Source organism: Eubalaena glacialis, chromosome 11, assembly GCF_028564815.1.
Source record: "Eubalaena glacialis isolate mEubGla1 chromosome 11, mEubGla1.1.hap2.+ XY, whole genome shotgun sequence".
Classification (NCBI taxonomy): domain Eukaryota; kingdom Metazoa; phylum Chordata; class Mammalia; order Artiodactyla; family Balaenidae; genus Eubalaena; species Eubalaena glacialis.
The window spans coordinates 63,088,159-63,158,222 of record NC_083726.1 but is presented as its reverse complement, the minus strand read 5'-3'; the positions used below and the strand labels follow the sequence as shown (position 1 = coordinate 63,158,222).

Here is a 70,064-nt window from a genome sequence, read left to right as displayed (position 1 = left end):
CCACCCTCCTAGGTCCCGCCCCACCCTAAACCCCGCCTCTGCCTAAGTTCCACCCTCACCTAAACTCTACCCCCCATAGCCAAGGCTTTTTTTTTTTTTTTTCCTTTTTCCTCTTTTAGATTAGGGTTCTCTTTTACCTTGTTGATTCATTGTTGTTGATTCATTTATATTTTTATTTTTTCTAATAAATCTTTTATTTTTCTAATTTTATTTTATTCTTTATACTTTGGTATTGTTCTGCTCCTTTTGGCTGTTCCCCCCCCCCCTTTTTTTTCCTGTTGTGGTTTTATTTTACCTTGCTGCAGTTGTTTCAATTATATTTTTATTTTTCCTAATATATTTTTTATCTTTCTAATTTTATTTTGTTTTTTATTCTTTGTTATTGTGTTGCTCCTTTTTTTCTTTTTCTTTTTTTTTTCCTTTGCTGCACCACACGGCTTGCAAGATCTTGGTTCCCAGGCCAGAGGTTGGGCCCGAGCTCCTGTGGTGAGAACTCCGACCTGCTGGACTAACAGAGAACCTCAGACTCCAGGGAATATTAATAGGAGTGAGGCCTGCCGGAGGTCCTCATCTCAGCACCAAGACCCGGCTCTATCCAACTGCCTGCAAACTCCAGTGCTGGACGCCTCAGGCCAAACAACCAGTAAGACAGGAATACAGCACCAACCATCAAAACAAAAAAAAATGAAACGACAAAAAAATACGTTACAGATGAAGGAGCAAGGTAAAAACCTACAAGACCAAATAAATGAAGACAAAATAGGCAACCTACATGAAAAAGAATTCAGAGTAATGATAGTAAAGATGATCGAAAATCTCGGAAACAGAATGGAGAAAATACAAGAAACATTTAACAAAGATCTAGAAGAACTAAAGAGCAAACGGTGATGAACAACACAATAACTGAAATTAAAAATACTCTAGAAGGAATCAATAGCAGAATAACTGAGGCAGAAGAACGGATACGTGAGCTGGAAAATAAAATGGTAGAAATAACTGCCAGGGAGCAGAATAAAGAAAAAAGAATGAAAAGAATTGAGGACAGTCTCAGAGACCTCTGGGACAACATTAAACACACCAACATTCGAATTATAGGGGTCCTAGAAGAAGAAGAGAAAAAAGAAAGGGTCTGAGAAAATATTTGAAGAGATTATAGTCGAAAACTTCCTTAACATGGGAAAGGAAATAGTCAGTCAAGTCCAGGAAGCACAGAGAGTCCCATACAGGATAAACCCAAAGAGAAACAAACCGAGACACATATTAATCAAATATTAAAAGTTAAATACAAAGAAAAAATATTAAAAGCAGCAAGGGAAAAGCAACAAATAACATACAAGGGAATCCCCATCAGGTTAACAGCTGATCTTTCAGCAGAAACTCTGCAAGCCAGAAGGGAGTGACAGGACATATTTAAAGTGATGAAAGGGAAAAACCTACAACCAAGATTACTCTACCCAGCAAGGATCTCATTCAGATTTGATTGAGAAATCAAAAGCGTTACAGACAAGCAAAAACTAAGAGAATTCAGCACCACAAAACCAGCCTTACAACAAAGCTAAAGGAACTTCTCTAAGCAGGAAACACAAGAGAAGAAAAAGACCCACAAAAATAAACCCAAATCAATTAAGAATATGGTAATAGGAACATGCATATTAATCACCTTGAATGTAAATGGATTAAATGCCCCAACCAAAAGACACAGACTGGCTGAATGGATACAAAAACAAGATCCTTATATATGCTGTCTACAAGAAACCCACTTCAGACCTAGGGACACATACAGATGGAAAGTGAGGGGATGGGAAAAGATATTCCATGTAAATGGAAACCACAAGAAAGCTGGAGTAGCAATACTCATATCAGATAAAATAGACTTTAAAATAAAGACTGTTACAAGAGATAAGGAAGGACACTACATAATGATCAAGGGATCAATCCAAGAAGAAAACAAAAGAATTATAAATATTTATGCACCCAACATAGGAGCACCTCAATACATAAGGCAAATGCTAACAGCCATAAAAGGAGAAATCGACAGTAACACAATAATAGTGGGGGACTTTAACACCCCACTTACACCAATAGAGAGATCATCCAGACAGAAAATAAATAAAGAAACACAAGCTTTAAATGACACAATAGACCAGATAGACTTAATTGATATTTTTAGGACATTCCACCTGAAATCAGATTACACTTTCTTCTCAAGTGCACATGGAACATTCTCCAGAATAGATCACATTTTGGGTCACAAATCAAATGTTGGAAAATTTAAGAAAATTGAAATCATATCAGGCACCTTTTCTGACCACAACGCTATGAGATTAGAAATCAATTACAGGAAAAAAACAGTAAAAAACACAAATACGTGGAGGCTAAACAGTGCGCTGCTAAATAACCAAGAAATCATTGAAGAAATCAAAGAGGAAATCAGAAACAAGTGGCAACAAAAACATGCTGATCCAAAACCTATGGGATGCAGCAAAAGCAGTTCTAAGAGGGAAGTTCATAGCAATTCAACCTCACCTCAAGAAACAAGAAAAATCTCAAATAAACAATCTAACCTTACACCTAAAGCAACTAGAAAAAGAAGAACAAAGAAAACCCAAACTTAGTGGAAGGAAAGAAATCATAAAGATCAGAGCAGAAATAAATGAAATAGAAACAAAGAAAACAATGGCAAAGATCAATAAAACTAAAAGCTGGTTCTTTCAGAAGATCAACAAAATTGATATACATTTAGCCAGATTCATCGATTAAAAAATGGAGAGGACTCAAATCAATAAAACTAGAAATGAAAAAGGAGAGATTACAACTGGCATCACAGAAATACAAAAGATCATAAGAGACTACTACAAGCAACTATATGCCAATAAAATGGACAACCCAAAAGAAATGGACAAATTTTTGGAAAAGTACAACCTTCCAAGATTGAACCAAGAAGAATTAGAAAATATAAACAGACCAATCACAGGTAATGAAATTGAAACTGCGATTAAAAATCTTCCAGCAGGGGCTTCCCTGGTGGCACAGTGGTTGAGAATCTGCCTGCCAATGCAGGGGACACGGGTTCGAGCCCTGGTCTGGGAAGATCCCACATGCTACGGAGCAACTGGGCCCGTGAGCCACAATTACTGAGCCTGCGCGTCTGGAGCCTGTGCTCCGCAACAAGAGAGGCCGCGATAGTGAGAGGCCCGTGCACCGCGATGAAGAGTCGTCCCCGCTTGCCACAACTAGAGAAAGCCCTCGCACAGAAACGAAGACCCAACACAGCCATAAATAAATAAATTAATTAAAGAAAAAAAAAAAATCTTCCAACAAACAAAAGCCCAGGACCAGATGGCTTCACAGGCGAATTCTGTCAAACATTTAGAGAAGAGTTAACACCTATCCTTCTCAAACTTTTCCAAAAAATTGCAGAGGGAGGAACACTCCCAAACTCTTTCTATGAGGCCACCATCATGCTGATACTAAAACCAGACAAACATATCACAAAAAAAGAAAATTATAGACCAATATCACTGATGAACATAGACACAAAAATCCTTAACAAAATTCTAGCAAACAGAATCCAACAACACATTAAAAGGATCATACACCATGATCAAGTGGGATTTAAACCAGGGATGCAAGGATTCTTCAATATACTCAAAATAAACTATGTGATATACCATATTAACAAATTAAAGAATAAAAACCACATGATCATCTCAATAGATGCGGAAAAATCTTTTGACAAAATTCAACACAATTTATGATAAAAACTCTCCAGAAAGTGGGCATAGAGGGAACCTACCTCAACATAATGAAAGCCATATATGACAAACCCACAGCAAACATCATTCTCAATGGTGAAAAACTGAAAGCATTTCCTCTAAGATCCTTATCTTTGACAAAGGAGGCAAGAATATACAATGGAGAGAAGACAGCCTCTTCAATAAGTGGTGCTGGGAAAAATGGACAGCTATATGTAAAAGAATGAAATTAGAACACACCCTAACACCATACAAAAAAATAAACTCAAAATGGTTAAAAACCTAAATGTAAGTCCAGACACTATAAAACTCTTAGAGGAAATCATAGGCAGAACACTCTATGACATAAATCACAGCAAGATCCTTTTTGACCCACCTCCTAGAGTAAGGGAAATAAAAACAAAAATAAACAAATGGGACCTAATGAAACTTCAAAGCTTTTGCACAGCAAAGGAAACCATAAACAAGATGAAAAGACAACCCTCAGAATGGGAGAAAATATTTGCAAATGAAGCAACTGACAAAGGATTAATCTCCAAAATATACAAGCAGCTCATGCAGCTCAACATCACAAAAACAAACAACCCAGTCCAGAAGACGTAAATAGACATTTCTCCAAAGAAGACATACAGATGGCCAAAAAATGCATGAAAGATGCTCAACATCACTAATCATTAGAGAAATGTAAATCAAAACCACAATGAGGTATCACCTCACACAGGTCAGAATGGCCATCATCAAAATATCTACAAACAATAAATGCTGGAGAGGGTGTGGAGAAAAGGGAACCCTCTTGCACTGTTGGTGGGAACATAAACTGATACAGCCACTATGGAGAACAGTATGGAGGTTCCTTAAAAAACTAAAAATAGAACTACCATATGACCCAGCAATCCCAGTACTGGGCATATACCCTGAGAGAACCATAATTCAAAAAGATACATGTACCACAATGTTCATTGCAGCACTATTTACAATAGCAAGGACATGGAAGCAACCTAAATGTCCATCAACAGATGATTAGATAAAGAAGATGTGGCACATATATACAATGGAATATTACCCAGCCATAAAAAGGAACGAAATTGAGTTATTTGTAGTGAGGTGGATGGCCCTAGACTCTGTCATACAGAGTGAAGTAAGTCAGAAAGAGAAAAACAAATACCGTATGCTAACCCATATATATGGAATTTATAAAAGCAGTACTGATGAACCTAGTGGCAGGAATAAGGACACAGAGTAGAGAACAGACTTGAGGGCACAGAAGGAAGAGGGGAAGCTGGGATGAAGTGAGAGAGTAGCACTGACGTATATACACTGCCAAACGTAAAATGGATGGCTAGTGGGAAGCTGCTGCATAGCACAGGGAGATCACCAAAAATAAGGTTAATTATACCATTTAATTGTTGAAAATTAAGATGTATGGAGAAGATAAGAATCTTTTATACATTGCTGATCAAAGTGTAAACTGTTACTATAACAACTTTGGCAAATAATTTTTGTTTTGTAATGTTGAACATTTGACCATCCTATGACCCAAAAATTTCACTTCTAGATGTATATCAGAGAGAAATTCTCACATATGTGCATCAAGGGACATTTAGAAAAATGGTCACAGGACCAACTTTGTAAAAGGAAAAAAACAAATGTACCACATAGAGTGTGGTATATTCACTTACTAGAATACTATGAATCCTAGGGGAGGAATCCTAGTTATATAATGTTAAAAGACCAAAAAAAAAAAAAAAAAGCAAGCCTTTTTTTTTAATTAAAAAAACAAGTGATACCCATTTTATTAAAAAAACAAGCAAGAAAAACTAAACGATATATTTTTAGGTACATGTAATGTATGTGATAAAAAAAAAGCTAGGGAATGATGACACATTCAAGGACGTAGTTACCTCTAGAGTGAGAGGGAGACGACAGGATGGGGAAGGAGTATGCTGGTAGATATAAATTATTAGTAATGTTTTGGTTCTCGTGTCACTAAGTGGGTTCATGGGTATTTCATTTTCATTACATTATTCAATAAATAATGAGATCAATATGGTATTTATAAGAAATGAAACGTAAACATAAGGCCTGATTGAAAACCTAAAGATAAAACATATGAAAACCTAAACATAAAACCTTACCTAAAACATAGGCCCATATTAAGGTGATTGATTACAGGATCAGAGGGCATTGTATATAATAGAAGTGAGTAATTTTTCATAAAACTTATTTCAGTTAATGTGTGTGAATATGTATGTAGGTGCTGATTCATGATATAAAATATATTTCTTATTTTGAGTTGTGGTTACAAAAAAAGTTTGACAGCCAGTACCCTGAAGAACCTCTTGCCAAAGTACACCAGCAAATATGTACCCCAAAGTTCAGAGCAGCATTGTTTGTTATAACCAAAAAAAAAAAGTACACATATGTATACCCCTAGGAGAATGGAGAAATAATCATACACTGGAATACTCTACAGCACTGAAAAATAAAGAAAGCTACATGCATCAAAATGGGTGAATCTGACAAATAGAATGTTGAGGGGGGAAAAGCAAGTCATAGGAGCGTACATGTAATTCTATTTATAGAAAGCTTAAAGGCAGGCAAAACTAAACAATTGCTTAGGGATTCTTACTCATATGATACAACAATAAAGAAAAGCAAAGGAGTGCTTAACACAAAAACCCAAGGTAGTGGTTACCTTGGAGATTGGATGGGGTCAGAGGGGGAGGATGCTGTGCTCAGGAAGGGTCCCACAGGGGGCTCTGAAGGTACTGGTGGGTACACAAGGATTTGTTTTTATTACTGTTGCTATTTAAATCATTAAACATATGTGGTATATACTCTTGCACGTATAAGAAATTTATAAAACAAAAGAAAATGCCGATCAGCTTGTGTTCTCTGATCCCTGTTACTCCTTCAGTTTAGAGTCTTGTCTTACCCCAGATTTCTTACCTAGTCGTGGAAATGGAATCCCCAGCCTCAGTCTCTCTCCCTGCTATCTGTCTTCCACACTGCTGCCAGACAGGCCTTCCAAACTGCATCATACACCATGCTGCTGGCCTGCTCAAGTACCTTCTGTGGCTCCCATTGCCCGCTCCATAAGCCTGAACTCCTCAGCTCCACACGTTTCCCCCACTTGAAGTACCTTTCCTTCCCCCTCCTCCTCCTCCTCTTTCCTTCAAGTCGCTTTCCAGCCCAGAGACCACCACGTTCCCATCTGGGTTCACAGGATGGCTGCTTCCACACCCCTGTCGGAACTCTGCAGTTGTAACAAGATGAGGTCACAAAGCCCCCAGGAAGGAGAGGTGAGCATTCTGGAAGCTCTTCGGGCTAGAGCTGAGCTTCGGTGCCCAGGGAAGGCTTGGAGGAGGTGACAGCTCTGATCATCATGGTGAGACTTGTCCACACGGCTCATTAGCTCACACAGGGTGAGGTGTCTTGGACTCCACCCAGATCTGTTGGACCCAGCCAGGCACAAGCTTGTCTGCCGTGTCTTCATCTTTTGGGAATGAGAGAGGGAAAGTGCAGGCAGCAGGAATAGGGCAGAGATTGGTGGGAGATGAAGTTTTGCAGTCTCTTTATATCCATTCCCCCACACCCCATCTGCCTTGGAAGGAAATTTGCAGTGGGCTGCCGTGAACAGTTCCTATTCTCTGGGTTGAAGGGTGTGTGTGACTTTATCTGTCCCTCAGGGTATAGAGCGAAATGCATGGGTTTAAGATGAAGCCCGGCTTAGCCATTGACCGGCAGGGTCACTCATGTCCCTCTGGGTCCCTCTTCCTTGCACAGTGGATGAGCATCAGCTTGCCCAAGGAAAGATAATGGAGAGAGTAACATCTACCTGGCCTACTTTACAGGTGGTCATGAGACCCAGTGAGGGGGTGGAGGCATCGTGAAAGCGTCGGTCCCTGTGCCTGGCTGGTTATGTGTTGGAGTGTGCAGACAGAATGCAGGAAGGGAAAAGGCCCACTGATTTTTTCCCTTGTAGTCCCATAGTGTTGTCCCAGAGTGGCCTTGGGTTTGGGGAAGGAGCTGGAATCTGAATCTCCTGTCACTGATTAATAGCCTTCATCAAGTTAGGGAAGTTTCCTCATATTCTTAGCTTTTAAAAAGTATTTTTAAAATTAGGAATTATCGTTGAGTTTTATTAAATGCCTTTTGTATTCATTTAGATGATCCTATGTAGCGAAGGATGATAATGGATTTCCTAGAGTTAACTACCCTTATTCCTGGGATCAACCCTGTGTGATCTCAGTCCAAAGACTCAACAGACTGCCGCCCTGCGTTGTTGCCCTTTGTGGCTGAGTTCACGCTACCTTTGGCGTCTCCAGGCCTGGTGGCTCACCCACCACTGTGCCAGCCAAGTGCATTTCATTCTCTCAACAACCTTTGGGGTTAGAAAAGATGATCATCCCCATCTTACAGATGGAGAAATGGAGGCCCAGAGGAGTTAAATGATCCACCCATGGTAGAAGCTGGGTGGGTGGGTACTGGATCGGTCTTGCTGGCCTCAGTCGAGTACCCTTGCTGCTCTCCTCATCTCCCTGATCCTCTCCCATACTTGGCTGCCCCGACTCCACAGTGTGAGGAGATAAAGATAACGGTGCAGAAACACAGGTAGAGCTTGTGCCACAGCAAGGAGGAGCTGAACAAGCTTAACCAGGCCATCCAGCGGCAGACAGTGGAGTTGGCCGGCACCAAGAGCCAGGTGAGGGGTGGGAGTGGGGGCAGCTGGGTGGTGATGGTGGAAGGGCATTGACTATCTAGGACAACTAGACTAGACCTTCCCCCCATCCTTTGGAATATATGGGTAGAGTTTCTCTTTGTGGATGTCTGAGCAAACAGGATTGTGGCTGCATGTGTACATCATGCTTCCATTTGCCCAGGACCTTCAGTATTTCATGCGGGTCAGTAATTAACATGTAGGTAAATATCTATGCTTAGGGATACTTGTTTGTATAATATTTTTTATGTGCATGTACATTTTTATGTCTGTATGTTTTGTTTGTCCTACACAGCGTGCAATTTGAGCCCATCTTCAGAAATGGCAAGATTTTATCTAGAAACCCAGTCTTCTCGGTTCTCTCTAAAAACGTGCAGATCTGGCAATATTAAACTATGATCTCACACAGTAACATTCGGTGAGAGAAGAGAGGCCTCTATCTTCTTTGTCATCTTCACACAGGGGACACGCTCCTTCTGTGTGCCCTGGTCCCCACCACTCCAAATTGCATCCTTTGACACCGAGGCAGAGGGATCTTTGCCATTTATTATCACCTTGGTTAATACTCTTGTTATCCTTGTCAAAGAGAAAAGGCTCTGGGGACTTCCCTGGCGGTCCAGTGGTTAAGACTCTGTGCTTCCAATGCAGAGGGCGTGGGTTCAATCCCTGGTTGGGGTACTAAGATCCCACATGTTGCACGGCGCGGCCAGAAAAAAAAAAAAAAAAAGGCTCTGGACCTAGGTCTCTATCTAAGGTAGAGAAATGAAAGACTGAAAACATGAAAGAGGTCCTTGTGATTTCAGGAAAACGAGAGTATTTGTGTTTGTGACTCAGGCTCTCTGCCTTAGAAAGAAGAGGTTCCCACATGAATGCTCTCTTTCTCCCCACCTGTCTCCCTCTCACCCTCCTCTCTTTCCTCTCAGTCACCCTCTCTGTCAAGCCCCCCGGCCCACGTCCCACCCCGCAGAGGGAAGGGGTTCTGCTCCGGTGTGTTCTTGTTTTCTACAGATACAAGTGTCTCGGGCTCTGCGGGATATTTGTGCGGGTTATCCCTTCTCCAGGAACCCACGACTTTGAGGCAGGACGAACTGTTCAGGTTCAAGGGATGGCAGAGTGGGTGGGTGAGTGGGCCCATCGCTGTCAGTCTCCCAGCAGCCCCAGCTGCTCTGATTTCCTGACTGGTCCCCTAAGCGGCAAGCACATCTCACCAAGGCAAACCTTTATTGTTATGATTTTTCCCTAGAGACTGCAAATTCTAGTCTCTTGTGAGGAAAGGATATTCTTCCTGTTTGTTTCCCTGATGAAACAATAATCGCAGCATTATGTGCCAAAAAGCATTTGATGCTTCCCAGACCCTAGCTCATTTTAGAAGTGTCACTATACTAGATGCAAAAGGCTCTCAGTCATCAAGACGGCTGGCCCCCAACCTCCATCCTCGGAGTGAGGCAGACACACAAACGCACCGTTCAGAACAGGCACGCTCACTCCTCACAACGATCTCTAATCCCTCATTGGCCCTCCAGCTGCTGAGAAAGGTCTGGATCCTTGAGTGGGGAGGGGTGGGGGCCAAGGATGTCCTCCTGTCTGTGGTCTTCCCTTCACCCTCAGCCCTGCGAACCAGAGAGAGGAGGCAAGGACCCAGCAGTTCTGCAGGAGGAGGGTGCCTCAGGAAGCGCTAAGAGCAAGCTGGCCTGGCTGGAGGCCGCCCTGCAGCGGGCCAAGCAGGACATGGTGCGGCAGCTGTGTGAGTACCAGGGGCTCATGATGGTCAAGCTGGGCCTGGATTTTGAGATCGCCACCTACCGCAAGCAGCTGGAAGGCAAGGAGAGCAGGTGAGGGCTGGGCGGTGCTTGAGATGTGGTGGTGCAGGGGCATAGGGAGGGCACCACCTGGGTCCTCGCCAGCTTGGGAGGGGTGGGGAGAGGTGAGCTGGGTATCCAGGGATCTGTTCTCCTGGAGCCAGTTTTTTCCCTCCATCTTACAGCCCTTTAGACCAAAGATCCCAGCTAACGAGCACCCTTGGCACCTGTGATGGGCAATTCATTCCCCCCCAGGATCAGAAAGCAGGCGCCAGTTTGTCTATCGAGACAGCTGCAGGGACCAAGGCCCAGCCAGGGGGAGTAAAGTCCCCAGTGTGGGGTGCCTTCTCCTCAACTCTGCCCATCTCTCCTCCAGGCCTGGGGGAGGCAGGGTTTATGGCAACAAGTAGGGCCTGGCTTTTTAACCTTAGGCAGGTAGAGACCCAAGGGCTGCCAGCTCCAGCTGGGCTCACCAGTCTGAGGGGAAGGAAAGGGAACGCACCGTGCAACAGACAATCTGCATTTATTGTCTCCTTTAAACCCCATAAAACCCTGGGAGGGAGGTGCTATTATCCCCATTTTACAGGTGAGAAAACTGAGTGTCAGAGAGTAAAAGACCACCTCAAGGACACACAGGTGGAAACTGATTGGATGAGGCTTGAACAATATCCTCCAGACAATTGACCTATCTCCTCTGCGGTCTCCTTCAAAGTGCCCCCCTCATGGTCTCTAATTTTAAGATACGTTTAGGCCAAAGACAGTGTAGATCTTCTGCCTTCTCCCTTCTCTAAGAATTCATCAATAAAAGTGAATTATTTGACTTTAAGGCAGGAAGGGTTGAGTTTAAAGGCCCAGAAGGAGTCTTTACTCAAAAGGGCTGAGGCGATCTGAGAGAACCATGCAGCTTGAGGGATGGAAGGATTTCTGCCTGTCTGGAGAGGGCCAGGAGTGCTTTGTCTTGAAGAATGGAGAATATTCTGCCTGGTAGATGGATTCACTCACCTGCTTCCTCTTTCTCCCTGCAGGCTTGGTCTGGGATTTGGGGCAGGGAACATCAGTAAGTAAATAATAGAGTAACTTGGATTAGAGGGGTCAAATCTTAACTTCCCGCCACCTGCTGTGTGTGTATCCTCTTGGGAAGGGAGAAGGGGTCTGCTGCCTCTGTGTGTCTCCCTTTTGTGGGGGGCTGTTCCCTCTCGTAGTGGTTGTTTTGTGTTTGTGTGTGTTGGGGAAGGGCGTTCTGTGGTCTGCTCTTTGCGGGGAGGATCTCTTGGTGCGTCCTGGGGTGTGGGAAGTAGTTCTGTGTGTTTATCCCCGTGGAGGAGACTCTTTTACTCTCGTGTGGGGAGAATCCGTGTCTGACTTCAGGGTCGGGGAGATTCCCGAGTTTGGTTCTGGGGGATGCGGTCTGTGTCTCTAACACTTTGGGGAGTTTGCACTGCACGTCTGTCTCCTGGGGGAGGGGGTTGTCTGTGCATCTGTATGTCTGTCTTCGGGGGCGGCGCGAGCAGGGGAGAAGAAGGGGTTTCCTCCTCCAACAGCCGCTCTCAACACCTGCGGGCTGGTCTCAACCTCGGGCCTCTCGGTCCAGCTGCCGTCTGGAGCTGGCCCCGGCGCCCTGGAGACGAGCGCCCCTGGCGGCGACTGCGCGTCCTGCGGCTGCCCCGGCGGTGTCGGGGGCTTCAGCTGCAGCGGCTCCCGTGGATGCTGAGCCCTTCCTGCCCTGCTCAGAAGTCAAGGAACCCTAGCTTCCGCCCCAGTGACTTGGCGCTGTGTCTCAGACGCCCCCTCCCACGGTTCTGGACCTTGCCTCACCTTTCCCTCTTGCCCCCCACCTTAGAGTGTAAAGTCTTGGAATGTAGTTTACTGGACCATGACAGACCCATTCCCAGGGTGGGGACAGGCTGGACGCTGATGGCGCTGGGAGGCAAGGCGTTTGGCTTATCTGGACCCAGCGCCCCACCCCTCTGAACTACCCCACCCACTCTTTTCCTGGGACTCCTCCTTTGCAATAAGAAGTTATGCAGCGAATGGAGCCTTCCGGCTGTTTGTGCCTAGATTCCTCAGGCTATTTATCTCCAGAGCAAAGACAAAGCTGGCCGGATTTGGGGGAGGGGAAAGGAAAGGGGGAACCCTTTGGTGTGTGGGTCCGCGTGACTTCAGATGATGGTGGTATCATAGAACCAGGATCTTAAAGGTTGGTGAGTGTGTGTGTGTGTGTGTGTGTGTGTGTGTGTGTGTCAGAGGGTCCCTGGTGAAAGGGAAAGAAGGGGTTAATTCATGCATGATGGTGGACTTATTCCTAGCCTGGGGTCCACAGGCAGCCGTCCTTGGCGGAGTTGCTGAGAACTGCATTCATTCATCCACTCACTCACTCTACAAGCGCAAAATGGCCTCTGAGGGTCAGGCATAGTGCTTGGTGGGCAAGACACTCTAGTCCTGGGCCTCTGGAGATGACGGTCTGGTGGTGAGGCAGGCCACAAACCAGGACATGGACCAGAAAGACATACAGTGAGATAGGGATGAAGGTGGACCTCCTTCCGCTGCCCTGGCAGGGGCGCTTGAAGGCAGGCCCTGGGGAAGATGGCCCTGGCAGATAGGGGCTGGAGGACATAGACACAATTGGGTGGCCCAGGTTTTAGTTGAACAAGTGATCTGACTGTGGGCTGGGAACAGCATACCACGGTGGAGGAAAACATGGGCTTTGGAATCAGAGACTCCAGCTTTGCTTCTACTTCCAGATCCATGGTGTAGTTTGGTCTGAGTTTTCACAAGGCAACTTTGGGGGGGCAGAAGGTAAGCCAGTTTGTGCGGGTGGGGTGAGCAGAGAAAGGCTGGGTTTCTGGGCTCTTTCTTTGCCACACAGGCCTGAGAGAAGCCTCCATTCAGCGAGCTCACATTCTTTTCTGTTGCACAAAGGATTACATCACCAATGCATCTGGGGAACAATGGTCCCTGCTTTCTATGTCCCTGGGTGGGGCTAAGGTGCATAATTAGCCAGAGGCCCCGGCTTTACCTTTTAAGGTTCACTAGTGCCAGAGTGTCTGCTGTGTTCTCTTGGGTCCCAGCCCAGAGAACAGGTACCCAAAAGGCCCCCCTTGCTGGATAAACAGAGCAGTCTCATGCAAGAGGAGTGGGACCAGAACTTGGCTGGCAGGTTGTCATCCACCTGAGGGGTAGGGAACATGGCCCCATTGGACTCATGCATCAGACCCTTTTGATCCTTTCTGACTGACACCAATTGTATAAACATTCTTACCAAGACTCCCAATGCAAAGCAGCTGCCTGAAAGCAGAGCCACTCCTCCACAAGATTTTTCAGCTGGACTCCTTATTCCCTGCATTTTGCTAGGAGGTAATGAGATTCTCTGATGTTCAAGGTCAAGTTTTTCCAGCTCCTGCTGTGCTGATCATGTCAACAAAGGAACTTTGTGGGATGTGCAGAAGGAAATGCCGCCCTTCCCCAGCCAGGAGCTGTAGGCAGGATTGACGGTGAGCATCCTGCATCCAGCATCACCGAGGACTGGTTGTGGACCACAGGTTCTCTTTCCAAATCCCAAGCCTGATGTCAGGCCGGGAGATCCCAAGGGCCATGAGGTCAGGTTTTAGTCACTTGCTGGGCCAGGGCCACATGGGCCACCAGCAATGCTTGCGGTTTGGGGACCACTTTTCTGAGTGGCTCCCCTGGCCACGGGCCATATTCCAGCCTGGGGCATTTATGGAGAGTCAGTCCTCACCCATTTACAAGCTTTGTGAGTTGGAGTGACTTCTGAAGGGAGGAGGGTTGTCATCAGTTGCTTCTCAGCAGAAGGGGATCCCGAGGGATCAGCCCCTATTGGCTCCCCACGCCTGCCTCACACTTGATAGCAGCACTTAAAGTGCTGGACGTGACTTCGCTGTGCTCGCATCTCTATTCGAGCCCCTCGAGCACGTGACCTTTCTCATCCATCTGTCTCCAGAGCCTGCCACGCAGTAGATATGAACGAGCTGAGGCTCTGTGGTCCTGTTTGGTCTGCTCTGTCCTTGGATGAATTGGGCCCTGTTCTTCCACTATTAACGTGTTTCACGAGACCCTCCTTGGGAGTGGCTTGATGAGTCTAAATGCAGTCCTTCCTGATGTGATTCTAGCTGCAATATATCAACCAGTCCAGTCTGGAATAAGAAGAAAGGGCCCAGATTCTGTTCCCAATCTTGCTGTTACTTTTCACCTGTTTCTGGGCCTCAGTCGTGCCCTCCCCAGACCTAACTAGTGAAGATTCATTTATCCCTTTTATTTTTCCTCCCTAATTAACCTCCCTGCTCCACAGTTTATCTGTAAAACAAGAATAGTACCTATCATAGCGTTGTTTCAGAATTCACTATATTACTATATGTAAAGTGCTGAACACATAGTAAGAATTGTATTGATATGAATGTAATTAATATTTCACTTACTGGAGTTCTTGGGAAGGGTTTTGAGCACCTTTAAAGAAGGCTCTCCAACTTCAAGAAGGCCAACTGATCTCCCTCTGCCCTGGCTGGTGCTACAGTAATTGCAGGGCAGGAGGGGTACATAGGGGAGCCCAAGGGTTAGAGCTAGGGTTCCCTAGTCAGAGGTCACCTCCTCAGGATAACACCCAGCAGCACCTTCCCATCACCACTCCCACCGTACCCAGTTCTCCATCTGTGACCCCATCTCACCAACACGAGTCCACTTGTGCACTCACACGTACCCACAAAAGTCCTCTCTTCAGCACATATATACAGGTATACACACATTCACACACATCATCACACATATAGGAACCCTCACAGTTACACACAAATGTACATGTTTCCACACAGATGCCCAGACACGTGTGTGTACCTGGTTGCAATCATTCTGTTCCTCTCACAGACAGCAGCCTATAGACAGTGAGCTGTGCGGGATGAAGACACAGCATGCACACAGCACAGTGCATGGCACCTGGTCCCCTACTTCCCTCCAGCTCCTCATCCTTTCCCACATCTCCTAAAGAATAATAGAGCTTCCACTACTTACAATAGCCAAGACATGGAAGCAACCTAAATGTCCATCGACAGATGAATGGATAAAGAAGATGTGGTATACACACACACACACACACACACACACACACACACACACACAATGGAATATTACTCAGCCATCAAAAAAATGAAATAATGCCATTTTCAGAAACATGGATGGACCTAGAGTTTATCATATTAAGTGAAGTAAGTCAGACAGAGAAAGACAAATATCATATGATATCACTTATATGTGGAATCTAAAAAAAATGATTCAAATGAACTTATTTACAAAACAGAAATAGATGCACAGACATAGAAAACAAACATATGGTTACCAAAGGGGAAAGGTGAGAGGAGGGGTAAGTTAGGAGTTTGGGTTTAGCAGATACAAACTACTCTATATAAAATAGATAAACAACAGGTCCTACTGTATAGCACAGGGAACTATATTCGATATCTTGTAATAACCTATAATGGAAAAGAATCTGAGAAAGAATATATATATATATTATATATAAACTGAATCACTTTGCTGTACACCTGAAACTAACACAACATTGTAAATCAACTATACTTCAATTAAAAAGAATAATAGAACTTTAAATGGCTAAGGGACTTTAAATGGCTAAGCAGTCATCTAGTCCAATCATTTTGTTTTCACTAGTGAATACACTGAGGCCCAGAAAGGGGAGGTGACTTGCTAAACGTCACACAGCGAGGTGTTTCATTTTCTTCACCATTCTGTATCATGGGCAATATGTATGTGATCCATTCACCCTCATTCCTCTGCCTGAGCTGTCCAGGAGTGGGAACCTAGATCTGTGAAGGTGAAGATTGTGGAACTGGAGTAGGAAAGAGAAGGTCAGAGCCAGAGGGAGGGTGAGAGAGTGAAGTATGACAGGTTATCAAGGTCCAACTGGGCTGATGAGACTAGTGAGACGCAGAGGGAGGGGCCAGTTGACAGAGATGAGAAGTCCCTCAGGACTGGTGGCTTCTGAACTGGGGAGGGATGGAGGGATAGAGCTGGTGCTGGGGCCTCAGGTCTGGACTCCAGACAGGCCCTGCTTCTGAGCTGTGTGGTGTCACAGCACAGAGGGCTGGTTAGAACAGTTGCATATTCTGGAACTCTCTGAGGGCTCTGTCCTCAGAATTCCATTGGAGGGTGGAGGGGACACATTGGTTGCCAGGAGACCTGGAATTAATCCTATCTTTTAAAAGAGCCAGTGTCTTTTCAGACCGCTCACTTCTGATCTCTCAATATTCTCAATTATTTCTATCACACTTAGAGATGGGGATGGGGACTTCCATTTCTGCTATAGTTTCCTGGGCCCGGCACTGGAAGTTTAGAGATTCACTCTGCTGTACAGATGTATGTTCAGGGACTTGCCTTGGCCTATAGTGAAGCTGAGGGGCCATCTCTCCACTCCCACCAGCACTTCTAATATCCTCATCAGTGTGGCGGGGACGGTTTCCTGCATGAAGGAGCTTGATGGCCTGGAAGACGTGGGGATTTCTTTCTGTGCTTGCAATCTCTGATCACAGATATAAGTGTAATGAGAGGCTGCCCATGGCCCTGATCCCAGGAGGGATTTCTACTTTATATTCTGCAAAAGAATACTACTGATGATAAATGCATATTGTGATTTTGTGGCAGGCACTAAGTATTTTATGTATATGAAATTCCTTAATCCTCCCAACAACCCTAGGAGGTAAAAGAGAGGTGCTCTTTTTCTCATTTTCACTTTAGACATACGGAAACTGAGGCACAGAGAGGGTAAGTAAATTGCCTGAAGTCACTCAGCTAGGAACAGAGCTCAGTTTTGGACACATGCAGTTTGGCTCCAGGGTCTGTGTGCTCACCTCTACACCACATCATCTTCTTGCTACGTGCTGTTTTCTAGCTTTGAGGCAATTTATCAGCTATGGAAGGTCTCCAAACCCCAAAAGGACTCCATTAAAAAAAGACAGCCATATCAAAGGCTTTTTGAAAGTTTAAGTTATGTTCATGTATTCACCCCTTAAAGAATTCTTGTAAATTACTCAGGCTTGAGTCTTCCCCACCGAAGCCAGGAGTGATGTTTCCTTAAGCTTTGAGTGCCTGGTGCATCTACCCGTAGGTTTACAGATGTGCACAGATATGTTCTCTGGGAGGCAGCTGTGGTTTAGTGAAATGAGCACTAAACATACTCACGGGGTTCAAACCCCAGCTGTGCCACCGAACTCAGGGTGGGGCCCTGCCCTGGCTACTTCGGGAGATATTGTGAAGGTGGTATGGATAAAATTACAGGATGTAGCGGCCTAGCACAATGCTTGGCTAAATCTGAGAGTGCTGTGAGCCCAGGGACAAAGGACTGTAGTGGAGACCCCAGATCTAGGGCTTTTTCTGCTTCATGTGACTTTGGGGACCCTCCCAAACCTCGACCCCTGAGGAGGATAGCAGAAGTGCAGACAAGGCCCAGGGTTGGCTATATTGATTTATTGGAAACACAGATCAAGAAAGAGAGGAACACGGCAGAGAAGGAAGGGGAGATGCCGGGACAGAGTGGGAGCTTTGGCCATTGGCCCCATAGCAGCCCAGGTCCTGATCCTGGTCCTCCCTGCCTCGGAGTCCCCTTCCTGTGGTGGCCAAAGAGACTTCTTTCTAGGGTAGCCTTTCCCAGCGTGGGCGGCAGAGCCCGGGAAGAGGGGATCACACACAGGCTTGAGAGGCTAGGAGTGGGATGGACCTTTCGAAGAGCCAGAGAAGTAGCCTAGGGCTTGCTCCGCCCAGAGGTGGGCGGGGCGGGGCCAGGCAAGGCGGGCCCTGCCCGGCTGCGCGAGAGGGTTGCCGGGGCCGGGCCTGAGCTGGGGCGCCTAACATTTGCGGCAGCTGCTGGCGCAGGGGCCCACGCCGCAAGGCTTGATGGAACTGCAGGGGCCGCAGGGCGCACACAGGCTGGTGCTCACCGCCAGGTTCCCGCTGCAGGGGGCGCTGCAGACGCTGCCAGTCACCGGCCGGGAGCCGGACACGCAGAGGTCTCCGCAGACGACCCCGCCCCGGGAGCTGCTGACACCTGCGAACCCCAAAGGCTGAGTCAAAATTCTGGGGGGCCGAGTCTCCGGCCTCCCCGACGATGCACCTCTCCAAGCATCTTTACTTAACAACTCTAGTCCCAAAGAAGTGGTCCTTGCTTGCTGTCTAACCCCAAATCCCTCCTCCTGTGATGCCAGCCCACTCTTATATTTAGGTCCAGTGGAACTCCTCCTTCCATCCCTTACAGGAAGAGAGTAAATTCATCCACACAGGGCCTAGGTTACTCACAGACATTCACGGCCCCAACGCCTTCACACAGTCTGAGAGGGAAGAGAAAAAAGCAACATTAGTGACTGAGCCAGAGTTGCCGACAGAGCTCCACAAATTCTTGGGGTGGGGTTCACAAGTGGTCAGGAAGGAGGGGGCAGAGGGTCAGAGTTAATAGTCCTCAGAAACCGCCCCCCACCCCAAAGTGATAAATGATAGGTTTGTCCCAGATCCCTGGCCATTGCTCAGCCAGGATCAAGGGTGGTTCTTGTAGAAAGGGTGGGAATGGGCAGCTCAGGGCCAGGCTGGGATGGGCCCCACCTGTGCTCCTCGCCCTCCAGCAGGCGCCTGTAGGTGGCGATCTCGATGTCCAGGCCCAGCTTGGAGTTCATCACCTCCTGGTACTCCTTGAGCAGGCAGGCCATGTCCTGCTTGGCCTTCTGCAGGGCCTCCTCCAGCCCGGCCAGCTTGCACTTGGCGTCGTTGAGGGCCGCCTCGCCCTGCTGCTCTGCCTGGGTCACTGCGGCCTCCAGTTTGGAGTTCTAAGGGCCCAGAAGAGAACAAGGTGGGTTATGGTCCCTAGGTCACTGTGTCCAATTCCTGGATGTGTCCAGTCTCTCCACCCAGCTGGGATCACCCCAGGAACAGGTCTCTGCTCTTCATCACCTGGGTCTCCCTGAGGGGCCACAACCTGGGACTCGAGTCATGCAAATGGGCTGGAGAATGAATGGTGAGATCCAGTTGGGTGCACACACTGCCTGTGGGACCCCGGGTGGGCCTCAAACGACCCCTACCTGGCACTTGGCATTCTCGACCTCGGCCGTCAACCTCTGGATCATGCGGTTCAGCTCGTTGATCTCCTCCTTGGTGCGGCGCAGGGTCTCCCCATGCCGGATCACCGTGGCCTTGATCTCCTCACACTGGAGGGAAGCAGGGAGGCTCATGAAACTCAGGATGGGACATCCCCCCCACTCAGGACACCACAGATGATTTGCAAATGGTACAGTAGTCAGCCTGTGCAACCATACGTGGCAGCCATGTCCTGCTACCATAACCTGAGAGGCGTCTGCACTTCTTTCACCACCTCTAGGAATCAGAATCCCCAGACAAAAGAAGCCTTGTTAATATATACCGCACATCCCTGCCACCATGTGTAGGAGGCAGGTGCCCTGAGACACTCACCTTGCTGCGGTACCAGCTCTCAGCCTCGGCCCGACTGCGGCTGGCAACGTCGTCATAGTTCGCCTTGATCTCGGCCACAATGCTGTCCATGTTCAGGTCCCGGCTGTTGTCCATCTTGACGATGACCGAGGTGTCTGAGATGTGGGCGTGGAGAACTCGGATCTCCTGCAGATGGTGGGGTGGGAGGATGCGTGTGGTTTCCACCACCCCCTCCGCCACCACAGTGTGTACCCAACCTTCTCAGCCGTCCTTGGTGTCTAGCCCCTGCCCTCTCTGACAGCCTCACGGACTGCAGCTCCTGCCCAAATCCCTGTCCCACTCTGATCCCAGACCAACGCCCTCTCTTCCAGGCCCGCTGCTGGTTTTCTGCCTGGACCACAACCCCTCACCTCCTCATACAGTTGCCGCAAGAAGTCGATCTCCTGAATCAGGGCCTCTGAGTTGGCCTCCAGGTCTGACTTGCAGAGGTAGGCGCAGTCCACGTCCTGGGAAGGTGGGGAGTCTTTGAGTTCAGAGGACCTCTGGTGATCATCACCACCCCCAAATTCCCCTCTCTCTTCACCCATTACATGGAGGTGAGGGGAAAAGGATTCCCAGAGCTCCTATTCCCGTCCCATCTCCATACCCTCTGCCCTTCCCCAGAGGCACCTCACAACCTCCTCCCCTTCTAAGAACAAACCCCTCGTGCCTTGGAGATGGGTCACCAGCCTTTCACTCCTCCCACCTGAGACCCCTTACCTCCCAGCTCTCCTTCTTACCCTCCCCTGTACCAGGAAGCCTGCCAGACTGGCTCCCTCACTCAGCCACCTTGACACTTCCCTGTCCCCCAGCAGTCCTCCAAGACTCCACCTGGCCTCTCCTGGCTCTGCTCCATCCTTCCCCAGATCCTGAGACTGTGCCCCTCTTCTCAATCAGACTTCCTGTGGCACTAGACAGGACACCGTCCCTCAACAGAGAGACTGAAGCTGCCATGCCTCCATGGCACCCCAGCCAAAGACCACCAGCTCTGAAGCAGCACAGAACATCCAGAGGTCAACTCAGCCATCCCCCTGCTTCAGGGCAGGGTGCTAGTGGATATTCCAAGGTTATTGCCCTTCTCAAAGCCCTACATGTGCCTTTCATGACCTAATCTCTGGGAATTTCCCATCCTGATTTGGCAAGGTCACTGCACCCCGCACTGAGGTTGAGACCATGGGTCTCCGCAACAAGAGCCTGTCATTCTGAGATCCCTCGTGTCTCTGCTTCCCGATCCCACGTTACTCACCTTCTTCAGAGTCACAAACTCATTCTCTGCTGTCGCTCTCAGATTGACTTCCCCCTCGTACCTGAGGCAGAAGAGGGCAGAAAGGGAGGTCATGGCAGGGCAGGTCTCCCCAGAACCCCCTCCACTTCATACCAGTGAAGGAGGCAATGTTAGGGGCCTGCCAACACAGCCTGCCCCCTGGCAGCCCTGCTGGGGTCCCCTGTGGTTGGATTTGGGATGTGTTTGTGATTATCTCTCCACTTTGAATTGAGGGGTCCAGGGGGCTACTCTTCTGGGACCTCACAGCCCTGTTCCCAAAGCTGCTCTGAGGTCACGTCTGGAGGAGAATAAGGACTCAGCACCAGCCCCATGCTAGGAGTGGATGGCAGCACCTGTGGGGCACTGCAGCCTCCCCTCACCTGGGTGTCCATCCTAGCTCACCTGTGGGAGGGCCTATGAGTTCCAGAGGCCATCAACACTCCGCACCCTAGACGATGGGACACCAGCAGCCCCAGGACCTGGCAGCCCTGAGCGACACTGGGACTCATATCACATCCAGGTGCTACAGGTGGGAGCCTGAGAGGCCGGGAGGAGATGGCTTGGCAGACTGCAGAAGCCCCCTCCCCACAGCCCGCAGGGCATAGCTGCTGGGTGATCAGGCTCCAACAAGAGAAGGCTGAAGGAGCAGAGAGAGACCTCCTGGGGAATCACGGCCCTACTCTTAGGCATCTGATCAATGACTGCCTGATGTGAAGATCCTGCTGCACACCGCCCACCTGCCCTGCAAGGTCACTGCCCCTTCTCGGAAATTCTTCTCCAGTCTCATCCAATAGGCTTTAACTCAAGTCCATTCCTGTGCCCAACATCATCCCTGAGCGCACTCACTTCTCCTTGTAGCCCTCCAGCACCTCCTGCACGTGGCTGAGCTCGGAGGCCAGCCTCCCATTGTCGGCCTCCACACGCTCAGCCTCCCGCCTCAGCATCTCGATGTAGCCGTTGAACAGGGGCTCCAGGTTGCTCTCGCAGCACTGGCGGTTCTGGTAGAACTGCCACTTGGTCTCCAGCAGCTTGTTCTGCTGCTCCAGGAAGCGCACCTGCCATTTGGGGCGGGAGGACGGGTCAGATGGCTCTCACTGCCCCAAAGCCTACTTGGGGCATGGGGGGATGCAGGAGGGCGCTGATTGCTTTAAGGTAAGCCCCCAGACCAGGAGCTCAGCAGAGGTTACACAGAGGGCGCTGTGGAAGACAAGGCAACTTCTGGATTTCGGGATTGGGATCTTTGTTTGGATTTTCCAACTTAGGGGTGAGAGCAAGGGGCTGGGAAAGATCAGTCCCTGCTCAGGTGAACTGAGTTGTCCTGACGTGCTGCGCCTAGGTGGCATGTGGTCAGGAGCCAAGTAGAGGTCTTTTTGCCTCCGACTCCCCCATCAGTGCCCAGCCTGAACTGAGCATGGGTGGGTTCAGGAAAGGTGTGATCAAGGACACCCACCCAAAGGCTGACCTGTGGTCCTCTTCCTATATCTTATGTGCATTTCTTGTGTCTTGTTTGCATGTATGGCCTTCTTCCTCTGACATGCGGTTCCAAACCTTGTCCTTGTCTGTCTGTGGGGACCCTGCCTGTCTGGATATAATAACAATTGCCTAATCAGGAGCCCCTGCTCTAGACTCATCTCTCTGATCTTTCTGTGCCCTGGGTATGTGTCCATCTCCTCCATTAGACTGGGATCTCGTGGGCACCACATCTCTCCTGCCCCCCGACTACCCCTTCAGTGCCTACCCAGGAAGGGAAGGTTCAGGAAGGGTGTGATCAAGGACACCCACCTTGTCGATGAAGGCAGCGAACCTGCTGTTGAGACACTTGATCTGCTCCTTCTCCTCATGCTTCACACACTGCGCGTTGGTGTCGATCTCCAGGTTGAGGGGCGCGAGGAGGCTCTCGTTGACCGACACGGTGGTGATGCAGGGCGGGCTGGGGCCGCACACGCCGCCAGAGCGGTACCCGAAGCTGCGGCCGCAGGAGCCGGCGCGGAAGCCCCCGCAGAGGCTGCGGCTGCCGAAGCCCCCGGTGAGGCCGCGGTAGCAGGAGATGCCGCGGTAAGGGGCGGCCGTAATGCAGCAGCGGCTGGGCCGGGGCCCGCAGGCTGAGACGCAGCTGAAGGAGCGGCCACCGAATCCTGATCCGCAGGTCATGATGCTTCTGGAGGTTTGGCTTGCAGAGGACAGGATAGGAGAACTGGAGTCTTGTGGAAACTCCAATGTCCTCCTCTAGGAGCCCGGGTCCTATTTATGCTCAGGTAGGAAGGGGCTTGGCTATGCAGATGGGGTTTTGCAATTTGTGCTTTATGGGCTTGGGTGGCTAGCTGGGTCCAACGCCTCTCTAGAATGTGCTTTAATAGTGGAGTGGCCCGCACCCTCCTCTGTGTAAAGGATGCCAACCCCTGGGCTGTAGGTGAACTCAGCATGTTTCATCTTCAAAGTGCCTTGACAGCAGGGCATGCACACATCTGAGGGTACTGGAGAGAGAAGGGCAGGGCAGGGGAGGGGAGGGAAGAATGGGGCCAAGAAAAGGGGAGGAGAAGGGAAGCCAGATGGGGCAGAAGCAGGCAAACTGTATGTGTGTAGGGTGTGAGTGGGGGACCCAGGAAAGACTGCGATATTTATGAATAACTTCTAGAAATTTCCATCCCAGAAGTGGCCAAGGTTCTACTATAACATAAAGCTGTATTTCCCCCATCTGCAGAAAGTCCAGTTGGCTGCTGAAATACACCTGACTTTTCCTGTCATGGCAGCAGCCAGCAGATTATTAAATATTTGTGTTTTATGTTTCCTTCCACTTTTATTATGAGAGTTTTCAAACATATAGAAAAGTTGAAGGAATAGTACCTGTGTAACAAACACCCTGATGTGTTCCACCCAGGTACCCAGATTCAAGAGTTGTTAACATTGTGCCATATCTTCTTTCACATTTGCCCAATTATTTGACGATTACAGAAAGCATAACATGGAGCCCTTAAATACTTAAGCATGCATTTCTTAAGAATAAGGACAGTACCATTTTCACATGCAAGAAAAAGAACGATAATTCCAAAGAATCATTTACTATCCATTCCATATTAAAATTTCCCAATTGTCCTAATAATTTTTAAAAATAGTTTTTCTTGATTTAACTTATGGCTCTATCTCTTGTATTTTCTGTACACTGAAAATTAACTCTTGAGCTAGGCTGTTCAATATGGTAACCAATAGACACATGTGGTTATTTAAATTAGTTAAAATTAAATAAATTCAAAATCTAGTCCCTCAATTACATGCCACACATGACTACTGGCTACCTTATTGAACAGCACAGCTACAGAACAGTTCCACCATCACACCAGCTTCTATTAGATAGTGCTGGTCTGGAGGCTTGACTGGGTTTAACTGAAACATCTTTGGGCAGAATACGTCATAACTGATGCTTTATAACTCTTACTGTATCACCCCAGGAAGCACAAAATGTCAGGTTGTCCTGTTACTGGTGATGCTAAATCGGATCACTTGAGTACATTTTCCCCTTTACAATTAGAAAGTACTCCATAGGGCAACATAGGTCCTATTTTCTTTTTATTGGCCACCTACTATGTGACCATCATTATATGCCATAAATGATCTCTAATTCTCACATCAACCATATGAAGTATGTATCATTATCCCCATTTTACAGATGAGGAAACTGAGGCTCAGAGAGGTTAAATAACTCAACCAAAGTCTCCCATCTATTTTTTTTTTAATATTTTTTTATGTGGACCATTTTTAAAGTCGTTATTGAATTTGTTACAATATTGCTTCTGTTTTTTAAAAAAATATATTTATCTATTTATTTATTTATCTATTTTTGGCTGTGTTGGGTCCTCGTTGCTGTGCACGGGCTTTCTCTAGTTGCGGCGGGTGGGGGCTCCTCTTCGTTGTGGTGCTCGGGCTTCTCATTGCGGTGGCTTCTCTTGTTGCGGAGCATGGGCTCTAGGCACGGGGGCTTCAATAGTTGTGGCACGCGGGCTCAGTAGTTGTGGCTCGCTGGCTCTAGAGCGCAGGCTCAGTAGTTGCGGCACACGGGCTTAGCTGCTCTGCGGCATGTGGGATCTTCCCGGACCACCCCAAATCGAATCACATCAAAAGGATACAACTCCTGCTAGTGTTGGAGGGTTTTCTGCAGAGGCGGGGGGTGGCTGTGGCTCATGGTGGGAACAAAGACGCTGGCAGCAGAAGTTCTGGGAAGTACTCCTTGGCGTGAGCCCCTCCAGAGTCTGCCATTAGCCCCACCAAAGAGCCGGGTAGGCTCCAGTCTCCCATCTATTAAGTAATGAAGCTCAGGAGATGCAATGCCTTCTCACCTATAGGCTATGGCAACCCCTGGATTTTCTAATCCCTGCAAACTTTCAAGAGGGTGGAGAAGTTGTTAGAGTGAGGATATCTGTGGATATAGGATTGGGGAGAGTCAGTCTAAGGAAGGTGGGCAGAGTCAGAGGAGGCTGGAATGGTTGGAACCAGGAGGGCCAATGGGCATGTATGTGGCACAGGGCAATGGGAGGCTGGGGAGGCGGGGTGGAGATCTGTAGGACCGTGTGGCTGCGAACTGAAGGAAGGGGATGGAGAACAGCAGTTTTAGTTATTTGTTTACCTCTGTTATATTGTAAGTACCTAGATAGGTTATACTGTGTTCTATGTACCCGTGAAGCACCTCATTCCAATAGAGCAGGTCTAGAAAAATGATACCATTAAGTACAGGGGTTTGCATTAAATGGAAGGGAAGAAAAGAGAAGTGAAACGCCGCAGCTGGCAGTCTTCCCCCGCCCCCCCGCCCCGCCCCCATAGCTGCTGTGTCTTAGGGGCAAAGGCAGGCAAATCAGCTTGGGGCAGGAGGGAGGGAGGGTTGGTGGGAAAAGAGAATAGTGTGTCTGTGCAAAACATTCAGGAGTGGGGCTTGTGACAGGACTGACATGGGGTCACGGGCTGTGTCAGCCATTTTGCCATCCCAGAGGAGGGCGTGGCTCCTGATACTTTATGTGTTTGGGGAGCTGGGCCAGGTCTTCTGAGGCCATTCATGCCCTCATCCGCCACTGTGAGCACTGCCCACAGGGAGCTGTGGTGCTCCCAGCCAGCCAGCTGGCCGGGTGTCCTGAGGAGAAGCCCTGTGAGTCAGGGTGCAGCTCACACACGCTTTGCCTTTTCTACCAGTGTAACTCCCTGTAAAAATGACCGCATAAACATGAGTTAATTACTAATGGTTGGTCTTTGCTAAGCAATTTGAAAGGAGCAGCAAGCAATTTAAAACAAGATATTAAAAAAAATTCAAATGTGGCACCATTTCATTTAACTTCAGGTATTATTAATGACTGCTAATTTTGAAGACCTAAAAAGACATTCAATCTGTAGGTTTTCTTGGAGTAAAAAAGCTTGCGGTGGGGGGTGGGGGGGGGGAAGGGAAGAAGGGAGGGGGGAAGAGTTGGCAGAATGACCACTCCGTGGTCTTGGCTCTGGCAATGGGAGCTTTATGGAAGTTTAAATTGCTTTTATGGTGAAATATACCACCCCCAAAAAAGAAAGTATAGGTGGTGTGCCTACCACCTGTAGGAAGAAACAGAACATATGTGTAACTTAGGAGCTTCCTCTGAGCCTCATTCTCACTGTACCCCTTTCTTTCCTGACCCAGGGATGGCTCCTCTCTGGGATTTTGTGTTGAATCATTCCCTTGCTTTTCTTTACAGTTTAAGGACCAAGGAATGCATCCCTAAACCATATATGATTTAGTTTTCCAGTTTTTGAACTTCATATAAATGGAATCATATTGTGTGTATTCCATTGTTCAATGTTGCTTCCTGTAGCTGTATTGTGTTCATTTTCACTGTGGACTGTATTCTTTGTATGAATATGTCACAGTTTATTCATCTTTTTCCACCCTGGTAGCCTCATGGTTGTCCCCAGAGTTTGTATTATGAACAGAGCTGCCATGAACTTTCTTTTCCATGTCTTCTGGTGTATTTGTGCAAGAGTTTTTCTAGGGTATATGGTTATTTAAAAAAAAAAATTATTCAGGTAGCATATGCTTAGTGTAGAAAACTATTTTATGAATATTCTTCCAAACTTATAACAACATCTTTTGATGTTCATCTTACTTCATAGTAGATACTATACTGATTGCCCAACTTTCGTTAATGCATTTAATTTTTACAATTACCCTCTGAGGCAGGTGTTATTATTCTAGTTTTACAGATGAGGACACTGAGGCCTAGAGGGTTAAGAGATTGCTCAGGTTGTGTAGTTAGAGGCAGAGCTGGCACTCAGAGCTTGGTGTGTTTGATCCCAGTGGAAGGGATGAGTTTATCTCACTGCACTCCTATCCATCCACCATCTGTCATCACTAAAGTATCACATGGTAGATGGTGTTTGTATAGGACACATTTATGCGCACTCACTAATCCCTCCCTCCAGTACCTCTTCAGGGTCCTTCAGTGTGCTCCCAGGGTTCAGGGCCAGAGGATGAACTCACCCTTATTTGATGTGAGCTTCCAGTTCTAAGAGAAAAGCTGGACATATACCGAGATCATGAACAAAAATGCAAACCCTGCAGCACACCAATGGGTACAAATGTTTGGTTCATGGCTGTATTCCAAGGGCTTGGCACATAGTAGGTGCTCAATAAATATTTGTTGAATGAATGAAATGAATACCAGCTACATATTAAGTGCTGAGTAATGGAGCCATCAAAGCTTGATGGTTAATTATGCAAAGCTTTTTGGTAAGATGGGGTGGGGACCAGATGAAGCAGACCAGAGGGCAGCCATTCCTGGGGCTAGGGATGGGGTGGGGAGAGATCCTGGCTGAGGCCTGAAGGAAAGACGCAGTGAGTAGATGTGTTCTTTACCTGAGTCCTTGACCTGAGTGATGATGGGGTGGTAGGGAAAAACAACCAACAAGGGCAAGAATTCTGAATGCCACGGGTCAGAGTAGAGATGGGGTAGGGTTGGGGAAAGAAAGAGAGAAGTGGATGGAAGGTAGATTTCTAGATAAAAGGAGGAAGAAGATGCTTGGTGTTAGACTATTACTCTCCAGGGCCACTTGGAAGAAGGATGGAGACTGGCTGGGGGGTGAGGAGAATGGGAGGGAGGGGAGATTGGGGGAGACAGAGAGGAGAGGAGGGAAGTGGAGGACAGTGGAGGAAAAGAGGGAGAAGACCCATGGGAGAATGGTGGGGTGACACTCCAGGGGTGGAAGAGCAGAGGAGGAGGAGGTTGATGGGGGAAGGGGCACAGCACTGAGGACAAGGTGTAGACCTACCTGAAGGGGTGGGCAACCTCGTCTCCAGCTCTAAAGAAATGAACCCTCATGGGACAGGGACATGGGCTGCGGGAGGTTCAGGGGCTCAGCCTGGTTAGTGGGAATGGACCTCACCAAGGGTGGAGCTCCTCAGTCAGGCTTCATCCACTGCCAGACTCTCCAGGATGGCCTTTGACCCTCCCTCCTCTGGTGAGTTCTCATGGATGATTGGCCACTGTCTCAGGCTGTCTTGGTGAGGAGGCAGAGCTCTGGCACGACCTCTTGGATACCTGCAAGCCTAGAGTGCAGTTTTGGTATCTTCCAGATGTAGAGTCCACAGGCTGCTTCCCAGCCTCTAGCCGTGGAGCAGAATGACATGGGCCCTGCTTCTGAGGTCTCTGTCTCAACTGGCTCTCTACTGTCACAGCATCTCATGATCCCTTCCTCTTCTGCAAGGGCTCTCAGGTGCCCCTACCGTCCACTCTCTGAAATATCTCCATGTACATCTTTTTACCAACACTGTCCCTCCTGCTGCCTTATTGAAGCCTGTCCTCACCCTTTCCAGGGAGCCTTTCTTGCCTTTCTCATCAGGTCAGCTGTATTTCACATTGCCTCAGAATGGGCACTATCAGTAGGCATTGTGTTCCTGAGCATCTGATTGTATAGCTAAAAACCAGCCCTCTTCAGACTTCTGGACTTTCTCATGAACTTCTGAACTTCTGGGTCTGTCTTCCTCTTCAGATCAGGAGCTCCAGAATTCATGTCTCCTTCCTCTTCTTAGTGTCTTCCTCCCTCCCTCCAAAATTAAGACAGGGTTCAGCATATTGCAGGGACACATCAATCGCAGAATCCCTGAATCCCACAACAAGATGTTATCTTGTTTAACCCATCATCCATTTTGGGGAATCTGCCTTATAACATCCTCCAGAGGAGCAGGATGGACTGAAGGGAGTCTTGAACAAGAACTTCTCAATGTCGAAACCACCTGATTTACCCCTTCTTTCCAGGCAACCCTTGAAACAAGATCTACTTGGGCTAAAAGAAGAGGCTGTGATCTCCAGATATGAAGGTCTTTTGGTTTGCCCTGTCTCCACAAACATGATAGCCACTCCAGAATAAACAGTGTTTCTCTTTTACATAAAGCTTCCCTAAATGGGAGACATAATGCAAGCTCCTTAGGAAACCATGACTACTTGACCTCCTCTGGCAAGTTTTTCCTCAAATCCAACTTCTATCTTTCCAGTCGCAGTGAAAGCCTGACTTCTCTTGCTCTCTTTGGAGTTCCATTATACTTGGATGGATTATCAATGGCAAATCCCCCATTCTCAACCCCATGGTATCCCTGGGCTACTGACCAATCAGGAGTTTTCAGAATCAGGCAAAAAAGCAAGATGAATGAGCATGTCATTGATTTATGGCTGAGGACTTCCAATAAGGCCAAATAAGACATACAAATTAATCAGTTACTACAGAGAACAGACTTTCTGGACTGTCCAAGCTTTTCTTTTCATTCAGTAGTGTGGTTGCCCAAGGATTGGTGACATTTTCCCTTTGCCTAAGAGGAGAGATTCTCATTGGGCCTTCCCTGGGGCAGTTGGGCTTGAGGATGGACATTTGATTTTGGGTTCTTTTCCAGGATAAAGGAGGTGATGATGGTCAAAGGTCTCCAGTCCTCCCTGCCCCTTGGACTGACCTCCATGGTAGAATAATAGTTGATAACATTTATTGAGCACTTGCTATGTGCCAGGTGTTGAGTTAAGCATTGTCCATGTATTTTTAAATTTAATCCTTCTACTAGTCCTTTCAGATAGGCACCATTAGTGGGAATTTTACATAGGTGGTTTAGGAATGTGGGTAGGTATATTCCATCAAACCTGCTGATACATCCACAGCAGCAGCAACAATAACACGTATCTCTATCTCCCCATCCAACCTGCCATATAACTACAGCAGCAGCACCGATACCTACCACTAATATGATTATATACTTAGAGTGTGTCAGGCTCTGTTCTAAGTGCTTGACATTGATTAATTCTTTTAATCCTTATAAAAACTTTATGAGGTGGGCACGATTATCCCTATTTTACAAATCATGAAATGAGATACGGAGAGGTTAAGTAATTGCCTGAGGTTACACAGCTAGGAAGTGGCAGAGCTGGACTTTGAAACTAGGCAGTTTGGAATCTGGGTCTGTGTTCTTAACTGATAGACCATGTACTTAAACTTTTTAGTTTCAATTATATTAAGAAATAACTTTGCATAATGACTAAGTATACACATACATACATATCACATGCTATTGAAACAAAAGATCCTGAAATGTTACTTTTACTACATATGTTACACTCTAATATTTTCTACTATATTCTACTCTACTTGATTTTGCCCTAATCTGTCTCATTAAAATTCTGGTTGTTCCTATTGGTGGGTCACAATGTGAACTCTGAAAAAAAAAAAGCAGTCCCAGAAGGACTGCTGCTTCTTAATGATTACAGTAAAGCACATCTGCACTGTGCTCTGGAGTTTACTGAGCATATGCGCATTTCTGTAATACTCCAAGGCAGAACTAGGAAGAAGAGGCTTAATCCATTTCCCAGAGGGGTGAACTGCTTTGCCCCTAGATCACACAGAGCTATTCCTGGCAGAGCCTTGGTTCCTACCCAGCCTTTTACGGTCAAGGCCCAACCTATCCACACTGGATGGATGGCACACACCAAAATGGATGTGTTCTGACATCTTCCAAGGCTACTGACAAACTGCTGTAAAGGGAAGGGGGTTGCAGGTTTGGTAGAGCATGGAAAGCAGTACGGGCTAAGGGGGGTGATGGCAGGGGGCTGGATGCTCTCCTTATACGTCCCTATCTAGAATGATTCTCTGGTATTCTGAGCCAAATGCTATAAAGATTTATAACAGCTGTGTCTACTCCAGTCCTTCTGGGCCCTGGAGAAAACATGGAGACTGGAGGTAAACTCTAGACAGGCTATCCTTGGTTGGGGCCTTGTTGGAAATGGCTGGGCATTCCTGAGGCCATTGAGCCCGTGTGTGCCCCCTTAGGCCTCAAGGAAGACTCTGAGGGAGGGATTGCCTTTTCTCAGCATAGGTTGACAAGGAAGGTCTAATAAGTGGTCTAGGGACTGGTCTGTGTGCAAGTGAAGGTAGGCGACTGTGTATGTCAGCACGTGTGAGTATGTATGAGATTGTGGATGTGAAGGCCAGCATGTGAGTGCACAGTGTGTACGTGTGTACGTGAGAGAGAGAGAGAGAGAGAGAATATGTTGATGGGTGTAGGTGAGGGATTTGGGAGCAGGTGTGCTTGTGTGTGTGATTAAGTGAGAGATTGTGTAAGTGTGGGGCTTTGGTGGTGCAGAAAGAGGCCGTCAGTGTGAGGGAAATCACCAAGCGCGCCTCAAGTTCCACACCTTCTGTTGATCTCACAGTCCCCCAGTGTTCCGGGGCACCACGGACAGCGGCATGATTCCATCAAATGGGGCGGGACAGGAGGAGCCGCAGCCCCGCCTCTCCCCGCCCTCCATTCCAACCTGAGTCACTGCTCCCCATCCTCCAAACCCTGAGCTTTGCCAACTGTGTATAGGGAGGTTGGGGGTGGGTGGGGGAGGTGAGCTGGCTCTTTGAAGTCAAAAATTGTGCATTTTAGGGTAAAGGCCAGAAACATCTGGTCGCATCAGGCCCCCAATTAAGCATATTAAGGAAGAAGCAACAGCAGCTAAACAGCCCAAGCCTATAAACGCGTCTAACTGCTCGTAACCCGTGGATGCGTCAGGCTCCCCACATATATAAAAGGTCCAATGATGTCCAAGAAGTAAACACCTTCGTCCACTGTGTCCTCCATTAGGCCGTCTTCCTCCTCAGAGCCTCCCGTGCCCCAAAGAAGCATCATGACCTGCGGATCAGGATTCGGTGACCGCTCCTTCAGCTGCGTCTCAGCCTGCGGGCCCCGGCCCGGCCGCTGCTGCGTCACGGCCGCCCCTTACCGCGGCATCTCCTGCTACCGCGGCCTCACCGGGGGCTTCGGCAGCCGCAGCCTCTGCGGGGGCTTCCGCGCCGGCTCCTGCGGCCGCAGCTTCGGGTACCGCTCTGGCGGCGTGTGCGGCCCCAGCCCGCCCTGCATCACCACCGTGTCGGTCAACGAGAGCCTCCTCGCGCCCCTCAACCTGGAGATCGACACCAACGCGCAGTGTGTGAAGCATGAGGAGAAGGAGCAGATCAAGTGTCTCAACAGCAGGTTCGCTGCCTTCATCGACAAGGTGGGTGTCCTTGATCACACCCTTCCTGAACCTTCCCTTCCTGGGTAGGCACTGAAGGGGTAGTCGGGGGGCAGGAGAGATGTGGTGCCCACGAGATCCCAGTCTAATGGAGGAGATGGACACATATCCAGGGCACAGAAAGATCAGAGAGATGAGTCTAGAGCAGGGGCTCCTGATTAGGCAATTGTTATTATATCCAGACAGGCAGGGTCCCCACAGACAGACAAGGACAAGGTTTGGAACCGCATGTCAGAGGAAGAAGGCCATACATGCAAACAAGACACAAGAAATGCACATAAGATATAGGAAGAGGACCACAGGTCAGCCTTTGGGTGGGTGTCCTTGATCACACCTTTCCTGAACCCACCCATGCTCAGTTCAGGCTGGGCACTAATGGGGGAGTCGGAGGCAAAAAGACCTCTACTTGGCTCCTGACCACATGCCACCTAGGCGCAGCACGTCAGGACAACTCAGTTCACCTGAGCAGGGACTGATCTTTCCCAGCCCCTTGCTCTCACCCCTAAGTTGGAAAATCCAAACAAAGATCCCAATCCCGAAATCCAGAAGTTGCCTTGTCTTCCACAGCGCCCTCTGTGTAATCTCTGCTGAGCTCCTGGTCTGGGAGCTTACCTTAAAGCAATCAGCGCCCTCCCGCATCCCCCCATGCCCCAAGTAGGCTTTGGGGCAGTGGGAGCCATCTGACCCGTCCTCCCGCCCCAAATGGCAGGTGCGCTTCCTGGAGCAGCAGAACAAGCTGCTGGAGACCAAGTGGCAGTTCTACCAGAACCGCCAGTGCTGCGAGAGCAACCTGGAGCCCCTGTTCAACGGCTACATCGAGATGCTGAGGCGGGAGGCTGAGCGTGTGGAGGCCGACAATGGGAGGCTGGCCTCCGAGCTCAGCCACGTGCAGGAGGTGCTGGAGGGCTACAAGGAGAAGTGAGTGCGCTCAGGGATGATGTTGGGCACAGGAATGGACTTGAGTTAAAGCCTATTGGATGAGACTGGAGAAGAATTTCCGAGAAGGGGCAGTGACCTTGCAGGGCAGGTGGGCGGTGTGCAGCAGGATCTTCACATCAGGCAGTCATTGATCAGATGCCTAAGAGTAGGGCCGTGATTCCCCAGGAGGTCTCTCTCTGCTCCTTCAGCCTTCTCTTGTTGGAGCCTGATCACCCAGCAGCTATGCCCTGCGGGCTGTGGGGAGGGGGCTTCTGCAGTCTGCCAAGCCATCTCCTCCCGGCCTCTCAGGCTCCCACCTGTAGCACCTGGATGTGATATGAGTCCCAGTGTCGCTCAGGGCTGCCAGGTCCTGGGGCTGCTGGTGTCCCATCGTCTAGGGTGCGGAGTGCTGATGGCCTCTGGGACTCATAGGCCCTCCCACAGGTGAGCTAGGATGGACACCCAGGTGAGGGGAGGCTGCAGTGCCCCACAGGTGCTGCCGTCCACTCCTAGCATGGGGCTGGTGCTGAGTCCTTATTCTCCTCCAGACGTGACCTCAGAGCAGCTTTGGGAACAGGGCTGTGAGGTCCCAGAAGAGTAGCCCCCTGGACCCCTCAATTCAAGGTGGAGAGAGAATCACAAACACATCCCAAATCCAACCACAGGGGACCCCAGCAGGGCTGCCAGGGGGCAGGCTGTGTTCGCAGGTCCCTAACATTGCCTCCTTCACTGGTATGAAGTGGAGGGGGTTCTGGGGAGACCTGCCCTGCCATGACCTCCCTTTCTGCCCTCTTCTGCCTCAGGTACGAGGGGGAAGTCGCTCTGAGAGCGACAGCGGAGAATGAGTTTGTGGCTCTGAAGAAGGTGAGTAACGTGGGATCGGGAAGCAGAGACACGAGGGATCTCAGAATGACAGGCTCTTGTTGGGGAGACCCATGGTCTCAACCTCAGTGCGGGGTACAGTGACCTTGCCAAGTCAGGATGGGAAATTCCCAGAGATTAGGTCATGAAAGGCACATGTAGGGCTTTGAGAAGGGCAATAACCTTGGAACATCCACTAGCACTCTGCCCTGAAGCAGGGGGATGGCTGAGTTGACCTCTGGATGTTCTGTGCTGCTTCAGAGCTGGTGGTCTTTGGCTGGGGTGCCATGGAGGCATGGCAGCTTCAGTCTCTCTGTTGAGGGACGGTGTCCTGTCTAGTGCCACAGGAAGTCTGATTGAGAAGAGGGGCACAGTCTCAGGATCTGGGGAAGGATGGAGCAGAGCCAGGAGAGGCCAGGTGGAGTCTTGGAGGACTGCTGGGGGACAGGGAAGTGTCAAGGTGGCTGAGTGAGGGAGCCAGTCTGGCAGGCTTCCTGGTACAGGGGAGGGTAAGAAGGAGAGCTGGGAGGTAAGGGGTCTCAGGTGGGAGGAGTGAAAGGCTGGTGACCCATCTCCAAGGCACGAGGGGTTTGTTCTTAGAAGGGGAGGAGGTTGTGAGGTGCCTCTGGGGAAGGGCAGAGGGTATGGAGATGGGACGGGAATAGGAGCTCTGGGAATCCTTTTCCCCTCACCTCCATGTAATGGGTGAAGAGAGAGGGGAATTTGGGGGTGGTGATGATCACCAGAGGTCCTCTGAACTCAAAGACTCCCCACCTTCCCAGGACGTGGACTGCGCCTACCTCTGCAAGTCAGACCTGGAGGCCAACTCAGAGGCCCTGATTCAGGAGATCGACTTCTTGCGGCAACTGTATGAGGAGGTGAGGGGTTGTGGTCCAGGCAGAAAACCAGCAGCGGGCCTGGAAGAGAGGGCGTTGGTCTGGGATCAGAGTGGGACAGGGATTTGGGCAGGAGCTGCAGTCCGTGAGGCTGTCAGAGAGGGCAGGGGCTAGACACCAAGGACGGCTGAGAAGGTTGGGTACACACTGTGGTGGCGGAGGGGGTGGTGGAAACCACACGCATCCTCCCACCCCACCATCTGCAGGAGATCCGAGTTCTCCACGCCCACATCTCAGACACCTCGGTCATCGTCAAGATGGACAACAGCCGGGACCTGAACATGGACAGCATTGTGGCCGAGATCAAGGCGAACTATGACGACGTTGCCAGCCGCAGTCGGGCCGAGGCTGAGAGCTGGTACCGCAGCAAGGTGAGTGTCTCAGGGCACCTGCCTCCTACACATGGTGGCAGGGATGTGTGGTATATATTAACAAGGCTTCTTTTGTCTGGGGATTCTGATTCCTAGAGGTGGTGAAAGAAGTGCAGACGCCTCTCAGGTTATGGTAGCAGGACATGGCTGCCACGTATGGTTGCACAGGCTGACTACTGTACCATTTGCAAATCATCTGTGGTGTCCTGAGTGGGGGGGATGTCCCATCCTGAGTTTCATGAGCCTCCCTGCTTCCCTCCAGTGTGAGGAGATCAAGGCCACGGTGATCCGGCATGGGGAGACCCTGCGCCGCACCAAGGAGGAGATCAACGAGCTGAACCGCATGATCCAGAGGTTGACGGCCGAGGTCGAGAATGCCAAGTGCCAGGTAGGGGTCGTTTGAGGCCCACCCGGGGTCCCACAGGCAGTGTGTGCACCCAACTGGATCTCACCATTCATTCTCCAGCCCATTTCCATGACTCGAGTCCCAGGTTGTGGTCACTTAGGGAGACCCAGGTGATGAAGAGGAGAGACCTGTTTCCGGGGTGATTCCCAGCTGGGTGGAGAGACTGGACACATCCAGGAATTGGACACAGTGACCTAGGGACCATAACCCACCTTTTTCTCTTCTGGGCCCTTAGAACTCCAAACTGGAGGCTGCAGTGACCCAGGCAGAGCAGCAGGGCGAGGCGGCCCTCAACGACGCCAAGTGCAAGCTGGCCGGGCTGGAGGAGGCCCTGCAGAAGGCTTCGCAGGACATGGCCTGCCTGCTCAAGGAGTACCAGGAGGTGATGAACTCCAAGCTGGGCCTGGACATCGAGATCGCCACCTACAGGCGCCTGCTGGAGGGCGAGGAGCACAGGTGGGTGCTGCAGCCACATTTCTCTCTCAGCCCTGCCTGGGTGCTCAGTGTGCTGTCCCTCACATTCCTACTTGACTCCTGTTTCCAAACCTCCCCATCCTGCAACTGGACAGGTAGTTTGAGTTATTCATTAGGTATGTTTCTAGCCCCATTTGAGTCTCTCATGCCCAATTACGTGCTGATCTGGGATTGGTGCCTTTTGCAAATCTGTTTCTCAGAGCCCGGAGTCAAGGCCTTAGTAATTGCTGTTCCTGAGAAGCCCTGTCTGGGCTGGGCCACCTTCCCTCTATAATGCTTCTTCCCTCCCGGGCCCTCATTGCACATGCCCCTCAGGGTTCCAGATCTCTTTTCAAGCCTGGTCCTGGCCCCAGCCCTGGGAGTTCAGATTTCTCCCCAAATGACAGCTTCAATAGGGTTTTGTTTTTTTTTTAAATTAATTTATTTTATTTATTTATTTTTGGCTGCGTTGGGTCTTCGTTGCTGCGTGTGGGCTTCTCTAGTTGCGGCGAGCGGGGGCTACTCTTCGTTGTGCTGCGTGGGCTTCTCATTGCAGTGGCTTCTCTTGTTGCGGAGCACGGGCTCTAGGCACATGGGATTCAGTAGTTGTGGCACGTGGGCTCAGTAGTTGTGGCGCATGGGTTTAGTTGCTCCGCGGCATGTGGGATCTTCCCGGACCAGGGCTTCAACAGGGAAGAATCCGCCTGCCGTGTTGGCAGGCGGGTTCTTGACCACTGCGCCACCAGGGAAGGCCTACCTGTGCCAATAGGGGGTTTTATCCACACACACTTATATATTCTAACTACAGTGAGCATCCCTAAGTGGTCGTCCATTGCAGCAAGTGGGACTAAGGATAGACAGACAGCAGGGACTGGTCCCTTGAAGCAGTTGCCCTGGTCTGGGCATTTTTGCTTGTTGCTTGTTTTGAGGGCGTGGGGAGACCCATTGGTCATCAGCCTTCTATGTTTAGCTGGAGGGGGGCGGCTGAACAGCTCCTATGAGGACAACAGTCCCGGGCTGTTGCCCTTTGGTTCTTTCCCCAGGTTAGTCAGGTGCTCTTACCCTGAGCCTTCCTCTTCTCCTGTCCAGCCAGGCCCTTGGCCCTGGGCAGAGTAGAGTGAGGATGCAGAGGGAGCATCCTGTGTATTGGGGAAATGGGGACACAGGTTTGGTAGCTGGAATCAAAGTGATCACATGTGAGACTCACAACAAACTCAAGTAATTGCATTGGAGAGTTCAGAGGCACTGGGGCTCTCTGGGCCTGGGTAGTTTCATTGGGGCAGAATTCTGGGAGAAAGACGTTTTCAAGACTGAGTTTGAATGCTGGAGAGACACAGAGGTAGCACTGGAAACAGAGAGGTCCACCCCTTTGCCACAAAGTGCTCTTGGAATGAACTCCGAAGCTTTGGTGTGGGTTCCCTAGGAAACCTGGGCATGGGACGGTAGATGGTGGGCTGCAGATTCTCCACATTTCTGAAGCTGATTTTGACAACCCTTTGCCACGGTCTCTCAGAGGGACTCTGTGTGTTTTCCTTAAGGAGAGAGCATTGTGTGGGAAGGAAACACGGGCTGGGTGGAGTTAGGTGGCAGGAGTGATATCCCTGCCTCCGGCACTGGTTATTTCCTCTCTCTGGGCCTCAGTTTCTCCATCTGTTAAGTGAGGGAATTGGTGTAGCTAGTCTCTGAGCCTGCTCTCAATGGGTTCTAACATCCCATTCATTCATGCAAGTTATTTATTGAGCCAGGCATCGTTTGGGGCACTGTCTGCAATGGGGAAAAGAATAGACAAAAAATTCTGTCCTCCCGAAACTCACATTTTAGTGACACCAATCAGACCAGATTCAGGAATTTAAATCTGCTGCGCCTCAGTTGCATTTACAAGTCCATAAGAACCGAAATAAATCGTAGCAGCTACCATTTTTGAAGTGCTTACTGTGTGGCAGGCATTATGCCCTTGTAGGCGTATTCTGAGTTCATTCTCACAACAGACCAGGGAGTAGATTTTCCCCAGGAGGAGGCAGGCTGAGGGAGGGCATTTCTGAGGTTGCTCAGCTAATAAGGGGTGGAGAGCCGGCGCACCAGGTGATCTGTCTCCAGAACCCATACAGTGACCCAGCTACCGCTAAGTCGCCCCTTCCCCTGGGCAAGTGCGCAGAAGGAAGGTGGGGGGACCTGACCTTTCACCTTGGCTGTGTGGTCCAGCGGCTTTTCAGGCCACTGACCTTTCTCTTTTCCTTTCCCCGCAGGCTGTGCGAGGGCGTCGGGGCTGTGAATGTCTGTAAGTAGCCCGCCCCGCCCCCTTCTCCAGCTGGGTGGTCACAGTGCCTTTGGGGAGGGGGCATTTTCGCTGCCCCAAGCTGCCTGGCTGTGGCAGTGCCTGACCCGAGTCTCTGCCTGTTCTCCCCCCATCCAGGCGTCAGCAGCTGCCGCGGTGGCGTCGTCTGTGGCGATCTCTGCGCCTCCGGCGCTGCCCCTGCTGTCACCACCAGCGTCTGCAGCGCCCCCTGCAGCGGCAACGTGGTGGTGGGCACCGCCGACGCCTGCGGCCCCTGCTCCGGGCTGGGCTGCAGCATCGTGGGCTCTAAGGGGTGCTAGGGTCGCCCTCCACCCAACCAGGACCTCTCACAACCGGAACGCCCCTTCCGTTGCCCCACGCACCACTGGCTGCTGGCCTCCCGAGAACGGTCTCCAGATGTGTACCTTTTGCCCATCCTGCTGCCTACCTACTCCCTCTGTGTGCCATCCCGCGGCACCTGAGCCCCAGTGAGGCTGGGGCGCACCTTGGCTTCTTTCTGTAGCCTTTCCTAGTAGTCGTTTTGTTGTTCTGAGGATTTATCCTTTCTTCCGCCTTCTGTCTTTTGCTGGATTCATTGGTCTTGCCTGATCCCTTCACCTAAGCTTGGAGGAACAGGACAGGCCCCAGAATCTCCCCATCTGTGCATACTGGGGAATACGCCAGTGTGCTTGTACCTATGGAATGGAGATAAAGAACACTGATGGTGGTTTTCCTGTAACTCTGTGAGGGATGTGACCCATTGGAGGGGAGACCATCACCTTCCAGGGATGCCTGCAGAGGCTTCTATAAAAGCCAGTGAGTCAACTGCCTGCAAGTTTGTTTGCCTTTATTTCACTCTTTGTTTCCAATAAACTAATTGTAGCTAATCCAACCTGGTGCCTCCGAGTCTTGCAAACGCCAGGGCCCTCCTGTGATAGGTGCTCCCTGCCGGAGATTTCCTCAGGACCTCTCATGCACTTAGTTATTTTTCAGTAGGTGAAAATGACTGCAGTAGAAGCTGCCCATCTGGCCTTGAGTGACCTGAAGCTTGGAAAAACAAGAGAAGACCCATGGAGGCAGGGAATCCCTCCCTGCCTTGTGTGGTTTTGGGTTTCTCTAGACCAAGGTTTCTCAACTTCAACACTGTTGACATTCTGGGCTGGAGACTTCTTTGTTGGGGAGTGAATGTCCTGTGCATTGTAGGATGTTTAGCAGTAGCACTGGCCTCTACCCACTAGATGCCAGAAGTACTCCTCACCTCCCATTGTGACAACCAAAGATGTCCCTAGACATGGCCAGATGTGCCCTAGGGCTTCTCAACCAGGGTGATCGTCCCCTTCACCCTGCTGGGGACATTCCTGGAGGGGGAAAGTACATGAGGAAATGGGTGAAGGAAGGCATGTGGGACGACAGTGTGAGGGAGAGGAAGAGCTTTGGGTCAGGAGAACCAGGCTTCTAATTCAGAGTCCCGATTCTGCCATTTCTTAAGTGGGTGACTTTGGGCAAATTGCTTCCACCTTCTGAGCTTCAGTTTCTTTGGCTATAGAATGAGGGATGTTGGACATTATTCCTAAGGTCCCTTCTGGCTCCCTACGTGAGATTATGTATTTAAAAGAGTTTGGTTAATACAAACCTATGTTTGAATGTTGGTTCAGCCATTTACTAGTTCTGTAATTGTGGGCAAGTCATTAATCCTCACTGAGCTTTACCTTCTTCATCTGTAAAATAGAATAATGACACCTCCTGGGTTGTAGGGAGGTTTCAGATATCTACTGCACATAACGAATCACTCCAAAATTTAGAGGCTTGAAACAATAATGCTTTATTATTTCTCATGATTAGATGGGCTTACTGGGCAGTTCTTCTACTTTATGTGATGTTGTTTGGGATGCTAGGATGTCTGGAAGGTCCAAAATGACCTCATTCCATGTGGCTGGATTTGGTACTAGCCACCAGCTATGAGTTCAGCTGGAGCTATTGGCCAGGACGTGTCAGTCAGGGCATAATCAGGAGACAATAATTTGAACAGATGAAGTTTAATATAAAGAATTATTAACTATAACAGGGGATTGAGTAATGAGAGTTTGGCTAGTAAGAAGCAAAAAATCGAAAGCATACAGGAGCTGCTGGACTTCCCTGGTGGTGCAGTGGTTAAGAATCCACCTGCCAATGCAGGGGACACGGGTTCGAGCCCTGGTCTGGCAAGATCCCACATGCCGCGGAGCAACTAAGCCCGTGTGCCACAACTACTGAGCCTGCGCTCTAGAGCCCACGAGCCGTAACTACTGAAGCCCGCGTGCCTAGAGCCCGTGCTCCGCAACAAGAGAAGCCACAGCAATGAGAAGCCTGCGCACTGCAACGAAGAGTAGCCCCCTCTCACCACAACTAGAGAAAGCCCGCGCGCAGCAACAAAGGCCCAACGCAGCCAAAAATAAATAAATAAAATAAATAAATTTATTAAAAAAAATAAAGCATACAGGAGCTGCAGATATAAGGAGCAGCCCCTACCCCTAGGCCTGAGAGAGTGCATCCAAGGAAGTGGACCCCCTGTGGCCAAGATCTGGACCTCAGATCCAGGGAAAGCTAGGGAAACCTGTTCAAGAAGACATGTCTCCACCTCAAAACCACCTGAGAAAGATATTGGAAGCTGCTGGCCACAGGATACTGCTGACTACTGTGCACTGCAGCAGTGAAGTTACTGCATGGCAGGAGCAGTTCTGGAGAAACTGTGGGTGCTGCCAGAATCTGCCAGGAGGAACCTGGAACCAGGAAGGAAAGCCCCTTCCTCCTGCAATATCTCTCCAGCGTCCTCTACTGACAAAGCTTAATATTGTGCCAGCAAACAAAGGAAAAAATTTAAAGAGCCCCTCTAAATTTTCACAGAGCAGGCAATGACGGGTGAATCTGGAGCTGAGAGAAAATACATTGATAATTGGCATCCAGGGACTTGGTTCTCCTCCATATGAGCCTTTCTCATGTAGCTGCTTGGGCTTCCTCACAGCCTGGTGGCTGGGTTCCAAGAAGAAGGAAGGTAGGAAGCAGAAGCAGCCAGTCCTCTTTAGGCCTGAGCTCAGAAGTTCACTCCCACCATATTCTATTGGGCAGAGCAGTCACAGGGCCAGCTCAGATTCAAGGGGAGAGGAAATAGGCTCCTTCTTGTGACGGCTTATATGTGCAGAGAGGGAAGGAATTGTTGGGGCCACTTATGGAGACTAGATCCCACAGTGCACTCTCTGGTCACAACAATTCATGTCCCTCCCACAAACAACATATGCTCACCCCTCCAGAGATCCCCCCAAATTTCTCCCCGTTATTATATCAGCTTGAATTTCAGGATCTTGCTATTTGGATTCAATCCAGTTACATGTGAAGCTCTTGGGATATGGTTCTTTTGTTGCAGCTCCCCCATTATGGTCTACCTCAGTCTGAAGTCCTGTGAATTAAATGGCAATTATTTATGTCCACCACACCTATCATGCAATGGTGAGATGGGATAGGATAGCCATAGTCTGCACTCTCATTTATTTTTTTAATTTTTACTTTTATTTTGGCTGCGCCACATGGCTTGTGGGATCTTAGTTCCCTGACCAGGGATTGAACCCCGACCCACGGCAGTGAAAGTGCTGAGTCCTAACCACTGGACCGCCAGGGAATTCCCGCACTCCTGTTTAGAAAGAGGAAAAGCTAGAGGCACTTGCAAGTCCCTGATTCATAACAACTCTAAGTACAGTCGGGCACCCATTGCAAACTCCTCCTGTTGTAGTGGCAGGGAGTAAGTATATCTGATTCATGCCTAGTTTTGCTCCCTGGAAGTGGTTCTCCTCTGCTCTTGGCTCTGTCCTTTGGGATCTTGGCTCTGCCTTCTGTATCATCCTTTTTTTCCCATGATAAACAGCCCATGTGTTCTTAGCCTGCTTCCTGTCTGTAGGAGGTTAGGAGCCCAGAGGCCTCTTTTCATTTTGAATGGTCTCTGTTCCTTGTAGTTAGAACTGCTATAATTCCTTAAAAATTTTTGTAAGGTGTGAGGTAGGGCTCAGGGACTCAGGACAGGAGGTTCTAACAGAAGGCGAGTATGCAATGTCAGTCCTGCTTGGTCCCTTGAGTTGGTAGGTGAAAGGCAGGTGCATGACCTCAGAAATGTGGAGCCTCCCTGGGCTTCCCCAGATGGCACCTGGATGACCTCCCAAGGCTGGCAGTTATTACAGAATCCTCCTTAAGTCCCTGGGAAGGAGGTGTTACAATCCCAGAGCAGAGCTCAGAGTCACTTCCCCAGAAGGTCAGAACTGAAAGAGCCCTTGTAGGGCCCCTGTCCAGCCCTCATTTGACAAGTGTTCAGGGCCCCTGAGTCAGAGCAGGGGAGGAAGGAGCGGGGCAGTGGGGAGTGATGAGAGACACTGAGAGATGGGTCACAGCCTGATACACAGGACTGGCATGCCATGGTGAAGAGTCTGGACTTCATCCACTGAAAGGTCAGATCTGTGTTTTGTAAAGATCTCTCTGGCTGCTGCATAGTATGGACTGGAAGGGGAGATGAGCAGGACTCCAACCAAGGTGGTGGTGGCTGGAATGTGGGTGGTAGCAGCAGAGAGAGAGGAAAGGGATGGATGAGAGGGGTACTTAGGAGGTAGAAAAGGAAAGCACTTGGGGGTTAATTGGTTTTGAGGGTGAGGATGAAGGCCTGGATAGATCATATAGGTTCAGGTTTGGGCAACTGTGTTGATGATCTTGACAGGGGAGAGGCAGCAGGAGACACCGGTGGAGAGAGTGGGAAATAGTGAGTACAGCTTGAAGGTCTGCTGTGTTGGAAGAGTCTCCAGGACAGCCAAGTGGAGAGGTCTTGGAGGAACTGGGGCAAGTGGGTCTGAAGCTGAGGAGTGAGGTCAGGGCAGCAGGAGAGCCATCGGGACTTGAGCACAGCTGAAGGATTTGAACCAGGGAGGACGTTAACCATGGTGGGAACTGAAGGCCAGAGGCCGATGTGATTGCCCAGGGAGTGTGTGCGGAGGAGCGAGAGAAGGACTCCGAGGCACTTTCTTGCTTGAGGGTGAGGTTGTCTGGGTGAGGAAAGTGAGTCAGGGGAGAACTGAGATCCTGGCCTGCAGAACAAGGAAGTGAAAGGCTGGAGACTCAGGGCTCCAGAGGGGGAGGGGGCGAGGGCAACGAGGAGCAGAGAGGGCTTGGATGAGGAGTTGAGGGGACCCTAGAGACACCAGGAGGGAGTGAGGGAAGATGCTGGGTCCTCCTGGGACAGTGTGGTGAGATGCGTAGAAAGTTCAGGGTCTGAGGAAGGACCAGCACTGGGGCTGGGGTAGGGCTGGGTGAAGGGAGACAAGGAGAGGGCCAGTGAGAAGGAAATGACAGCACAGGAGCGGGGCTATTCCAGGCCTGGTGCTTCCGGAATGGGGTTTAGGGCTCCTGAAGGTCTTCCTCCCGAGACCTCCCAGACTCTCCCTGAACAGAGGACAGGTGAGGTCAGGCCATGTTGGAGGCACAGGAGCCAGCTTAGCCTCAGAATTGAAGCTCTGAGGTACCTGGGGCTGAGGGCAGTGAGTGGGGCTCCCTTGAGCGCTTGAGAGAGCGAGTAGACGGTCTCCCCTCACCGGCTACAGGGCTTTGGGGGGAGGCTGCTCCAGGTGCCGAAGAGGCGTGTATGGGCGGAGGGGTGGGTGTCAAGGGTCTCATCTCCCCTTGATTGATGGGCAGCAGTGGGAATGGGTAGGGTGGGGTCCAGACTGACACAGGTAGCCCCCTGGTGGTGGTTGCTGTGGTGCGTGTGTGTGGCAGTGATGGCGGGGGATCAGAGTGAATGTGTGCCCAGAAAGGGAGGTGGCGTGCCCAGAAAGCGCGCACGCGCACACGCGCACACACGCACACGCGCGCACACACAGCCTTCCAGCAGATCCCATGCCCTCCTCTGGTTCCCTTCAAAACCAGCCAGAAGAATAAGTCCCCAACTACCCCAGACCCAGGGGCGTGACTGAGGTGGCAGGTTGGCACTGCCTGTCCAGGGGAGGCTGGAACTGTTTGGGGACATGCCCTGCAGGTGCAGAGGTTGAGAGCAGGCCAGAAGCACCCCAGTCCTCAGGCCACCTCCATGGGCTGGGGTGCTCACCCGTCGGTGGGCAGGGGCTCACTCCCAGAAAGCAGCACATCACAGCACAGAAAGCGGGGCCCTCAGTTTATTGGAAAAACGGGGGACAAGAGGCCAAAGAGCTGGGGGAGGCGGTCCAGCAGTGCTCCTTCCTGGGAAGGAGAGCCCTTCTTCCTGGGCAGGGCCAGAGGCCCAGACAGTGGAAGGGAGGGGTCCCTTCCCATGCAGCATCCCCTTCCAGTGGGAAAAGAGGAGCAGAGAAGCGGCCAATGGGAAGGAGAGTGTGGTGTATTCTCAGAACGCGGGGGACAGCTACCGAGGCGCCGCTGTTCTCAGCTGGCAGTGGGGGCAGTGGAACGTCTGGCAGGCAGAGGGGGCCTCTCTGGCTCTCCCTGGGGGCCACCTAGCACCTCCCCAGGTCGAAGGAACCCCCTCCGCAGGTGTTGCTGAGTTGGCTGCAGGGCGCACACAGGCCGGTGCTCACCGCAAGGTTCCCGCTGCAGGGGCGCTGCAGGTGTTGCCCGTCACTGGCCTGGAGCCCGACATGCAGAGGTCCCCGCAGACGACCCCGCCCCGGGAGCTGCTGACACCTGCGGGGACAAGGGCAGCGTCAGGAGGCCTGGCTGGTGGCCACCCCATCTGGCCACCTTCCTTTGGCCTCTCTGATCGGTCCAACCCTCCGGGGAAGGACACAAGGGCCTTCAGTTCTAGTTCTGAAGGTGTGGAAGGAACCTTAGCCTAGGAGTCAGGAGCCCTGGGTTCTGGTCCTGGTCCTCGCGCTCTGCGGGCAGGCCAGCTCAGAGCCGGAGGCAAGGAGCACGGTGGCCTGGGAAATCCATGGCTGAGAGTGAAACTGAAGGAAGGTGGCCAGCCCTCGAAGCTGGAACTGGTGAGCATCTGGACGGTTCTCAATGCACATGCAATGGTTACGTGAGATTAAGTCTCGGTCAGATGCCGAGGGATGCAAGATGGCGGGTCTTCCACGAAGCATTTCTCTATCACCACGCTGGTAATTGTGCCTCTGTCCTCTGATCCTGCACATCTGCCCCAACCCAGCAAGCTCAGTATCAAATTGGACCCTTCACTGAGGGTCTTTTTGTAGACACACCCACCTCTTTGGGTTGGGGGAGCTGTGAGTGTACCCAGGCCCCTGTCCTGATGGGAGATGACGGTAGCACGGACTCCAGAGATAACAAGCATGGTTGGAAGCTCAGCTCTGCCACTTACTAGCTTTGTGACCCGTGACAAGTGATGTTTCCCCAGGTTCCTTACCTGTAAAATATGAACGGCAATCCAGGCCTCGCTGGGATGCTGGGAGGATGAGGCGAGTGCCTAGAGGCAGGAGGTGCTCCCCCCACCCTGAGTACTTCAACACGGTGACTGGTCTGGGTTGCACGCGGCCAGCAGAACCTTGCAAAGGGACGGTGAGCATCGGCTGTGAAGTGTCATCCTTGCGTGAGCAGAAAACAGCCCACAGCCCTGCAGCTCTACGAGGCAATCATGGCCACCTTAGAAAGCTTGAATTAGAGCACCTATTTGTAAATGGCCCGGAACAGAGAGAATTGAGACAGGGTGAGCCCCTTGAAAACAGCTGTAGACAGGAAGCTGACAAGGGGACAGCAGCAGCCTGACAGGCTGCTCTCTTCCACCTGGGCTCCAGGCTGGATCGGGTCCCGCCCTCACCACGGGCTATAAAGGCTCTGGCCGAATCCCAGGCTGGTTCAGTCGCCAAGGCCTGTGCCTGCCCTTCACACAGCTGGCCTGAGTTGGCCTGGGGGCTGACCTGTCCCCACTGCCTGGAATGACAGCTTGCCCTGTAGCTCTGGTCCTCTGATTCCCGCCTACCTCCCTGGGTTTGCGAACATCACCGGGCCTTATTCATAACGGTGTGGCTTTCTGGTGGTAACCTGCCTGTCTGCCTGGCTTGTGACCCATGGATGCCCTGACTTTTGTCATTTCTTCTTGTCTTAATATCCATGAGCCTTTTACTTTTTGGTCCCTTCTTCATGGGTTCTTGATAAACAACTCTGTGATGAGCATTCACAAATATATCTTTGTGCACATCTCTGATAATTTCTTTAAAATAAATGACTGGAGGTAGAATCACTGGGCTCAAGAGGACTATCCTGGCCCTGGCTGTGCCTGTCTGCTGTCTGGCCGTGGAAGCGAGGAGGCTGCTGCAGTGAAGTAGAGGATGTGAGAGTCAGGAGGTGTGGATGCAAATCCCATTTCTGACTCTGACTAGCTGCGTGACAAGCTAGTCCCTCTCTGTGTGCCTTGCTTCTTCGTCTGAAAAGTGAGGATTGGAAGATTGGCCTCCATAAGGATGAAATGAGATGGTCTTTGTGAAAGCACCCGAGGCTGAGCCTGCATCGCCTGTGACCCAGGACGGGGACTGCCTCCCCTTTGCCTGCTTTGTTCTCCAATCTTGCCACCTCTAGTTTTGCCTTCTTGACCTTGAACTTGCAACACACTGAGGCCTATGGCCTGGAGCTGATAAATCGTGGCAGCTTCACATACTCCACCACTGTCTATTCTGTCCTCCAGGAGCTGACTGCTTAGTCCCGTAGATTCGGAAATAGGTACAAGTTAAACGGGTAATAGACACCTATTTTTCAAGGCAGTTTGTGATTGATTGTCAATTACCTGACAAAGTGCCTCTCTCGTCTGTTTCAGGGGCTGAGCTCACCTTGAGCTGGTGTAATCAGGGAGTCTCTGTGGGAAAGGTCAGGCTTGAGCTGGGTTTTGAAGGGTGGGAAGGGCTTGGAAAAGTCGGAAGGGTGGAGGCATGGCCAGGTGAAGAAAGGCAGAAAAGCACAGAACTATTCAAAGGGCAGTAGATGAGCACTGGTGGAGCTGAGAGGGTGTCAGACCTAAAGGATGAACTTCGGGCTCATTCCAATGAAGACTGGGAGCAAGACAAGGACATCCTCTCAATGCCATGCTTGACATACTGGCCAAGCGCCTGGCCAAGAAAATAAATATGCGCAAGTATTAGAAGAGATAGGACTGGCATTATTTGTAGACAATGGGATCAGCTACATAGAAAACACAACAAAAATCAACCAATAAACTCTAGAAATAATAGGATGAGTTGAGCAGTGCTTCTAGTTACAAGGTCAACTTACAAAAATTAAAAGTGTTTTTCTGTATCAGTGGCAACCAATTGGGAAATAAATAGAAAAATAAAGATACCATTCCTAAGAGTGATAAAAACAGTGAAGTAGTTGTGATATAGCAACAAAGTATTCATAGTCATTATGAAAAACAGTGTAAGGCTTTATTATAAAAAATACAAGAAAATCTGATTAAGTAGAATTATATCATATTCAGACATAATTTGGCCTGATATTCTAAAGATATCAATTCCTTCTAATTTATAAGTATAATGCAATAAAATTCCATCTGAATTTCTTTTGAGGGACTTGATAAGATCAATATAGTTTTTATGCAAAAAATAAAGTCCATTTATAGTAAAGTCAGTTATGAAAAAGGAAAGCAATATTCAATATGCTGTAATAAACCATAATGGAAAAGAATATGAAAAAAAAAAGAAAAGGAAAAGGAAAGCAAAGAGAATGTCTGAGGATTCGAGAGCCACAGTAATAAAAATGTCTAGTACCTGTGTAGGAGCAGGTAAATGGACCATTGGACCACTGGAACAGAAGAGAGAGCTCAAAACAGGCCCTTTGATGTAAGGTAAACTTAGTATTTGATGAAGGTAGCAACAAGCAAAGGGCTGTTTATTCAGCTGGTGAGATTAGTAAAAATAGACCCACTGTATGGAAAGCCTATGTAGAGCCGGAGTCCAGTTTGTACTATATACCATGGGGGACCTCAGATGAATGCAAGGCCTGGGCATGAAAGATGAAAGTATAAAGCAAACAGAAGAAAATGTAAGAGAATATCCTTGTAACTTAAGGGTGGGAAAAGACTTCTTAAGCAAACCTTACAAATCAAAACCACACAAAAAATTTTAAAAATCAAAACCACAAGATAACAAAATAGATTGTCATGATCACATCAAAATTAAGAATTCTACTTCAATGAAAGACTATAAAGTTAACAGACAGTTGATAGCCTGGAAAATTGTGGATTTGGTTTGCATTTCCTTGATGATTAGTGATGTTGAACTTTTTTTTCATATCTCTGTTAGCCATTTATATGTCTTGTCTGGAGAAATGTCTATTCAAGTCCTTAGACCATTTAAAAAATTGGGTTAATTTTTTTTGTCTTTATTTTTTTTTTTTTGCTATTGAGTCGTAGGAGTGCCTTACACTTTCTTAAGCTGGGCAAAAGGAAGGAGCTATAGTTAGTGTGTGGGGAACTTCTTCCAGCATGCTGACCTCAGTGGGCCAAGGAATGAGACCCCATACAGTGGCCTCTGAGAATCTGGGCTTAGTACTAACTAATTGGGTAGCTCAGGGCAAGTCACAACGCCTCTGACTCTCAACTTCTTCATCTGCATAGTGGAAATAACGATGCCTGTTCTGACAAGCTCAGGGGTAACTTCATGGTCAAATAAGATACCATCTGCAAAAGTGCCTTGTAAACAGCAACAGTATAAAAATGTAAGATAATTATCTTATATTAGTGTTAGTCCGATTCTAGTGCTAACATTTCCTTCCCCTAATGGCTCACCATGGGCTTGAGTTTTACAATAAGGTGGTTTAAGAAATGAAGGAAGAAAGCTCCAAATGGCTGTGATTTCCCTGCCTAGGTAATTTAAAAGTTGACCATTTTGAATGGAGGTGAACTGGGATGACCAAGGCCATGGGAGACTCACCAGGGTTCCCACAGCCTGCCCTCTTCTCAAGCCCCTTCCCTCCTCTCGTTCCCTGCAGTGCGGCAAGCTGGAGGCCGCTGTGGCCGAGGCGGAGCAACAGGGCGAGGCAGCCCTTAATGATGCCCGCTGCAAGCTGGCAGGGCTGGAGGAGGCCCTGCAGAAGGCCAAGCAGGACATGGCCTGCCTGCTCAACGAGTTCCAGGAGGTGATGAACTCCAAGCTGGGCCTGGACGTGGAGATCGCCACGTACCGCAAACTGCTGGAGGGCGAGGAGAGCCGGTGAGGGCAGGTCCAGGGTCACTTCACATCCCCACTCCGGGCTAGAAGAGTGCCTCACTGACTCATCTCCAGGGAGAGAGCATTCAAACTAGCAAAGTCTCTAGAGATCTAGAGAGTCCCGCCATTTCCCCATTCTCAGATAGGGAAACTGAGGCTCAGAGAGGGGAAGGGCTCATCCAAGATCGCAGCTAGCTAGTGGCTAAGCTAGAACTGCATCAGCCTCCTGGCTAGCACTCCAGCGATCTCTCTCCCTTCCCGCATTGCCCCTCCAGCTGCACCTAAAGCTCGTTCCCAGGTAACTATTCTACCCTGTTGGCTGAAAGGGTGTTTCTGCAGTCACATCTCAGTGGGTTGTGAAAGCTGCAATCATTCAGAAGGTTTGTTAAAGGCCATTCGATTTAAGATGCACAGACAAGGAATTCTATCAGCCTGGATAGTCTGGGGTTCAGGACCAGCAAATAGACAGGAGCAGCGCAGTATCCTTGCCCAGGAGGGAAGACAGGGGCAGACACAAATCCATCCATCCTCCAGGTGACTGGGCTTAGTGTCCCAGGGAGGATGTCAGAGGCTTCTCAGGGGAGGAGGTAGAGGAGCTAAGGGGGCAGGAAAGGTACAGGACACTTCAGGCTGTGCTGACAGTTTGAGCCAAGAATCAGGGTCAGGTGAAGTCAGCATGGGAGGGAGCAATGTGGATTTACACATCGGATGGTACATGGGCCTCTAGCCTTGGGTGGCCATGTCATTATTGCCTCTGAGTTGGATCCCATCCCAGGGAGCAGGCTAGGCCAGGGAGTAGAGTATAGAGGTTAAGATCACAGGCTGTGAGCCAGATCACCTGGGTTCAGATCCCAGCTCTACACTTACTAGCTTCGAACCTTTATGCCTCAGTGTCCTAATCTGTAAAACAGATAATCATAAAATCCACTGCTTCAGGCTGTTGCAGGGATTCAAAGGGTTAACAGAACATAGTAAGTGTACGTAGAAACAGATTATTATCAGAATTAGAATATCTTTATCCAGGGTGGCCGGGCAGGACTGCACCCATGGAGAGACTCTATTAACCTGGGTAGTGTTAGAAATCTGACAAGAGTGGCACCCAAAGCAGCTGGCCACGACTGACCAAAGCAGGGAAACTTTTCTGTCCATTTCCTCAGGGCTTTGAGTGAAGCCACCAGCACAGTCTCCCCCTATGCACCTGTAAGTCCCTAATCCACCTGCCAGCACTCAGTGTGGCTCTCGGCATTTGCACCGTGAAACTTACTTTCATTACGGAAATCATCATTAGTGTGTTGATAACTCGATCATATAATGAATGATGCATCGTTCCCTACACATGAGATTTTAAAAGGTAGTTTAGTATATTTGCGTATGGTGGCCACTGCCCTTTTAATAGACCTTCTCCTTTTGCATATAACGTGTGTAATTAGATTATACAAATAATGCTCACTGCGGAAAACACAGAAAATAAAAGCAGACATAATCACTCAACTTGGAGATAGCTGCTGCCAGTATTGTGGCCCAACAGGCACCGTGATGGGCATTTGCTAGAATAGAATCTTCTGGAAGGGCACAGTTCCGAGGCTGTGGCAAAGCCAGGTTCACGTAGTAGGAAGGTGAGCTGGAAGCATATATCCCCTGAGAAGCTGTGGAGTGGAGAAGTGTTCTGAGTCAGGCAGAATGAATCAGAGCAGAGCTTTCCTGGAGGAAAAGTTTTGAAGCTGGGAGTTTTTTAAAAAACAGGGAAGAGATAGAACAGAAAGTACAGGTGTTTATGAAGAGTGCAAGGTCCTGGTATAATGTCTCATCATAACGAAATGTTTATAGTGCTCACAGCACTATAAACCCTTACATCAGATTTATTGCATGCCAGGCTCTGTCTGCAGGCACTTTACACATAGAGCTTATAACAGTCCTATCAGGTGGTATTATCATCCCCATTTTAGAGCTGAGGAAACTGAGGCACAGAAAGGTTAGGTGACTTGGGCAAGGTCACTCAGCTAGTAAGTGGCTCAGCCAGATTTGAGCCCAGGCAGCCTGGCTCTAGGGTCCAGGCTCTTAACTACCACACTCTCCAGCCTCCCTCCCTCCCTCTGAATTTATCAAGTCAGGTGCGTGTCTGGGGTAACATTTAAAAACGTGAGACAAAAATGGATCCATTTGGATGCTAAGAAGCTTTTTCCTATCCAGAGGTGTCCAGTTCGGCAGTAGCTGCTCCCATCACCTTTGTCCCTAGCACAGGGACAAGGAGGGTGACCCCACCCCACCCTACCCCTACTTTTCAGCACCCCGAGTTTCCATGGCCGAGAAGCAAACAGGGCATAAAGTGGCCTTTTGGATCCTGCAAACTAACATTCCACTGTCCTTTGGGGATCCCCAGGAGCAGTGCTAGCCCTGATCCTTCTGCAGCAGGCCCCACCCCTCATCTCTCTCCCTCCCCGCTTCAGGATGGAGGAGAACAGGCCTGCTTCAAGAACAGAGGAGCCAGGTGCTAACTGCTCACTCTCCTCTCCCCTGCAGGGTGTGGGAAGGCATGGGCTCCATCAATATCTGCAAGTTTGGGGGGGTTGGGTGGGCATGGTTCTTTGGGGGTCAGTGGCCTTAATATCGGGTTGCCTCTAACTGGTGACTGAACCTCTGTCCACAGGGCACTGGGTGAGGGAGCTGATAGAAATGGATGGTCCAAAATATCTGGCCCCTACATGGATCCATCTGGAGCATCTATGAAGTCTAAGCTTATGCATGTGGCGAATTCGGACCCGCTAATTGGTTCTGCAAAAGTCACCCAAGTCTTTCAGCCACACAGAATACTCCCCAACTGGTACAATGTTTTATGAGAAAAAAACATGAGCTGTGTATTCTGATCAGCTGGGGCTACTGAAAGCATCTCTTAAATCTGTATCTTTAATAATTCAGTGTGGATGCAGCCCCTAGCCTAGGTGTCTATCTGTTCCCCTCACCTTTCCAGCAACCATATTTCTAGATGATTCCTCTCCTGTGATCAGTCGGTTTTTGCCTAAAGATTTCAACATTGCAACATTAGTCAAGTAGATTTAGGTGTCCAACTTGCTAATCACACTCCTTCAAGAAGATGGCAATGGGTTTAGCTTTTCCTGTAGTTTAAAAAGATTCATGTCACTGGTCCATTAGCATGTGAAGAGAGTTAATCATTGGTTCCAGAAAAATTCTGGGTCACACCATGTCTGGAATGGAAGAGAATTCAGACCCGCTGTCTCCTTACAGGTGTGAACCGTTCCCAGGGTGGCATGGTGTGCGGGGACCTCAGTTCCACCGTCCCTCGCGGCCATCGGCAGCGGTGCCCTCTGCTCCCATTCTGTAGTGGGGGCCTGTTCCAGTGTGAGATCTATGCGGTTTGCATAGTGCTGGGTGGGACTCTGGACAGATGGGGTCTGACGGGGCGAGGGTGGAAAGTGGAGGAACGGGGAAATCTTTTCTCTCTCAGGCCCAAATGTCAGTTTAGAGATTGCCCCTCGCTGGGAAGCCAGAACTAACTCTCCAGTTTCCTTCTCACTGGAGTTATGATTTACTCTTTGACTGTCAACCCTGGGTTTGGCATTCTTGCCACCTCCATTGATTCTCCCCTCGCTGTGGTCCAGGAAAGGATGTAAAGGCTTTTTGATATAAATTGCTTAGTCATTTTCTTCCCCAACTAACTTCAGGTTAGTAGACATTTACTAAGAACTGAGTGTGTGCCAGGCCCTCTGGGCAGGGACCCAGGTAGGGGACGTCAGTGCACCCTTGTGCTTTGCCCTTGGACGAGGGGCTCTGTATAGCCCCTCAGTGTTGAGGGGGCAGCAGGGGAAGTGGGGCTGGGGCTCTGGGAGTCCCTTCGCTTGATCTGAGAGATTGTATGTTCCCAGGGCATCCCCCAACTATGCATATGTCAGGATGGAAAGACTGAGGCTAATCTTCCCAGGTTTTTATTATTGGTGATTTGGAGTTTTATTGTATTTGGGTGATTCCTGTATGGCTCCTTTTCTCTTTTGGTGTGTGTGATTAAATGTCATGGCAGAGATTTCCTCTTAGCAACCAGGTCAGTGCCTGTGCCCTTCCTTGTTTTCCCTGATGGTTTCAGTGTTTCTCCAAGTGTGGTCCGTGGACTACCAGGATCCCCGAGGGGCCGGGGGTGACGGGACTTGTTAAATATGCAGATGCTGGGCTCCACCCAGAACTACTGAATCAGAAGTTCTGGGGATGAGCCCAGGAATCTGAATTTAAACAAGCTCCCAGGTGACTCCTATAAGAACTAAAGTTTGAGAGTCACTGGTTTGTGAGGGTGGCTCAGATAATTCTGGCCGTTGAGGTGACTTTCCCTCTGATTCTCACAGGATCAGATTCATCTCTTTGCCATTCTCCTTTGACTTTGTCAAAAGGTCAGAGCCAGTATGGGCCACCCACGCCGGGTGAGGTGGGGACAAAGGCAGAAGAGAGGAGGAGAATGGAGTCTGTGCTCACAAGTACCAGCTAAGTGTCTGGTGCATCATGCATGTATTTCATCCATTGCTCACAGCAACAGTATTATCTTCATTTCACAGACAAGGAAATTAAGGTCCCGAGAAGTTGATAACTTTATTAAGGTCACACAGCTAGTCCAGGATCCAAACTGAGGTCTAGGGAATGTCAATGTTCATATACTTTCCACTGCCTTGCCTTGGTTGTTCCTTGAGAATAAAATCATGGTGCATCAGAATGCTTCCGGATGAGGGGTTCCAACTGATCCTACCTTACGACACTCCAGAGATAAGGGGTGGAAGGTGACATAAAAGAACCTCCTGGAAATGTTTGTAGAAACATCTCCCCACAGCTTCTGCTCTCCAAGAATCTTGGATAGACCTTATTATGGGGCAGCTCACACATGCCTCTTATGTGGGGATCCAGAATTAAAACTCAGACTTCTGGTGGGAGGACATTTGCCCTGATGGCCTGGACACAGACAGGTGATTGGGGACCTCTGTCTCCGGCCTATTCCTGAATTGACAGTCCCCAAGAAGTCCCACCAGGGAAGTCTGTTCAGAGTCCCCTCAGATGCAAAGGGCGTCCCCCCTGGATGTGATAAGATGGAGAGAGGGGTTTCTGGTGGACAACCTTCTTTCACTTGTTTTATAGGAAAAACTCCTACTTCTCTCACCTTATGTTATTTGGGATTTATAAAAAGGGATTTAAAAAAAGACCTGATTGGGTAGAAGATATTTTGTCACAAGAACACGTATTTGATCTCAAGATATAGAAAAACCTTTGAGTAGTTCTCCCTGGCAATGCCAGGGATGACTTCAGAAGGTGTCCCCAAGGGGCACATTGGTCCCCTGGGACTCTGGGATCTTTCTCCAGATCTTTCTTCATGTGGTATCCCCCTAGTCTCTGCCTCCTGGGCTTAGAGGATCCTGCAGGAGCGCATCTTGGGCACAGCATGGTCTGGATTCCACCAAGTTTGAGCTGGGGAGAAAATCAGGTTCAAAAGGCCACTAGATCTGCTCTGCGGAGGGAAAGGCGTTGTACCAGGATGGGGCTGGGGAAGGGGAGGTGGTAGAAATGGGGGAGGGTCTACCTCTCCTTTCTGATGGTGGTGGTGGAGGGTGTGTATATGCATATTTGTGCCTCTAGTGTTTCCTCCATATTTAATGCAAAAGCTCATCTTCTGAGTGCTCCCTTGACCCACTCCCTTCCCTGGCTACTTGCCTCGCACCACCACTCTTCAGTAGCACCAAGGGTATAAGAGCGGGGTATCCAGACAAGAGGTGATTCCCAGATGGTCATTTCCAATGTCCCTGTCCATTCCAAAGAGGGTTACACTTTGTGATTTCCTTGATCATGTGGTTACCCTGCATTTCTCACCATGCTTGGTTCGGGTGGGTAACGGCTCCAATTTGTACTTCTCGAGATCCCAAGGACTGAAGCAGGGAACAGTTGGCAACACCAGGACCGGGAGAAGGAGCAGCCTGGGTGTGGGTGTTTGTGAGGATGGTCCAAAGCAGAGGGGATTTGAGACTTGGTGGAAGAGCGCTTGTGGCCTCCGAAAGGAACGAAGAAGACCCCAAAGCCCAAGTTTACCTGATTTTTGAAAGCACTATATTCCATACTTCCTTATCCTTTGGAGATCCTGTGTATTTTGGGGAGGGGCATTGAATGTTTGCACAGGAGTAGAATATGGATAGAAGGTCTGATTTTCTCTTGATGGGGGTCTCATCTTGGTTTGTGGAGTTTCAAAAAAAAAAAAAAAAAGAGCCCAGGAAAGAGCCCTGGAGCCACTGACATGGGCCTACTTTATTGTCTGGGCCCCTTGCTCTTCTGGCTTGTTCTTGATTGAGAGATTCAGACCACTTGACTTCTCCTTAAAATTTATTTTTTTCTAATGAAACTTTAATCCTCAGTTACTCTTGGAGTGTACCGTTTCTGCAAGGAATAGCTCTTTTCTCAGGAGAGAGCTGTGGGAGACCCAGAATCCTTTGAAAAGAGAAGAGCTTGCTCTGCATTTTTGCTGTTGGCTGCAAGGAGGGTGGTCGGGAGAGGTTTCATCTTCATGCCGATGGCACCTCGGGCTGCCATGCACACAAAATATGGAAACTTATTAAAAAGCTTATCGATATCTCCCAGCTCCTGGTTGTTTGAGTTTTCAATGCACGGTGTCATATTTTTGGGTATCAGGTTTGGCATTTTAGTTATGCTTGGCCCAGACCCAAGGTAACATCAAGGTGTTTTCCCCAAGCACAGACTCACTGCACAGGCCCCAGGCTGACGCCCAGAGCATGGAGGCCACTTCTTGCCCAGCGTCTCTCTGAGACATGGCAGAGCTGATGCTCAAATTTTGATCTCCTGACGTTTCAGCCCTGGAGATTTAACCTTTCCTGTGGATGAATGATGTGCCTTAAACTGAGTGTTGGCCTGTTGTGAGTATGACCATGCCCTTGAAGCCCAGAGAGATGGTAGAAAGAAGGAGAGGGGGCCAGAAACTTGGAGGAGGCCTGTCTGGTGTCAGCTGGCAAACCTCAAACAGCAGCAGCCAAAGCACTCGGGAGAGGCCTCCAGTGGAGTTATAGCTCTTTGGGTCTGAGATGAGGATTCATCAGAATGCACAGGCCCTTAACATCTCCTCCCAGGGACAGGCTGGGGGATGGGGCAGCAGAGGAGGCCAGCAGGGGGACATCTGCCTGGAATAGTGATGGCCAGTCTGTTCTCCTAATGGAGAAATGGAGGTGAGTCCAAGAGGGCTGATGTCTACACCTCCTGCTCTACCAGCTGCCTGAGTTCATCCAACCATCTCAGGCCTGACATGTTCTGGAGCCCCATCCTGGGACTTGGTTGGGGGTCAAAGCCAGGAGGAGACACTTCCTACTCTCCAGGAACTTCCAGCTTGATCCAGTGTCCAGACACACCCAGTGACATCCCTGGCCACAAGCCACAAAGAAAGAACCAGAGATCCTCAGGGTTTGAGACACTGTGGGGCAGGAAGCGGGGGATGTGTGTGTGTGGGGAGGGAGGGTAGGGAAGGGGGGCAGAGGGAGTGCTGAGCAAAGGCAAATGGGAGGAGGGGTGTGGGGTAGCCTACGCGTCCACGTGGGATAGTCCTGGGAGGCCTCAGGCGGCGGACTTGTCTCCATTGGGTGGAGCCTGCATCTGGGAAGGTGAGCATCTGGGTGAAGGGGTTGCACAGGGCTGAGGAGCAGGTGGGGAAAGGGGAGATGAGGGAGCCTGTGTTTGACATAAGGAGCACATGCATATGCTGGGAAGTGGTGTGAGCCAGGCAGTAGGGGATGAGAGCTATGAGTTTGGCATTCTGGCTGCTGGGGAGGGGAGGGGGGTTTGTGGGGTGCGGATGGGGAGAAAGAGGTCATGTGGGGATCTGGAGCTGTGGTCCAGGCCTGAGGGGTCTGAGCTGGAATCAGGCTACGGAAGTGGAGGGGAAGAGGCAGAATCACTGGAGGGCTGGGAAACACTGCATGGGGTTGGAAAGGACTGGCCAGCTGGAGATGGGGCCAGAGGGCTCCGAGGGTCGGATATGTTGCAGGTACAGAGACAGTGTTCTTCACAAGATCACATGTCTTTGCATGGCAGCAGCATTTATTGAAACAAGGATTGAGACAACCCAGAAGGCGAGGCACCCACAGACAGTCATAGCAAGAGGGAGACCCAGGCAGTGGCCTCACCTTCTCCATCCCACCCACTCAGCATTGGACAGATCCCTCCTGCACTGGCAGGGGGTGACCTTGGAGCAAACATGGTGTTTTCTCTGAAATGTATAAAGGTGTATTGAATAGCGAAACCTGTCCAAAGTCAAAAGAATTCCCCCCATAATGGGCCTCTCAACTGGGAGGTCACAGGAGTTTGGCTGGAACAGGTTAACCCAGAAGAAGGCAGTCGGTTAGAGAGACAAGCAAAACACAAACAAAAATGACCAAGGGGCAATTCTTTCCTGCAGAGACCTTCCCGGCCAGGAGAGGGGAGCTGCTGGAAGTGGCGGGGTGCTGCTTCCTCTCTGATTCTCAGGTTGTGGGAGACCAGGCTGGATAGTTAGGCTTATTCCTTGTGCCAGGAGAAGGCCAAATTTTCACAATGTCCAGCGGCCCTGGGTGACCGGTAGGGTCCCAGAGAGCCTGGTGAATAATACAAATTGGCCACTGGTATTTAGGAGTCAAATCGGAATTGAGTAAAAGGGCTGGGAATGACTCTCTCTAACTGAAGCCTGTTGGAGAACCAGGAAACAAGTCCCTAAAATGAGAAGGTGGCGGAGAGCAGTGGAGGGTCTTTCCCTTGGAGGAACACGTGGAAGATTCTGGCAGCAAGCACACATTTTCCATTCACACACCATTCCATGCCCGGGGGACGCAGGCGGGGCCTCGGACTCTAGGCAAAGCAGACGGACCTGCTCCCGCAGTTGAAGCTGGAGACGCGGGGCTGACAGGGGGCGCAGGAGTCAGGCGCCATCAATCACTGTGATGCTGCCCCCAGTGGCCATGGGGCCAGAGGCAATCTGGCGGCCTGGGGTGGTGCTATACATGAGGGCCCCCAGGTGACTCCACCGCGGGAGCTGCTGACGCCTGTGGGAAGAGAGGGGACAGGAAGGGCTGAGTGGCCTGTTGTGATGTCACCAACCCCAGGACAGGCCCTAAGGGGCTTCTGCACCGCAGGACCTTCCTCCTCCTCAAAGGGGTTTAGTGGTTCATAACTCAGACCCTGTTCTCCTCAGCATCTCAGCCTTCTAGGGCAGGGGTCCCCAGCCCCTAGGAAGCGGGCCACATAGCAGGAGGTGAGCCGTGGGTGAGCAAGCGACGTGTCATCTGCTGCTCCCCATCACTCCACCATCATCCCCCCGCACCCCGCCTCCATGGAAAAATTGTCTTCCACAAAACTGGTCCCTGGTGCCAAAAAGGTTGGTGACCGCTGTTCTTGGGCACCTGGGCGAGAAGGAATCGAGGACCCCTACACTCAGAGGGGCAAAGCTACTGTGCCCTTATTACCCTGGCCTGCAGTTCACATCTCCACCAGTGGATGGCGCTCAACTATGCCTTCGTTTAGTGCCTCCAGGGAAGAGTGGGGGTGGGGGGGGGAGGGGGAGGGGGGGCATGAAAGGCCCCCTCCCTCCCAGGTCCGGAACATTCAGGGTTTAGTGGGTTAGGCTGTCAGGTTCAGATTTGCCCATCAACAAAGCCATTTTTCTAGGGGTGTTTCAAGCGGGTACTTACAGACATTCACAGAGCCCACACCTTCGCACAGCCTAAGGGGAAAGAAAAGTCTGTTAACTCTGGGCACTGAGCTGGATTCCCTGAGGCAGATGGTTGCTTGGGCACAGAGAGGCCCAAGCCTCTCTGTGTACAGATCCAACCCCCAAGAGGCAGGAAGTGCTCCCCCAAAGTCTGTATTAAATGCTCACTCTCTAACTATTCTCTGACCACAGAGACAAGGCCTTCTGATTTTCAGCAGAGGTGAGTGAGTTTATGAACTCCACCCGTTGCCTCCAGTCTGAAGGACTTGGCCCACCCTGGATAGTGCCGATCAGGCTCACAGAAAGGAGAGTCGAATTGAATGCAGCAGCGTGCGTGAAAGGGCTTGATGCCAAGGAAGAGCTACAGCCACAGGGTGCATCATCCTTACAATGCACCCGCCTCCGGGGCCGGCCAAGCTTCAGTCTCCTTTAGGAAGCTACTGCAAGACAATGGATTTTAGAGCCACATGTCTTGGGTGCAGGTCCTGGCTCTTGTGCTTGCTAACTGTGTGGCCACGAGAAAGTCACTGAACGCTGGGCCTTATTTCCTTATCTTTGGATGGGAAAAATGATACCTACCTCGCTGGACTGTGAGGGTTAAAATGAGCACCTAGCACAGGCCTAATAAGCATTCAGTAAATTATCATTATTATTGAAGCTTGAGCTGTACTAGCAGTGGGCAGAGATACAGCTCACATTTGGGCTCAGCGAAATTCACCGCCAGAGGGCCAGGGCCTCCTCCTTCTAGACCCCGAGGTCTTCCTTAACCCCACCTGTGCTCCTCGCCCTCCAGCAGGCGCCTGTAGGTGGCGATCTCGATGTCCAGGCCCAGCTTGGAGTTCATCACCTCCTGGTACTCCTTGAGCAGGCAGGCCATGTCCTGCTTGGCCTTCTGCAGGGCCTCCTCCAGCCCGGCCAGCTTGCAGCGGGCATCATTAAGGGCCGCCTCGCCGTGCTGCTCCGCCTCGGCCACGGCGGCCTCCAGCTTGGCCCGCTGTGAGGAAGGAGATGTGAGGACGAGCATGAGAGAGAGAGAAGGTGCAACTTGGCTCCCCTGAGCTGAGGGAGCTGGGGCAAGGGTCCCAGAGAAAAGGTAGGTTAACTACCTATAAACAGGTAGTTAATGTGACTATGAACACGAGGGAGGAATGGGCACTTTTCACCATCTCTCCTTGGTGGTGTTGCAGGGTGGCCAGGGAGGGGGACATCAGTGACACGGCTCATCCCAGCTCCAGTGCTGCGTGATGTGCCAGGGGCCCTGCCCTCTCTCTGGACCCCTGCTTCCTCACGGGCACACTCTGAGGCCTGATTAGGGCCAGACCTTTGCTCTCCTGCTGGCAAAGGGCCTGGTGCTGCAGTCTGCCTGTGCTGGGTATTCAAGCTCTCCCAGAACCCATACCTGGCACTTGGCATTTTCAATCTCGGCCGTCAGCCTCTGGATCATGCGGTTCAGCTCGTTGATCTCCTCCTTGGTGCAGCGCAGGGTCTCCCCGTGCCGGATCACCGTGGCCTTCATCTCCTCGCACTTGGGGGAAGCAGAGATGCTCCTGAGGCTCAGGATGGGACATCCCATCCATTCAGGACAACACGGATGATTGTGTAGGTTGTACAGTGCTCAGCCTGTGCAGCCAGACATGGCAGCCCCACCCTGATGCCCAAATTGAGATCTGTCAGTCCTTTTCTTACCATCCCTAAAGATCAAAATCCCCAGACAAAAGAAGCCTTTTCTAATATACACCTCGCATCCTTCCCAGTGCCATGTCTAGGAGGCAGGTGCCCTGGGCCACTCACCTTGCTGCGGTACCAGGACTCAGCCTCAGCCCGGCTGCGGCTGGCTACGTCATCGTACTGAGCCTTGATCTCGGCGACGAAACAGTCCATGTTCAGGTCCCGGCTGTTGTTCATCTTGACGAAGACTGAGGTGTCTGAGATGTGGGCGTGGAGGACCTGGAGCTCCTGGGGGGCCGACAGCCAATGCATTTGGTTCTGGTGCCTTGTCTGGGCCACGTGCTCCAGCCCTGGGGGCCGTGTCCACTCCCTGGAGGGGGCACTGGTCATGTATGATACATGACTCCCACTCCCTTTCATTCACACACAGGTACATCATAAGACAGTAAAGCTGGGAGGGGCTTTGGAGGTCAGCTGGGGACAGCCCATGACTTAACAAAGGGGGAAACTGAGGCCCAGCATGTGAAAAAGGCCTGACTCAAAGTCATTCAGCAAGGGAGCTGGGGTCTGAATGCCGGAACTAGTGATCTGTCCAGGAATTAAGACCCCCTCTCTAACTGGAAACCCACCCTACCCCCCTCCCACATACACTCTTTCATATCCATGTAGAGACCAACACGCATAAAGGCCAGCACACAGGCACACACGCTGCAACACCCCGGGGCTCGCCGGCACAGAGAGGCCCAAGCACGCTCGAGCGCCACCGTCCTTGGGGCTTACCTGCACGTGTCTGTGACAGCTACACGACAGGCCCCTCTTGCATGTGCGTGCATGTTCTTCACATGCTTCCATCACTCAGGGGGCAAACGTGCACACAACACCTCCCCCCAGTCCCCACACCTTCCCTTCCCCCTTCCTGGCTGGTTGGCAGGGCCCTCCTCACCTCTTCATAGAGGCGCTTCAGGAAGCTACACTCCTCCACCAGGGCCTCCACGTTGGCCTCCAGGTCTGACTTCTGCAGGTAGGCGCAGTCCACGTCCTGGCAGTGGGGCGAAGAGGAGGGGGCGTGCATGTGGGAAGAGGCCCCCGGAAGGTGCCTCTGGGTCGGTGTGGTGACCCACCACGGTGGAGGCTGCACAGAGGGTGCCCCTCCCTCCCTGCCCTGTGACCAGCCCCTCACCTTCTTTAGAACCACGAACTCATTCTCTGCTGTGGCCCTCAGAGCCACTTCCTCTTCATACCTGGGGGTGGGGGAGACAGGGGCCGGGGCTTGGCAACCATCTCAGCTCCTGGGCAAGCTCTTCCGGGGCTCAGAAGGGATGAACTCTGCAAATGTCATCCTGTCCTCTCCTTGGTCTATTTTGTGCATTGTTTGTGGGCCAGCCCTGTCCCAGCCTGGCTTATTCCACCCCACTCCTGCTGCCTCTGGATGAGTAACACTCCATCCCCCAAGTCTAAAATCATCTTTGCATCCTAGATCCAAAGAGAGGTGGTGCCACGGGCAGGAAGGGCACGGAGCCCGTGTCATGAATGTGAGCGGGAGTGGGAGGAACAAGAAAGCTCTAGAACCCCATTGGGTTTCCTTACTCCCCCGAAAACAGCTCTAAGACTCAACGGGCCTCCACGGGGTTGAGGTGGAGCCAAAGAATCTGAAAAAACCTAGGCCCCTACTGAGCATCCCCCTGGGTCCCAGGCAGCCCCTGTTGACAGACAGGCAGGAATCTTAATGAAGCTGCTTCAAGAGGCTTGTGGGTGGAGCTTTCCCACTGCCCCTGTTACTCTGGGTCGGGCGCACTCACTTCTTCTTGTAGCCCTCCAGCACCTCCTGCATGTGGCTGAGCTCCGAGGCCAGCCTCCCGTTGTCGGCCTCCACACGCTCAGCCTCCCGCCTCAGCGTCTCGATGTAGCCGTTGAACAGGGGCTCCAGGTTGCTCTCGCAGCACTGGCGGTTCTGGTAGAACTGCCACTTGGTCTCCAGCAGCTTGTTCTGTTGTTCCAAGAAGCGCACCTGCCGCCCAGGGTGGGAGAAAGAGACTCAGGAGGAGGCTGGGGAGGTGCCTGCCTCCCCAGAGCTCTCTCTCCCTCTGCTCTGATGTCCTCTGAACAGCCAGGGCCAGGCGAGGGCTGAGCCATGGAGTGTCTGCGACTCAGCGGGCCTTGCTCCCAGTCCGCAAGGGAGGCACTGTGGGTGTGAGTGCCCCCGGCTTGAGGCCAAGGGTCTGATTCAGCTCCCAGGTCTGCCACTGTAACAGCAAGTTGTCTAACCTCTGGGTGCTTGGTTTTTTCATTTCCAAAACAGAGATGATAATAGTACCTTCCTTAAAGTTGTAAAAATTGACCAAGTTACTACATGTAAAGTGCTTAGAACAGTTTCTGACACACAGTAAGTGCTCAATCAGTTGAACTATGACTTGTTCATTACCAGTCATTCTTCATTTATTCATTTATGCAACAAACATTTATTGAATATTTACTATGTGGTGCCAGGACTTGTGCTAAGATACACACACACACACATATCTTGGTCTATGTCTGTACCTATCAATCAATTTTATTCAATTCTCACAACCCTCTGGGGGGAGATCTTATTTCTCCTATAGTACAGAAGCAGAAACAGAGACCCTAAGGTATGAAATGACTAACCTATTGTCTCATAGTTAGTAAGGAGTCAGGATCTCATGTCCCTTGAGTCCCCTTCACTTGCCTGTCGCCAGAGTCTGTCTAAGCTGCTCACTAAACTCTCAGCTTCAATTTGTTATTCAAAAAATAAAGATGATAATATCTACTCCATTGAGTCATGTTGAGGATTAACTGAGATCACTAAAGAGAAAGGGATAATAAGAAGGTACCCCTGTTGCCCCCGATCCCAGACCCCAGAGCCTGGTCCTACTTCCTCAGCTGGAGTAAGGCCTCACCGACACAGTAGAAGCCGGCATGAGGGGAGATGCAGAGGTGGCCTTTCTGAGAGGCAGCCTCAGGGCACTTTCGGGTTTCTCATGCTCTGCACTGGTGGGCCTCCTCCCGCCAGCCTGGCGGTCCTGCCTTCCCCATTCCCAGCTCTGCATCCATGAAGGAGGCTGCCAAGCCTGCTTGGTTAACTGTCACACCTCCTTGCCCACTACTGTCCTTGGAAAAGAATGCTAACAGCTAACGTTTATCAAGCACTTACTGTGTGCCAGCACTGTCCCTGCATGAACCCCGTGAATCCTCACACCAAGCATGTGAGGCCGGTTCTGCTGGGCAGACAAGCAGCCCGCCTGAGGACTCTGCACGGCGGAGGGGCAGAGCGAGGGTGGGGAGGCGGCGTGGCTCTGAGCAGCACGCCAACCGCTTCCGGAGCTGCCCCACCGCAGGAGTCTCCTCTCCCCACTGTCTCCCGCTCTTCCGGTACCCAGTGCCCTGTGTTTCAGCGGCAGCTCTGATATTCCCATGCTGTCTTGTCTCGGGAAACACACGCACTTTAGACTATAGACTCAATCTCTGGACCGCAATGGGTGTCCGATATACTTTGCAGGAATTAAACGAGAAGACGGATCCTTCCGCGCATATCGGTCTGCATTTCTCTCCCGCTGCTGGCTGCCGTGCTGGCTCCCCTACAGATCCTCCCGAGGGGAGGACAGGGCTGGGGCCGTCTCTGGACCATCCCAGGCCTCACTGACCTTGTCGATGAAGGCAGCGAACCTGCTGTTGAGACACTTGATCTGCTCCTTCTCCTCATGCTTCACGCACTGCGCGTTGGGGTCGATCTCCAGGTTGAGGGGCACGAGGAGGCTCTCGTTGACCGACACGGTGGTGATGCAGGGCGGGCTGGGGCCGCACACGCCGCCAGAGCGGTACCCGAAGCTGCGGCCGCAGGAGCCGGCGCGGAAGCCGCCCACCGCTATGCGGGGCGCGCAGGAGCCCAGGGCTGAGACGCTGCGGCTGCCGAAGCCCGTCAGCCCCCGGTAGCAGGACACCCCTCGGTAGGGGGCAGCGCTGATGCAGCAGCGGCTGCCTGTTTTGGGGGCCACAGCTGAGCACGAGCTGAAGGTCCTGGTGACCCCACATCCTGGGCTGATCCTGTAGGAGCGGCAGGTCATGGTGCGGGTCTGATCGGATGGAGGCTGAGCGCGCTGGGGTGTCGAGGGCGGCGGGTGCGCTGCTTAGGATGCTTCTGGCTGCTCTGATCCTCCCTGGTTCTTTTATTGGTGGGGAGAGCTGGCGTTGGCTGCATGAAAGGAGTGAAAAGTCATTTTATGTTGTTTATTGGCTTGGGGAGTTTGCCAGCAACTCCCCAAGGACTCGTCTTAAAGGTGAGCTCAGCGGCGACTCTGGGCCTCCCTAAAAGTATTGAAGATGTTATTAGGGATACTGTGCGTTTGCACTTTTCATCTTCAAAGCTCGTTTACGTACATTAGGTAATTAATTTTCTCACAGTCTCCCTGTGAGATGGTCTCCACCCACACCTGGAGGCGGGTTTGAACTCCACAACAGTCTGAGGTGGCTGGGCATGGGGTAGGGGCTGGGGCCACTGTCTCCAGGGAGAAGTTCTAGGGTCCCAGGTTGGGTGAGACCACCAGCGGTCATCACCTCTGTCCTCTTGGCTCCACACTGAACACATTCTCAAGTACATCGATGTGTTTCAGGGGCTGATAGATCAGGTGAGTCCAAACCCACTCAGGCAGCATTGCTTGGAGGTGGTTCGGGTCCAGAGGGGCCATTTTGACCATGCTCCCTGCAGAACAGAGGGCTGGAGCATGTGGTCTCTTAGAACCTTCTGGATTCCACCCTAGAAGGTTCTGTTCCAGAGCCCTCATTTCTCACTCGCAAAATTGCAACTCTCAGTGGCCACAGTGACGGCCCCTTGTGGATAAGGGGGGCGCCTCCCTTTAGCCGCTTTCTCCCACTTGGCTGAAAGGATGGCAGAAGCCGGGATAACCTTGCTGCTACGGACTTGCTCTGGACACCGTCCCTGGGCTCTTTAAGAAGAAAGAGGTCCTGTGAGTCTCACTTCCTTCCAAGACCACCAGCCAGGGCAGGGGCTCATCCTGTTTGTCAGCCCCAGGATTGTCACCCCTAGAAGAACATTCAGAGACTGCTTTGCAGAGATGGGGGTGGGAAGGTGGCTTTTTTTAATCCAAGGACACTGTGATTTCTGGCTCCTGGGGGCTCTGAACTCTTGGTTCCTTCTAACATCCCTGCATCCCTGTGTGTCCTGGGGCCATTTATTAGGATAATGATGGATAGTCTTTAATGTTCATTGAGCACAGACCTGGGGATGCGGTCGGTGCTGAGGGAGGATAGCCAGGCCCCTGAGGGGTCAGGAACTTCAGGAAGTAGAGCTGAGGAACTTCTTCTGAGGGTGACAACCCCTCCAGGGAGCCTCCCAGAACCGAATGCTGTACCTGTGCCACGGTTCCCTGAACCCTCCCTCAGATGCCCCATGTTCTGTCCTGGGTCTGCCCTTGTCTTCACAGCCAGGTCCACTGCAGGTCTTTGCCCAGCGCCAAGCTGACTGGTTTCTATCTGCACATCCCACACCTGTCCTTCCACGTAGGGCAGAGACCTTGGGCAGGCAAGGAGCAGGAGGCCTCACTAGCTGGCCCCAAATAGTCTTCAGATCATAGTCACCCATGGTGAAGCAGCTGGCATTTAGCAATCTGGGCAATGGAATCCAAATTGGAGGACCTGGTCTAAGTGTCAGCTTGGACACTTCCTAGCTGTGTGGCTTTGGGGAAGCTCTTAACCTCTCTGAGCTTCTGATTCCTTGGCCGTAATGTGGGATTCATTCTTATCTTTTGGGGTTGTTGGGGGGATTAAGTGGATAATACACAAGAATGTGCTTTGGGGACCAAAAGGGTCTGTATAAAGGAAAGGGACTCTTGCTTCCTATCAGAAACTCCCCTGCCACCCCCTGCATCCCCTCACCCAGCAGAGAGTGGGCCTGCTCCTTGCCCCGTCCACAGGCTTCACCTCCTCTGCACATTTATGATTTCATTATCCTTTCAAGGCTGCTTTTAATGTTTTCTTTCACCTAATTTCACTAGTGTACAGATTTGGGGGTGGAGTCTGGGGTGGAGAGAGGAGGCTATACTGGGGAGCACGAGGGATGGTTTCCCAGTCCCCACCCCTCAAGTGGGGCCCTGCTGCCCTGAATCCAGGGATGTATCCTTGAGCCTCGGACAGTGAGCTCACTGACTGATGGTGGTGTAGACCTGGATGGTGTGGTGTGGCCAAGAGGGATTCGGACCCTTTGAAAGTGAGGAGGGTGGGGCCTGAGCACGGGAGGTGGAGGAGGGACGGGCCCTCCGCTCTGCCAGCTTGGAGAGCCCATAAAACCCCATCCGCTTCTCAACTCCCGTGAGCCTCTGCTCTCCTTCAGCTGATTGAAGAGGATGGAAAACCCATTTCTGCCTCTTGGTAGCAGGAGGGAGCGGAGGCTTAGCCCCAGAGGGAGGCTCTTGTGTCAGCTGTTCCCTCAGGGCCCCAACACACACACACACACACACACACACACACACACACACCCGCAAGCCTCCACCTCAAATTGGGCCTAGGCACTGAGGATGGGGAAGGGGAGCCAGGGGACTCAGGAGACCTGGAGATACCCCACTGCCTTCAGAAATAAAAGACCCATCCAGGACCAGCAGGACTATTCAGAACCAGGGTGTGAGCCCCTGGGCGGGTGTGCTGGGAGTGAGGGCAGGCCCCGCCCAGCACAGGGATGTGCTCATGGGCGCTGGGTGAAGTTTGCCTCACTGCAGGTGGCAGCAGAGCCCAGGGCCTGTGGGGAATGCTCAGGAAGACCGTCCACATGGTGCTTTGGATTGAAGGGGCTGGGCTGGAGGGGGAGGCTGAGTCCTTATGGGGCTGTTCCCCGGTCATTCTGGGCAAGTGAGAAACTCACAGATCAGGCCAATCTGGCACAATGCCCTGGGGGGTTTGTGTAGACCTATGGGACCTGGGTCTTTGCCATCTGGTTCTACCCAAGGGAGGCACGGAGAACCCATAGAACCATGCCCATCTCTACCCATCACCCAAGCACACTGCTTAGTGAGACCAGATCCTTGTCTGGGTGCTGGGGTGGGAGCTGGATCTCTCTTTACTGGCCTTCTCCTCATTTACTGCCCTTCTCCTCATTTACTGCCCACATGTGCCCTGTGGGTTCTCCAGCCCCCTCTCCCTATCCCCAAGCCCTCTCCCTGGTCACACCTTTGCCTGGAATGTCCCAGAACAGCCGGCCACCTCTTCCAGGAAGCCTTTTTGGACTAGTCAGAGCAAGGCTGTGATTTCTCCTCCTCTGGCTCAGCAGGCAGCTCACTAAATGCCCTTTCCAGGGCTGCCCGGTTAACTCCAATTAGCCTCCTCCACACCCTCTTGTCCTGGGTGCTGGCATTCATCATGCTCTTTGGTCCTGTCCCATTGTGCTCCCGCTACCTTTTGAAAGCCACACCCAGTGTCAGAATGTCCACCCGAAAACCCATGGCCCTCCCATAATTTAAAATGCTCCCGAGAGGCCACTTTTTCCAGGAAGTCTTCAAGCGCTAATTGGCTGAGAGAGGTTTCCTACTCCACCCTGGGGTCCCTGGCAGCTTCCATGACTCCCTTTGAATCTGCTCCATTCCTGGAGTCCATCTCCTGGGGTTCCCCAGAGGCCTCACGGCTCATACTCACACCCACTGCAGATGCTCCATCCTCCTCCCGCACGTTACCTAAGCTGGGATGCTTGCTGGGGGCACGCGTGCTCTTCCATCCACCAGGCACTGACTACCTGCCTTCCCTTCTGCTCGCTCTACTGTGCTTAAAATCCCCCTGCTTCTAGGAGGGCTTCCTGGATTTGTCCAAAGATAGGAGAGCGCCGATACCTTCTCATCTTGCCCTACGTGTCTTTAGAGCTGCCTGTTGACCCTTGCAGTTTTGAGTATTTATCCGCCTGGGCTCTCAGGCACTGTCTTGCTATCCTTCCCGGCTGACTAGTTCTCTGGGATTGACCCTGAGAGCTCCCATGGGCCTGTCCTGATCAGGGTCTTGGTAGCTGCCCACACAGTTCATTCAAGTTGGGCATCTCCCCTCATCTCTGCTGGTCTTTTCCACAATTTTATTATGCATCCAGATCTACGCCACCTCCTGGTGCTGGGACACAGTTCTTGAAGAGTCTTTTAGCCCCGTGACACTTTCTCTGGCTTTTGCAAGACTTGGGTGTGACTCAGAGACCCTATGTGAGAGGAGTGAGGTCAGAGCAACAGAGAGGCGTTGGATGAACACTGGACCCTCCCAAGCGCATCCGGGTCTGGGCCCCTCATCCAGCTGGCAAAGCTGCTCCCTGGGCCGCCCCATCTTTCCTCTCATGGGCTTCCCTGCCAGGAACTCTAGACTCTCCTCCCAAACCCTGTCCATATGCCTTCCTGCAGGCAGCTTTCTCTCATGGCTTTGCTGTTTCCTGTGGCTACTCTGGGTCAGAGCAGATGCTCAGTAAATACAGAGCCTCAAATTTCAAAATTGGACCATATTAATGGTTTTGAAATTTTCTTCCTCTCCTCCTCTACCTCCTCCCCCTCCCTTCCCCCTCCTTTCCTCCTCCCTTCCCCCTCCCTTCCCCTTCCCTTCCCCCTCCCTCATCTTCTTCTCTTCCTTCTCCTCCTTCTCTTCTTCTTTAGCAGTAGAACCATTTCCCTAAATCTTAGGAGGAAAACAGCTATATAAACCTGCCTGTCTATCTATCTATCTATCTATCTATCTATCTATCTATCTATCTATCTATCTATCTATCTGTCTATCTATCTAGCCAGCTATACAAACAGA

General features: G+C 50.6%; 3 protein-coding genes across 3 annotated transcripts; 1 reads left to right on the top strand and 2 right to left on the bottom strand.

The window, feature by feature from the left end:
- Positions 1-18,270: 18,270 nt before the first annotated feature.
- LOC133101069 (keratin, type II microfibrillar, component 7C) lies at positions 18,271-23,178 on the bottom strand. Its single transcript, XM_061205660.1, has 9 exons — positions 22,810-23,178; positions 21,874-22,082; positions 21,010-21,070; positions 20,135-20,230; positions 19,746-19,910; positions 19,358-19,483; positions 18,885-19,105; positions 18,595-18,616; positions 18,271-18,336 (listed from the first exon to the last, which is right to left on the bottom strand). The coding sequence occupies exons 1-9, from the start codon at positions 23,176-23,178 to the stop codon at positions 18,271-18,273; spliced, it is 1,335 nt and encodes a 444-aa protein (XP_061061643.1).
- Positions 23,179-32,177: 8,999 nt separating this feature from the next.
- Positions 32,178-39,064, top strand: LOC133100346 (keratin, type II microfibrillar, component 7C-like). Its single transcript, XM_061204322.1, has 9 exons — positions 32,178-32,546; positions 33,274-33,482; positions 34,286-34,346; positions 35,126-35,221; positions 35,446-35,610; positions 35,873-35,998; positions 36,252-36,472; positions 38,716-38,747; positions 38,883-39,064. The coding sequence occupies exons 1-9, from the start codon at positions 32,178-32,180 to the stop codon at positions 39,062-39,064; spliced, it is 1,461 nt and encodes a 486-aa protein (XP_061060305.1).
- A 6,174-nt stretch (positions 39,065-45,238) lies between these two features.
- On the bottom strand, positions 45,239-65,362 carry KRT85 (keratin 85). Its single transcript, XM_061204320.1, is given in 10 exon segments — positions 45,239-45,342; positions 45,345-45,425; positions 59,596-59,627; positions 60,389-60,609; positions 61,015-61,140; positions 61,407-61,571; positions 62,227-62,322; positions 62,464-62,524; positions 63,083-63,291; positions 64,943-65,362. Coding segments are annotated over 10 exon segments (1,515 nt in total).
- Positions 65,363-70,064: the final 4,702 nt, after the last annotated feature.

Coding starts and splice junctions, on each gene's coding strand:
- LOC133101069 (XM_061205660.1), bottom strand. CDS start 23,178: ATGACCTGCGGATCAGGATTCGGTGGCCGCTCCTTCAGCTGCGTCTCA. Junction 19,484..19,745: donor AGAGCTGGTACCGCAGCAAG/GTGAGTGTCTCA, acceptor GCTTCCCTCCAG/TGTGAGGAGATCAAGGCCAC. Junction 18,337..18,594: donor TGTGTGAAGGCGTTGGGGCC/GTGAATGTCTGT, acceptor TGGGGTTCGCAG/GTGTCAGCAGCTCCCGGGGC.
- LOC133100346 (XM_061204322.1), top strand. CDS start 32,178: ATGACCTGCGGATCAGGATTCGGTGACCGCTCCTTCAGCTGCGTCTCA. Junction 33,483..34,285: donor CTGGAGGGCTACAAGGAGAA/GTGAGTGCGCTC, acceptor CTTCTGCCTCAG/GTACGAGGGGGAAGTCGCTC. Junction 35,611..35,872: donor AGAGCTGGTACCGCAGCAAG/GTGAGTGTCTCA, acceptor GCTTCCCTCCAG/TGTGAGGAGATCAAGGCCAC.